The following is a 72,089-nucleotide window of genomic DNA, read 5'->3' as shown; positions in this document are numbered from 1 at the left end:
AAAAGCAGTTTTTGTGTGGTAAGGAAGTACAACAGGGAGAGCAAAGCAATTTCTGAATATCCAAAACACAGCCCTTTGATATTGTTGCAAATCTCCCCATTTCCCCTCCTTCACATGCTTATTTTCTCTAGAACAAAGCAAACGAGATCATTTCTTTACAGTTACAAAACTAATGCACATTCCTTACAAAAATGCAAGCAATTTCAAAATATGAAGGCAGAAAAAGTCTGATTTCCAGTAATCCTATCCCTCAGAGATAACAGTCATTTCAGTTTGAGGATGTTCTTGTGAGCTTTTTGCATGCATCTATAGCACTAAGTTATGCACATATTTACTAAATGGGATCATACCCTACTTAATGTATAAAACCTCATCTTTTAATGATGAGGCTTAGCTCATCCCATATGTGTAAAATAATCCATCTCCTATTGATGGATATTTGGGTGTTTCTGTTTTTCTCACTATTTAAAATAAAGCTTCCATAAATTTTCATAGATGTAATCTTACAAAGTTCTTTTCAGAATTCCCTATCTGAACCTCCTTCTGCTAGCAGGACCCTATGTGAGCTCATTTGTTTTCTCTCTTTACCTTCAAAGTTGTCTTGTGCTTCATTTTTTAAAGTCCTGAACTCTGTCTTATGACTCATAGCCTCAAAGAAAACAATCCCCTGCTGAATGTCACTAAATACTAATGGTCTTAGAATTTTCCCCTCTCAGTTAATTCATTTCCACTGCAGTGATGTCCTTCTAGAAACAATACTTCATCCACAGGCGTCAACTTTTTGAAAGTTAATCAGATGGGCAGGTGAGGTATCTTAGTCCAGATATAGTGGGTCAGGTGCCTAGAAACCAAGCCAGTTTGCAAGTGTTACAAACATGCAACCAGCATATCGGAAGACTGTGCTTTAGCACAGTGGGGAAGGGTGAAGAGTGGAACTCAGCTGCCTGGATTTGAATCCTGGCTCCAGCGCTGGCTGTATGTGACCTTGGGCAACTTTGTTTGCCAAAGTTCTCCATCTCCAAAATAAATAGACGGTTATGAAGACTGAATGCACAAATAACTACAAAGCACTTAGAACAGTGCTGGCACATAGTAAACTATTTAAGTACTTGAAAAATAAATAAAATCTACTTTTAACCTGCTAGACATGGATGCAGACACAAGCCCTTCCTAACTTCATGCCACTATTCAGCTGGGCCAGAATGAGGATTTTCAGCAACAAAGGCCCAATTTTTCAGGGCTATAATCAACTCACACGTTGTTAAATGAGTCTTTGGCCATTTACACACTCGCTACTACAACCAGAGTTTAATTTTGGTCAAACACAGCTTCATAAATGCCAATGAAAGCATTTTTAGGGGCACCTGGGTGGCTCAGCAGTTGAGTTTCTGTCTGCCTTTGGCTCAGGGCATGATCCCGGGGTCCTGGGACTGAGTTCCTCATTAAGCTCCCCACAGGGAGCCTGCTTCTCCCTCTGTCCATGTCTCCCTCTGCCTTTCTCTGTGTGTCTCTCATGAATAAATAAATATTTTTAAAAAGGAAAGCATTTTTATTCAATTTCTATAAAAATTACTCTTTCTTTGGATGAATTCTTAACTATTAGACTTTAGCTTTAGAAATGGTTACTATTCAGTTTGTAATAGATCAAAGACTTTGGGTGCTAGAGAACATGGACATTATTGAAGTATATTTTATTAAATTTAACTATTATACAAAATTTTTAAAATTCTGGACATCATTCCAAAACAGACTTGAAGTAGCTTAACAAATATCATTTAAGGAAAAGAAAACACTCCATCAGTGTGCCTCTAAAAACAGGCCAATTTTTTCAAAGTAGATCCTACCTCTGCAACAGATTTTACTAGGCTTTTTTCCAAATCTACCTACAAAAATCATGCTATTATTTTTTGGTGAAGAAAGACTCACAATAAGCAGCTTTATTCACCTACAGAAGCATATTCTAGAAACATCCTTTTGAGCACTTACAAACAATGACCTGTTTATGCTCTGTGCAGTCTCCCACTGAGGCCCATACCAGGTGCTTTGAGAGGCTAAAAACACCAAAAATCTTCATCAACGTACACATTTAACTCACGAACTTCTTCTGGGAACTTCTGGGCCACAGTATCTCCCTTCTGTCTAAACTGTATGACAAGAAAAGATACTTCCAAATTCTTTTTTCAAAAAATTTCATTTATGGGATGCCTAGGTGGCTCAGCAGTTGAGGGTCTGCTGTTGGCTCAGGGCGTGATCCCGGAGTTCCGGAATCGAGTCCCACATGATGCTCCCTGCATGGAGCCTGCTTCTCTCTCTGCCTGGGTCTCTGCCGCTCTCTCTGTCTCTCATGAATAAATAAATAAAATCTTTAAAATAAAATTTATTTTATTTATTTATTCACACACAGAGAAATCTTCTTTAGGAGAAATCATATTAAAGTTTTTCAAAAAAAAAAAATAAAGTTTTTCATTAGTTAGAAGGTTAAATGCATAACCGAACACACAATGCTTAAATTTGTGGGACTGTCATTTTTTGGTAGCCAAATCAGTTGGGTTAAAAGAAAAATTGAATGAAAGAGTCAAGTTACCATCTCACGCCCAATTTGGAAAATTTTCTGAAAATATTATTTTTAAAGATTCCCTAAAGAAGGTATTTTTTGCTCAGTGGAAGGCAGGAGCCATAGCTGTGTTATTTCTGTGTTCCTTATCACAACAAACATATAGCTGTTTAGTAACTATTGAACTAAAGTGACTGTTAAGAACTGGCAAAAATTTTGTTTTGGATACTGGGCATAAAAGCAAGAACATGGACTTGGGAGACAAGCATGTCTCCGTTGAAAATATGTCTCTCCCACTTACTTGCCATAAAACCAGGCAGCTTAATTATCAGATAAGCTCCAATCTTCTCATCAATAAAAGGAGACAAAGAAGCCCCACGTCTCTGTGCTGCTGCGAAGAACAGATATTGGATGGCAGGTATCCAGTACGGTGAAAAGTTATGTTCTGATTATGAGGATATGAGAATAAGGTCTGGACCATACTGTCAGAAAAGGAGTTTTTCCCTAAGGGTACAGTCAATCAATCCCCCTCTCTCTCTTTGTTCTTCATTCTGTGAGTTGATATTTATGTCCAAAAACTCAGTTTGACCTCCTGCTTCGGAAGAAAATATTGAAACCAGTAGGTCTCTTTCTGATGTTGGGTAGGGGCCCCCAGAGTAGCTGTTCATTCTAAACATCAGGCAATATTATTGAGAACACGTCAATAAGAAATTAACCCAATGCATTCCAGAAGACCTTTGGTTGTTGGTTCATGTTTTACAAAAACCATGATATCAGTTTGTTTCCTGTAGGTCTCCTTGCTTCTTTCCCCCAAAAGTACAGTGCAGCAAACATTTAAATGAGTGATTTGATTGGTTAGTTCCAGTGAGTATTTTAGCAAACAGAACAGACACACTTGTTTGACACACGAACTCAGGGGCGAACTGCTGCTTTAAGAGCAGGAGAGGGAGAGGGTAGTGAAAAACCTTAACCTGCCCAGGTGTCTAAGAGGCAGGATCTCAGATGAGGGTGGGCCATGCAAACAGGTGCTATACACACACATCACAGGATAAAGTCAGGATGTGAAGTGTGAAAAGAACTGCTCACCGCCCACTGGCTTTATCAGTGACAGCCCCTTATACTCACACACAGGGCTCTTTGTGTGCCATCTTTGAATGGGGGCATCTTTGAATGACCAAGGGCACCACACAGGAGAACTGCAAACAGCTTCTGCATCCGTGGAGCTGGGTTTGGAAGATGAGAGGTTCAAAGGCAGGTCAGGGGGTAAGATGTCTAGCTAGAAGAGAAGTTAGGAAAGTTTCATCACTTTACTGCATTGGGAAGCCTTTGTCAAATGCGAATGAGGGATGTTTGCTCGCACAACTGAGTTCCTCATTGCTTGACATAAAGCTGAGCTATACCTGTCACCAGAGAGGTGTAAAAAAAAAAAGCAGGTTTTTACAGGGCTGCTCAGATTGGACACCATTTGGCCTTCGGAGCCCATTTTTCCAATTGAGACATTTGAAATATTTCTTGCATAGTGGAACATTAGCAACGTTATGGAATTAAAGCAAGATATTTCTCCAGCTCAGGACCCAGTACTGGATTTAAGGACGTTCCCTATAATCTTCAATGAGCAGTCATGTTGACCTCTGGGAAATTCCTCCTTGCTTCATTACCTTCTCCTGGAAATGACATTGCCATGGGGGCCTGGTTGTCTTCCAACTGAAAAATGTGGGCCTCAGACCAGCAGCTTCAACACCAAGAAGGTTCTCTCCATGTAATGGAACTAGAGGAGAAAATTCTAAAACCCATGTAGGACATTTCTTGCTCTTCACCCAGACAGGCCATTAAGAAAGGCTGGCTGCCCAGTCACACACTTGCCTGGTTCCTTCCTTTGGACCATACTGTGCCCACACCTATGACCTGATGCTAAAACTGGGGCCACATGTTATCATGTGGGCCATGGAAAATAAGGAGCCACCCAGTTTTTTGGATTGTTTCCCAATGTTCATGATTTCTGGCAACTGAAAACCACTTCCAGGGACAGGACTATGGGGGGCGGAAGAGGGAGGAGAGGGAAGTGGGGCGAATACTGCTGACACAGTGGAAAAGCTGCCAGGGAGGGACCCTGAATCAGTGGGAGTCCACCTTCCTTCCCGTCCTGCTCTCCAGGCTCCAGTACTGGGGTCAGTAGTTCATGCATAAGAAATCAGGATTCTTTGGAGCAATTCATGCTGCCAAATCCACACTGACAGTCCAGGCCAACCCCCAACCCTCTTTGTATTTGAAGGTCAGTTGCTCTGCGTCAAGCACACTTGACAATTGCTCAAAGGGAAACAAGGGAATTGTGTATAAATGAGTCAACTTGCCTTCGATTAGCACAGCTCAAAATGAACCTTTCCGTGATAGTCAGACCAGACTGCATGGCTGTACCTGAATGTTATCAAGTAAAAAACATAATATGTACTTCTCAGTTTCCAGTTCTACATCAGATTTGGGGAAGAAATCAATTTGAACATAACATATAGTCCAGGTGATTTCAGCAAGATGGGAGACAACATGCTAAGAACGTGTGTTCACATTTTAATTATCCACAATGAGGAAGAAGAAATCATGAAACTGGTGCAAGGTAGAAGAAGGTAACCAGCCCTCACCTGCCTTCCCTCCATGTCCTAGCCCTTCATCTCACTCTCTCTCTAGAGGTGGCTGGCCCTTTGGAGAGGTATGTAGATGTCCAACACATGGCGCTGTGAGAACAGGGGAGGCTGAGGGCAGGCTGAAGGCATGGAGAGATGCCTTTTTGAACATGGTTAACCTGCACCATGGATACTGGACAGTTGGCTATACACATACTTGGATAAATATTGGATAATACATTCGGTTGATACAATATTTATAGAGGCAATATGGGCAAAGAGGTGGGTGAAAGAGAAAAAGAAAATTGGGGTTTCCCCATCTTTTCCAGCATCTGCTGTGAGATACAGTGATGTTGGGGAGAAAAGTTCCTGGTGGTATCAGCAGTTCTGGGTGGAGGCATGAGGCAAAGTTAACTTTAGAAGGTCTCCCAACACTGTTGTGATCCATGTTACATAACTCTGTTGCCCAAACTGTTGTTCGTGCAGCAGAATTTGCCCTACTCGTGAGGTTCTCACAAACTTCAGCCATTTAGACATATATTTTCAGTTAAAGCCATATTAGATAGATATAGGTTCTAATGAAGAAAATCTTTACAGCCTATATCCTACTAGTTCCCAACACATGTTTGCTAGCGGTGCCGGAAGAATCTCTACAGAGATGCCCAAAATGCTACTTCGGGTTGGCTACTGCAGTTGCGTGGTGGCCCTTCCTCCTGACTTAGTGGGAAAGCCAAGCACCTAGTCTCAAGGCCTGCAATCTGACCCAGGAAAGAACCACCTACCAGCATCTCCTTGTCCTTCTATGTGGCACGCTCAGGACCTTAGAGGAAAATATTGTATGTTTCTGCCTCACTGAAGTTGAAGATTCATGTTATAGATTACAGCTCACCTAGAAAATCAGGAGGGACAGTCAAAGTGAGCATCCATTTCTCTTGACTTCTAACCCTGTGCTCTGCCACTTAGCTGTCCCTCTCTGTGCTTCCACACTGGAAACTGATTCCCTGGATTCCCTAGATAATACCCCCAAGAGAGTGTGTGTGTGTGTGTGTGTGTGTGTGTGTGCACGTGCGTGTGTGTATTTGTTGGGGGGAAGTGGAATTTGCCTTAGAGATGTGGAGGAAAGAGATTCTAAGTCTTCCTGGTGTCAGAGGGTTGTACAGAACTAGTGAGAGCACTGGAGGCCAATACTAAGTCCCATCAGGCAGCTTACATGAGACTTGGTGGTGCCCACTGGGTTGGAGGAAGAAAGAAGAGTTTCCTGCTAAAAAGTTGAAGTATTCTGGAAGTCACGGGAGAGTACTGACATAGGCCTGACATTCAAAGGGTCCGTAGAGAAACTACCACAAGTCTATTTGGGTTGAGAACAAGGCCCAGGCTCCTGGCTCCTTCCACTAACACCAACCTGAGAGGAAACTGTGGAAATTAGAGATCACCGATCTGAGGAGTTAGTAAACAAATGGAGACAATTCTTGGGTGGACTAAAAGCCAAAAGCAGTCAGGTCCAGGCATGGTGTAAGTGAGAGAAGGGAGTGTGGGTGCCTTCAAGGGCTCAGAGGTACACAGATTCAATGAGGGGAGCATAGTTTGGGGGCAATTTTTTGCATGTTGCTCTTTCTTCTCCTCCTCATTTCCTTGCTAGCATCTCAGAAACCACCCCAAAAGCAAAGCAAACAGAGTGACTATCTAAATATTCCACGATTAAGCTTGAGATAAGTAAAGCTCTAACAGTCTGCGATCTCACTCTCTACCCCACGTCAGCCACCCACTCCCTGGCACATCTTCCACCCTAACATTGCTATCACCTCATCACCTCCACAATCTCAGTTCCAGGCGCCCTGCCGTCTGCCCACCACTTCCTATCCTCACAGCTATTACCACTTAGCCGACAATTCTTTAGCTGTATCAGGATCTACCATCCATTGTCTTTGCCCCCTTTTCTAGGCTACCTCCTAAGTTCTCACTTCCTCGTGTCCCCGACAAAGGTTCCATATCGCCTCATCACAATCAGTCCCTTCTTATACTCCAACACCCTTCACCCTTTCTCTCTACAGCTTCCTCCCCTGGAAATAACCCCAACTTTGATGAATCCCACCCCTACCTTCTCTAGGCTGCACCCAAGTAGATTACTTGACTGGAGAACATTAGTCAACACTGCCTAGCCGTTTGCCATATTTCCTGAGAACATTCAGTCTCTGACTCTCCTAGATAACCATAACTGACCCTTGAACAACATGGGTTTGACCTGGCTGGGTCCTCTTATATGTAGATCTTTTTTTAATAAATAACAGACAGTACTCTAAATATATTTTCTCTTCCTTATGATTTTCTTAATAACATTTTCTTTTCTAGCTTCCTTTATTGTAGGAATGTAGCATATAATGCATATAACCTACAAAATATGTGTTAATCAACTATTTATGCTATCAAGAAGCCTTCTGATCAACAGTAGGCTATTAGTAATTAAGTTCTGGAGGGGAGTCAAAAGTGATACAGGGATGTTCAGCTGCACAGGGAAGGGGTCAGTCAGCACCCCAAACCTCATGCTTTTAAAGGGTCGATCGTATTTCACACCTTCTCCTTGCTCCCTGGCAATCCAGCAGTCCTTCGCCTCCCAGTTGGAGACGATGTTTTTTATTTGAGATAGCACCCTTATCTTCCCACTGCCAATATACCAATCTATCCAGGCCTTCTGCCTTCCTTCGCATTCATGGGACACTACCCTGCTCCCCGCTGAGGCCAGCTTCTTCCTGCTTGGGTTCCTCAGAAGGAGACCCTGAGATGAGGATTTGTGTGAAACAATTTGTTCAAATACTCCCAGGAGACACCAGGTATTAAGGGGTGAAAGCAGACCAGGGAAAACAAAGGTGCAGTTTCAGACAAAATCCCTCAGAGCATGGTTTGACCTGCAGAACTCTGGAGTGTCCACTCACAGCTTAGATTTGTTCTGCCTAAAAGCCCAGGAGCTGGGCTCTCACATCCCTGCATTTATCAGGCACTGGCCAAGAACTGCCCATGGGGTTGCAAGCTCCCAGGTATTTACAGCAGTTGGGACTCCCATAGCCCGAGGGCAGGCTCTGCAGAAGAATGGTAGGTGCAGGCCTTTGGAACAACAGCATGCTGATACAAAGAATAATTTTATTACTGAAGATGCTGGACTATGATCAGATATGGAAAAAAGGGATTGGGGGGTGGGTTTGGGAGACGAGGGCAGGGTTCATCATCAAACCGAGTCAGGACAGAACTCGTTGAGAAGATGGGATTTGAACAGATGGGACTGAAGGAATTAGTGAAGCAGCTATCTGGGGAAGATAGCCCCAAGCTAAGGAATCTGCTGGAGCACAGCCCCCTGAGGCAGCGACCCCCTCATCCTGCAGATTCTAGCAGCAGCATTTCAGCCTGTGTAGCTGGTAAAGTGAGAGAAGGAAAGAGAAGTAGGAATGAGGAATGAGAGGTTGCAGGGACAGTGCCAGGTCAAGTAGGACCTTGGAGGATAAAGCATTTTGCATTGGGGTAAAATGCAGAGCCCTGGGGGGACTTTAAACAGAGGACTGACTAGATCTGATGCATATTGCCTTTCCTTACTCTCCATTTCACTACCTGCCTTATTTATATATTGTGATTGATAGATTTAGCATTAACTACTTTTTTTTTTAAGAGTTTATTTATTCATGAGAGACAGAGAGAGAGAGAGAGAGAGAGAAAGGCAGAGACACAGGCAGAGGGAGAAGCAGGCTCCATGCAGGAGCCTGATGTGGGACTCGATCCCAGGTCTCCAGAATCACACCTTGGCCGAAGGCAGGCACTAAACTGCTGAGCCACCCAGGGATCCCCAGCACTTACCACTTCTTAACAATTTATTTTATATTTGTTGCCTTGCTTATTTATTTTTTGATTCCCTGTGTAGGATCCAGGCTCCCAAGGGCAGGGGCTTTCTAAATGAATAAATGGATGAACCCCTGTTCTGATGTGAATCAGTAACTAGTGGGCTGGAAGTTCTTTTCCCTTTATGATTAGGAAACAATGGAGCCCAAGGACACCCAACACCCTGGTGTGCTCTCCAAAAGTACTTGTCTTGATAGGTAGATTTTTTAATGAGCAGTGTCTTTAAAGGAGAAATTGTCCCTCCTTGGGACAGGGCCCTTGGTAGCTGGATCTGAACCATTTTCTTTCTTTCTTTCTTTTTTTTAAGATTTTATTTATTTATTCATGAAAGACACAGAGGAGAGAGAGGCAGAGACACAGGCAGAGGGAGAAGCAGGCCCCATGCAGGGAGCCTGATGTGGGACTCCATTCCAGGACTCCAGGATCACGCCCTGGGCCAAAGGCAGGGGCTAAACCATTGAGCCACCCAGGGATTCCCTGAACCATTTTCAGTTATGATTGCAACCCCCATTTGTTCTCAAAGAAACACAAAATGGTCAGAAATACTGCATATGAGGGTAACATGTGAAGCTCCTAGTAGAATCACTCTTCCAAAGGCATGTGGGGAAAACTAAAAGAATTGAAAATCAAACAGAAGCTAAATGTTGAGATACATTATGTGAGTTGGTCTAAGACCCTAGAAGAATATTTCTTTTCCTGAAATGAGCAGAAAATACATTTCTAGCTACACTCCTTCAATCCTGAAATAGCCAAAGCACTAAATATTTGTCAAAGGCACTGCATTTAAGCAATAAAAATGGTTGAGAATATCTGCTCCCTCAAGGGTACTTTGAGGACAGTTTATTAACCACACCTCCCTGTGATCCTACAGGAGACACACAGCAAAAAATAAGATGATTATGTCAGTCAATCTTACTCCCAACTGTATCTATTTCTACAGTAAAATTAGCCCACATCCAAATTATTAATTACTTCTGAATATTAATCTAGTCTAATTGCCTGGTTGCACCATTATATTTATAATATTAACTTTTCTGATATAGCAAACATTTTATGTTTGCTTCCTCTAATCCATCGTTCCTTCCCCTGATCACAGCCCCAGGATAGAAGTGTCAAGAAATTATTTCTGAATTCACCCGTACTGACGATACCGTTTGTAGAAATTCCATCTGCTTTTGGCATGTGGCCTTCTGTGGCATTTACTACTCAGGAAATTGGAAAGCTTGTATTGTGTGGGGGATGTGAAGGTGAAACGGTAGTATTTTCATGGAAGTTGGCAAAAGATGGGTCAGGAACATCGGGCCTGACGTCGTATTCATCCAGAATGCTGTGATAAATCCCATGTCATAAACATCAGAGGGGAGTGATAAATTCTAATTTTTTAAAATTAGGTACAAAGTATATATAATAAAAATAGCAAACACACGGTGCTAGGAAATGCCAGGCACTACTCTAAATGCTTTACCTTTACTCACTTTACCCCCCAACAACCCTTGAGGTAGATACTATCATTATCCCCGCTAGACAGATGATAAAACTGAAGCAGAGGGGTTGAGTAACTCACTTTAGGAGAGTTCAGATCAGTTACTTAGATCCCAAGGGGCAACTCTGGGACTCAAACAGGGAGGCCTGGCTGGGGACCCTGTGCTCTCGACAGGACACAGCACAAATCATAGTCTCTGCTCCCTATAAGCCCTGCTTTCAAATATGATACTTTCCATGCTCTGGCCTCGGCTGTGTAGACTTAATCTAGTCTGCTCTGTTGTTGGTTATGCAGCTCACTCTAGGAGTCTGTATACTGTGCTTTTCGAACCTGAAGCAGCAGGGCCGGAGGAGCCAGGCTCCCCACTCATTCAGGAAGCCATAAAAGTGGAGGGAAATGTGCTGTCCCGGTCAAATTTAGGCTCCCTGTAGCATTCTGCTTTTTCATTTTGTTTGTTGCTGAATTTTTCCCCCCTTATCTCTGCTCTTCTGGTTGGTGTAGCCAAGCCCCAGGTTTTCCTCTATTTAAAAAACTCTGGATGTGAAGTTAGTAAACAATTTACGTGAGTGAACATATGCTACGGAAGTGGAAACAGCTGGTGCTGGGGAGGCTGGCTGCCATGAGTTGTTTTTATGTGGGGAGTCATTGGGAAAGCTCCCAAATCGGGCCTGGATTGTCCTTCATGGCCCCTGTGGGCTCTCCTCCTCTGCTCCCCTTCCCTTCCTCCTCCCTTCCCCCCCTTTTATCCCCCTCCCTCCCCTTTCCCTTTCCCCTCCCCTCCTCCCCTCCTCTTCTCTTCCCTCCCCTCCTCCCTCCTCTCCTTCCCCCCTTCTCTTTCTCCCTTCTCTTACTCTCCCCTCCCCTCTTTTCCTCTCTGCTTTCCTTCTCTGCCCTCCTTTCTTTTCTCTCTATTCTATTCCTTCCTCTGCCTGTGCTTGAATGTTGAAAATCACAAAGTCTTTCTTCTAGGACTTCCTACTTTTCTCCCGCCCCACCTTTTCGGAGGCAGCGGCTGTGACCATTATTTTGCCTCCAACCCCACAGGACACACAAACGGTGAGAAGAAATGCAGTGGGCTCTGTGGCCCGGGAGTCTGCGGCCTAGACACAGCTACTTTCCATCTCAATCCAGGACAGACCCTGGTGGAGAGCCAGGTCTGGAGGGTGAGCACCCAGGCAAGGGAAACCCAGAGAGGATGCACATGCGGACAGGGTCAGAGGGCCACGAAGAGCCCCTTGCAGGGCTGTGCACTCAGGGAGTTGACTGGAATTAATGACAGTGTGAAACCAAACTAAATGATTTCTTGTTTCTTAATAATAACAGGGACAATATTAATACACCAATAGTAGCAAACACATACAGCACTTCTTACATTCCAGGTACTACATTAAGGTACCACATAATGTGTTAACTCTTTTTTTCCTCATAACATGTCTGTGAAGTAGGTATTACACATGAGACAGCGAGGTACAGAGAGGTTAAGTAACTTGCCCAAGGCCACACAGCCTATAAGTAACAGAGCTGAGATTAAAGCCCAAGCAGTCGGACTACGGAATTTGAGCTGCAGCGTTGAGATGGCCCATTCTTGTGCCTCACTTAACAATCACAGAAAAGCAAGCAACCTGACAAATTGACACATTTGCTCCACCTGAGGGCTTGTTGTGACACATTCAAGTAGCAGTGCATAACGAATGGAATCTCTAATTCTGGCAGTGTCTCACACAATCATGTGGCTAGATGAAGGACTGCTAGTGGACACATTTTGTCTACATGTGTGTATCCTCTGGTGGTCTGCTAGCCCTAGTTGAGAAAGAATGCTGGAAATGCAAGTTACCTATTCATTTATTCAATCATTTATTGCGTGTCAGAACTGGGCCAGCTTGTAGGGATATAAAGAAAAGACTTGGTCCAGTTGAGAAAACAACCAAGTTAACATTAAGTAGAATAACACAGTGTGATAAGTACTATCAAAAGAGATAAGCGCTGGATAAGAGATGCTAGAAGAACCTCTCCCATCTCTCTGGTGGGCACAGCTGAGGCTGGGGAGGCAAGCCGGCAGAGGGAGCATCTTTCAGGAAGAGACATCTTGGAGGATGAGCAGGTATTGAGTTAGTGAATATAAAGAGCATTTCTTCTCTCATGCCGTAGTCCTCATGGGGACACATTTGATTGATCATGCTACCTGGCTTATCATCTCTACCATGGGTGAATCGATACATTAATTTCTTTTCTGACACAACCCCCATCCCACCCCCAACACACTGCCTGTTGTGGGCTGAATTGTGTCACACACACACATACACACACACACACAATAAAATTCATATATGGAAATCTTAGTCCCAGTAGCTTAGAAAGGGACTAGTTTTGGAGATAGGGGTGTGAGGCTAGTAGTTATGTTAAAATGAGGTCAGTAGGGTGGGCCCTAATCCAATCTGACTGGTGTCCTTGTAAGAACAGAAGATTAGGACACAGACATGGACAGAGGAAAGGCCATGTGAAGACAAAGCGAGTAGATGGCCATCTGCAAGAGAAGGAGAGAGACTAAAGAAGGAAAACACCCTACCAACACCTTGATCTTGTGCTTCTAGGCTCCAAAACGGTGAGGGAGTAAATTTCTGTTGTTGAAGCTACCCACTCTGTCATATTGATTCACTGCCTTCACATAACCTCACTGATCCATGATGAATGAAGGTGTCCCTCATCAGTTCTACGTCAATCGGGAGAAAATCCTGGTCAAAAGCACCATGGTTAGTAAATGGGGGAATCAGAGAAGAGAATGTCACAGTTCCTTGTCTTAAGGAGCTCTTATGCCGAGAACAGACATCTCCTGTAGACTTCACCTCTTGGCATGATGCAGCACCCAGGATGCTGTGAGCCAGGCCTTCCTTTAGTCCAAGCTTTGCCAAAAGCTTTAACAAGAAGAGATTTCACAAATATGTATGGATAGTAGGACTCAAAACCCTTCAATTTGTATATAAGTTAAATTCAATGAGCTTTCATAGCATATGGTATCCAAATATTTTCTCCCAGAGTGGGACAATAATTTGCTTATGGAGAGCCGATGGACACTTGTAATCTTAGAAGCTTTCGAAAGTAGTGCTTCAAGGTAATGCTTGAGCAATTTTTTTTTTAAAGACATTACTCATTTATTCATGAGAGACACACAGAGAGAGGCAGAGGGAGAAGCAGGCTCCCTGTAGGGAGCCCTATGCAGGACTCGATCCCAGGACCCTGGGATTATGACCTGAGCCAAAGGCAGATACTCAACCATTGAGCCACCCAGGTGCCCCTGCTTGAGCAAATTGAGCAACTGATTGAGATTTTTTTTTTCTTCTAAAATAGTCAAAGAGAGAATTGTGCTATTTTTACTAACCTAGCTTGACTTAGAAGTTGATTACAAGCCACTTTCCCCAACCACTTATTTCTAGTAATAAAAAAATTAGCAGATGAGACAGGGCTGCTTATTAGCTAGAAATCCCATGTAATTACAGTGATAATATAATTTATCTTTCAAGTGAGGACATTTTTCAAAGTGAAAGAAGACACTTTTAAAAATTATGCCAGGATAAAGTCAGAACCCAGGGTTGTTCTAAGCAGACATACAGTCATTGTACTAGACAAATATTTTTGCCCTAGTTACAGCTGTCACTGAAGAATCTTCCAGGGCATTAGCTCATTGTTTCTTAAATCTTAAAAATCACAAGCATACTTTTTTTCTTAGGACAAAGCTATTTGGATAAGCTCAGGATATCACGTATTTCTGGTACTTCCCAAAGCTTTGCCATGTGAAGAACTGCAAGTTTGGGCACCCACATCTGAATGCCTCATGTGCCAGGCGATGCTGCTGACTAATGAAGCAGCAAGTAGAGCAGAAATAGCAGTGGTCCAGGGGTCAGCTCTGCCACTACTAGCTGCTAGACAACAGATAGTTTTCTTAGCTATAAAGTGTGAAGATTGGACCATGTAATTTCTACAAACAGGCATGGCTGTGTTATTCCCATAGAGGAGCAGCTTAGGGACAACAGTGGGGTTGGGATGAGGCTGAGGGCCTCTTGTGAAGCTGCATTTACAGCACACTTTTTTTTTTTTTAAGAGAGAAGGAGGGGCAGAGGGAGAGGGAGAGAGAGAATCCTAAGCAGGCTCCATGCCCAGCATGGAGCCCAACGGGGCTCAGTCTCACAACCTTGAGATCATGACCTGAGCCAAAATCAAGAGTTAGATGCTCAACCAACTGAGCCACCCAGGTGCCCCTATAGTAGTATGATTTTTATGAAGTGCTGGAAATAGGCCATCTGGGAGGCTCAGTTAAGTGTCTGCCTTCAGATCAGGTCATGATCCAGGCATTCTGGGATAGAGCCTCACATCAGCCTCCTCCCTGCTTAGCGAGGAGACTGCTTCTCCCTCTCCCTCTGCCTCCTCCCCTCTGCTCATGCTCTGTCTCTCTCTCTCAAATAAAGAAATAAAATCTTTAAAATAAAATAAAATGCTGGCAGAGCCTGGGCGAGATCTGTCTTTGGTTTAGGTCATGATCCTGGGGTCCTGAGATCGAGTACCACATCAGGCTCCTCACAGGGAGCCTCCTTCTCCCTCAGCCTGTGTCTCTCTCTTGCCCTCTCTCTGTGTCTCTCATGAATGAATGAATGAATGAATGAATGAGTGAATCTTTAATAAAATAAAATGCTGGAAACAGCAATCATCCATGTCAAAAAATGGGGAGGAGGGTGCTGATACAGGTGCTTGGTTGGGCTACAGCAACCTTCAGTCCTACATACACAATTCACCCCTAGAGTTCTATCATCCTTCTATGGATCTAGGATTTGGTGAGAATAAGAATAGTGCCAAAAAATAAAAGATGAACATTGACTATAAGACTGGAATGGACCTGAAATGTTGAAATTCTTAGAGAAAGGTAGAATGCATGGATAATTATCTAGAATTGAAAACCCGAAGAGGTCTAAATGGTCACCGTAGTAGCTCTTTCTCAAAAGCTCCATTTGCAGTGACTTTTAGGCTATAACTCTGTAGTGTGGTCTTTGGTCAGAGATTCCTACTGAATAATATACAAAAGTTCATCTCAAAAGTTGGAAATTATGTTTTTACCCACCAGAATAGCAAAAAATTAAAGGTGCAGTGGTAACTGGTGATACAGAGGCTAGCAGGAAACGGACACTTATATGTTGGTAGAAGTAGGAACTGTTTTAATCTTTTTTTTTTTTATACTGTGGTGCCCAGTGTGGGGCCTGAACTCACCACCCTGAGATCAAGGCCTGAGCTGAGAACAAGACTTGGATGTTTAACAGACTGAGCCACCCAGGTGCCTCTCAACCATTTTTAAAATTAATTGATTAATTCATTAATTATTTTCAACCATCTTTTAAAAATAAACTTTTAAACTGAGGTATGGTTTCCTTACAATAAAATATATCCATATTAAATGTACATTTGAATGAGTTTTGAATAATGCACCCATAAGTCACCTCCATAATCACATAGAGCATTTCTATCAGCCCCAAAATACTCTCTTTGTCCCATTCCAGTTCTCTCAGTCCTTACCACCACCCCAGGCAACCATTGATCCATTTTCCATCATCATAGATTACACTTATCCTTCCTAGAAGTTCACATAAGTGCAATCATATGTATGTATTCTTTTGTGCCATGCTTCTCCCACTGAGCATAAGGGTTTTAAGATTCATCTATGTCACTGCATGTATCACCTTATTAATGAGTAATAGTCTATCGCATAGATAAGCCACAATTTGTTTATCCACTCACCTGCTGATAGACATTCGGGTTGTTTATAGCCTTTGCATATTATCAGCAAAGCTGCTATGAACATTTGTGTACAAGTCTTTGTGTGGATGTATGTTTTCCTCATTTCTCTTGGTAAACACCTGTGAAGGTTAATGGCTGTGATTCTTACCTTTATGTATTTTTCATTTTTTAATTGTGTCAACCCAAATGACCACAGAGTGCCCAGATTAAATCTTATATTTGAATTGTCAGTGAGGGTATTTGTGAATGAGATTAACACTAGAATCAGTGAACTCAGTAAAGCAGACTGCCCTCCCCAGTGTGGATGGGCATCATCCAATTTGTTGAGGACCTAAATAGAATAAAAGGTGGAGAAAGGGAGAATCCATCTCTTTCTTCTGCCTCACTGTGTGAATGTGACATCTCATTTCATCTTCTCGGGCCCTCGGACTGCCATCTGCTCCCCTGGTTCTCAGGCCTTTGGGCTCAGACTGAATTATACCACTAGCTATCCTGGGGCTCCAGCTTGTTGATAACAGATTGCAGGACTTCTCAGCCTCCAGACTTACTGTAATCCAACCTGAGTATTCTTTTTACATTCTCACCAGACAATTCTAATGATGTGTAGGAGGATCTCATTGTGCTTTTAATGTGCCTTTCACTGATGACTAATAATGCTGAAGACCTTTTCATATGTTTGTTAGTTTCGGGGAAACATCAGATCAGTGTATTCTTTATATATTTGCATATATTCTAGATAGAAAATATTTTGGATGATATATATATATTTCTCTCTGTATATATATATGTAGTATATATATATAATATATATATATGTTTTCTCTCAGTCTGTGAATTGCATTTTCATTAACAAAGTCTTTTTGAGGAATGAAAATTAAACTTTTGATTAATTTAATTTTGGAGATGAGATTTAATTGAAGATATATATGTATATATACAGTGTGAGCTAGGGGTCACAGTTTCTCCTTTTTTTCCCTTAAGGATGTCTAGCTAACCTAAAACTATTTATCAAAAAGACTATTAACCCCACTGAATTACAGTGTTTGTGTTATTACTGAATTTTAAAAGTTCTTCATATACTCTAGAAGCAAATGCTTTGTTAGTTAAATATATTGAGAGTATTTTCTCCCTGTCACTTACCTTTTCATTTTCTTAACAATATCCTCTGAAAAGCAGAAATTTTTCATTTTGATGAAATCCAATTGTTCATTGTTATTTTTAATATTATCTGTGCTTTTTGTGTCCTGGGAAATCTTTGTCTAACCCCTGGTCACAAAGATTCCCTCCTCTGTTTTTTTTTTTCCCTAGAATTATTGTATTTTTAGGTTTTACATTAGTGCCATTTTGAGTCGATGTTTGCATATGGTGTGATATAAGAATTAAAGTTTAATTTTTGGGTTGTTACATTTTTTTAATTAATAGGATGAATTTTTAGAACAGTTGTAGGTTTATAGAAAAATTGAGCAGATCGTAGAAAATTTCCATATATCCCATAACCAATTTCCCCTATTATTAACATCTTACATTAGTGTATTTGTTAAATTAATGAGTGAATACTGACACATTATTAGTTTATGTAGTATCTTTTTTTCTCTTCCAGCATCCCATCCATCCCATGACATTTAGTTGTTGTGTCTCCTTGGTTTCCTCTGGACTGTGACAGGTTCTCAGACCTTCCTGTTTTTGATGACTTTGGCCTCCAGTTGTTTATAGCCTTTGGCCCTGCTCACTGCTAGTCCTGAATGTCCTACTCCACTTTGTAATGGTTTGCTGCTAGATCCGCCCAACCTTTTGGTTTGTAAGTCTCACAGGACCTTGTTCAGGATAGGCAGCCCTGAACACATGGTCAAAACCTCTGTCAGAGGCAAGTAGCACGCCAAGAGATGGTTTTCCAATGTTGTAGAATCCTGTCCTACAGTAGGTATGCTCTTTCTCCAAATCTCTGGGGTCTCCATTGAGACTCTCTTATTGGGGCTTGCCTTCATTCTACAAAATGACTTTTCCTGCCACAGGTACTTCTGGTACCATGATATCTGCTGGATCAACTGACCTGTGTCAGGGATTCTCATACTTCTGTCTGGACTTACTCAGAACCTTTTCCTGCTCTGGGCCTGATTCATACCTTGTAGTCTTTCGTGGTACTTAGTGAATGGATCAGATAGCATTCTCAAGTGTGAAATACACTGGTTGTGGAGGCAGAAGCGGCCTGCCAAGAATTGTGCTACCTTCTTAGTGTTGATAAGTAACAGATGCAATGATCTGTCCTTTAATTTCATGGGACTTTCTGGCATCCCCATGCCAGACATGACAGACCCCCGAATCTTCATAGAGCCTCCCTCCCACTTTCATGGAGCATACCAAGGCCTCCAATCCGCTAGGCGCTTCTTGCTCATCTGGTTACTATAATGTCATTGGTGTAATAAATAAGGGTGATATTCTCTGGAATGTCCTATGGTTCAGGTCCCCATGGATATATCACGACAGATGGCGGGACAATTAGCATAGCTCTGGAGTGACCCTATAGCCCTATGAATATGAGCTGTTTTCTGATCCTGGAAAAGATAGGAAGAGAAACCATTCACCAAAGCCATGGCTGCCTTCCATGAACTGGAGGCTGTGTTGATCTGCTCTAGCAAAGACTTCACTTCTGGCCCTGCAGCTGCATTTGGGGCAGGAAGAGAGGGATAGTGGCAGAAGATGGGACTGATTTGCAGGAGTCTGAAGGGCAAACGGCCAGGTAAGACCTCAGCCTGAACACCAAGAGGAGCCCTTACGGGTTTGTAGGCCACGTAGTCTATGCCCTCACTAGTTTCCAACAGAAAAATGTTTCTAACATGGAATAGCTTCTAAATGTTCTGTCTCAAGGTGGTATGGGTGCTGTGTGCTGAGATGACTGCCCAGCTGCCACCTTCAGGCCTGAGATACACACTGGCCAGCCGCAGTGCTGGCCAAGGCCTCCCAGACCCGCTCAGCAGCCATCATCCCAGGGTCCATGCGCACTTGCAATCTCCCATTGCCTTCCTGCTCGCTCTTCTTTCTTGGGAACATTTCCTCCACTTCCTACACCTTCAGACATTCTCTTCACTCTACAAGACTTTCTCAGGTGTCTCCTCTCACCCCAGATAGGATTAACTGCTTCCATTTCCAGAGCATTTTGTTCATACTGTAAGTTTGGGAGTACTTAGACCCTGGTACCACACTATGGCTCTTCACTTCCTCAGCCCCTCTGCGGGCACCCTGGACACAGTCTAGGCCATGACTCTTTCGTCTTCATGTCACCAGAGGTTTGCTTGCAGCCTGACACACATAGGCATTCCAGGAATGGTTATTGAATTAAATTTGTTATTTAACTGAATCTAATTCTGATGTTAAGAAAGGTAAAAAAAAAAAAAAAAAAAAAAAAAATCCAGGCTGAGATGCACACATTTATCCTTTCATAAAATGTGTATTTGTTGTCACATAGCAAAAAGAAGGGCTCAAAGAATGCTTCTTGTGCAGATACCACTTTGCATTCTGATTTTGCAAAGTAATACATACTGTCATAAACCAACTCTTTCTTTTCTCTCCATCTAAATTGGAACTGTTTAACTGTTTAATGCACATGACTCTAATACCTTCAAAAACAATTTAATTTCGTGTGTGCCTGTGTAGATGTGAGCTCATGCTATATTTGGAAACTCCCATTCTTTGATTCATTGATCTTTTATCTTCAAGCATTAACTTCATAATAATTAAGGAAACAGGATAGTGCTGAAAGCAAAGATACTTTTGTGTATAGCTTACAGATTAGAACCTGGTTTTTAGTTTAACACAAACCCTAATTCTTTTTAAATTTTGACTGGGGCATAAACTATTTACTACCATGAAGACTGAGTTTGACACATGTTTACACTTTTCAGGTGCAAATATTCAGTGGCAGGATTTCCAGACTACAGCTTCTAGCACTTGACAATTTGTTTTAAATGTAAACTACAGGTTGACATACATACATAATTTGCCTGTTTCTGCATTATGGACCAAGTATGTGCATTTTAGACAACAAACAAAACATTTAAGCAAGCCAGAAAATTGCTCATGATATTGGTTAGACTCAACTCGCCACTAATTTTGAGGTCTTAAATCTCAGTGGCTTAAACATGATAAAAGGATATAGAATGCATATTTCTCTCATGAAAAATCTGAGTGTAGGCAGTTCACACAGCTTTTGTGATGGCTCTAGGATCATCTGGGCCATGGGTGCCTCCAATTTTCTGTTCCACCAACTTGAAGATCTGGTCCTCATTCTTACAGTCAAGATGGAGCATGGGACATCATACCTATATCACAATGGTGAATGGGTAACAGTAACAAGAAGTGGCCCCTGTCTCCTAGAACTTGTGGATGTCACTTTCTCTCATAACCCATTGGCCAGCACTTAGTTCTGTGGCTACAAACAGCTGGCAAATGAGACTGGGAAGTGTGGTCTATATTTAGCATGGCCATGTGCCCAGCTAAGTATTGATCTTATTACTGAAGAAAAACAGGGAAGATATAAATTGGGGCCCACTGATATCTTTGCCACATGCACACATACCAAAGGGAAAACACAATGCCAGAAAAGATTTTGCAAAGTAGTTCGTTGGAGGATTCCAGCTTTTGGGAAGCCGTTTTGTTTGTCTTCGTTTCTTCCACTTGCCCAAACATAAGTCTCCCACTTCCATTTCCTGTTTTCGTGTGTGAGGCCATGTGTTCATCAGAGGCTCTATGGCCTGGCAGGCTCACTCCACAGAGGGCCTTGGAGATGACTTTGGTTATTCCGGAATGCATCTAATTTGTCCTACATGAGCTCAACTCTGAGCATCTGATTCATTTGGCAACAATAATTTATTTATAAATAATCATGAACCTTTTCATAAGTGTCTTGTTTTGCATTTGGTCGGCTAAAACTAAAACACTGGTTTTCCAAGAGTTTAGAAAAATGACACTAGCAATTTGAGAAGCAGAACTAGGGACATAGGTGGGAGTAGGAAATTGAAGTTAAAAACTACTCAAGTAGTTCTCTTGGAGCTGCTTCAACCCCCAGGGGAGTGGGTTTTCCATCTCTTTCTCTGGGATTTTCATCACTTTCATAAACTACATCAAGGCCACAAGTTTTGGGGGTTTTGCTTTTTTGTTTTTTTTTTTTTTTAAGATTTTACTTATTTGTTCATGAGATATACAGAGAGAGAGGCAGAGACATAGGCACAGGGAGAAGCAGGCTCCATGCAGGAAGCCCAATATTGTATGCCATCCCAGGACTCCGGGATCACGCACTGAGCCAAAGGCAGACGCTCAACCACTGAGCCACCCAGGCATCCCATGTTTTTTGGTTTTTGTTTTTTAAGGGCAAGAGACAAACTTCTATAAGCTTAACATTATACTTGGTGCTATGGGAAATACAAGAGATAATTTATTTTCTAGACTTTAGGAAGTGACCTACAACCATGAGAAGGAAAAGAGTATGAATTTAGTTGGGATAAAATAAGCTTAGTTGCTGTAACAAAGTGTGAAATCTCATGGGCTTAACATAATAAACATTTATTTCTTACTCACCTTTCAGTCTGGGGCAGGTCTGCCACTCTCCATGTCACAGGACTACCATCTGGAGCTCACATTCTTTACACTTGACATAGAAGGAGAAGTTAGAAATGGAGGACCACATAGGATGTTTTTAAGGGCCAGGTCTAGAAGCTTCTTTTGCACAGGCCAGAGTTCAGTCATGTGGCTGGAACCACGGTGCAAGTTCAACTGAGTCTGGAAGCCTACTGTCCCTGTGTGCCCGAGGACAGGCCATATCTGTGTGGTCATGTCTCTGCCACACCTGGGGTTAACTTCCAGCTCTTGTGCTTTTTATCTTCATGATCATGGGCAGTTTATGCAGCTTTTCATCCTCAGTTGTCTCACAAAGAAAATATACACGATATCAACTGTCTGGGTGAAATTAACTGCTTGACATCTAGGTCTTCATGAAATCCTGATTTTCTTCTTTTTCTTTTGAGGTATCTGCAGTCTTGGAACAGTATTTAACACATGTTTCCAGAGCCAGCAGCATCTCCGACCTCATCCTGAAGACTACCTGCTTCCAAGCACCTGAGAGAGATGATTAAAATGAAGATTTCTCCCCCTCACACCTAGACAACAACATCAAAAATAGGAACCTCGGGGGTAGGTATGATAACCTTCATCTTTATATTCTCTTCCCAGATTATTATTTTAGTTAAAAAATTCTGATAAAATATACACAGCATAAAATTTACTGTCTTAGCCATTTTTAAGTAAACAATTCAGTAGTATGTTCATCCATGTTATGGTACAACCAATCTCCAGAATGCTTTTTGCTTACAAATCTAAAATACCATATCTGTTAAACCCCCCTTCTTCCTCCCCTGGTCCCTGGCAACCACACTTCTATTACCTGTCTATGAATCTGACTACTCTAGACACCTCATCTAAGTGAAATCAATATAGTATTTGTCTTTTTTGTGACTAACTTATGTCACTTAGCAGAATGCCCTAATTTTCATCCTTGCTGTAGCATGTGTAGGAATTCCCTTCTTTTTTAAAGGCTGAATGATATTACAGTGTGCGGATGCGTGTGTGTGTGTGTGTGTGTGTGTGTGTGTGTGTGTGTATACACAGCACATTTGCTTAGCCATTCATTCATCTCTGTATACTTGGATAGTTTTCACCTTTGGCTATTGTGAATGGTGCTGCTACAAACTGAGATATACAGACATCTCTTCAAGATTCTGCTTTCAAATTTTTTGGATAAATACCCAGAATTGGAATTGCTGGATCATGTGGTAATTTTATTTTTAACTTTATTTATTTATTTTTTTAGAAAGACAGTGTGTGTGTCAGTAGGAAGGGAGGGGCAGAGGGAGAGGGAGAGGGATAGAGAAAATCTCAAGCAAACTCCACACCTGATGTGGACCCAGTGTTGGGCTCCATCTTATGACCCTGAGATCATGACCTGAGCCAAAATCAAGAGACAGAGGTTTAACTGATCAGCCATCCAGGCTCCCTTCTTTTTAATTTTTTAAGAAACCAGATGATTCTTCTGCCCATCAACGTTGGAAAAGCACAGGACTAGAAGACAAGAAAATACATAATCAAGTGCCAGACTTGTACAATACAGCAATAAATCCTATAGAATTTAGAAATGAAGAGGAGACAATGGAAAGAATCAGCATGGGAGGGAAATGCTGCAGAGAAAAGGTGCAGATTGAGAGCAGCCTCAACACTTAGGGTTGAATAAAATGAAGTGCAAGGAGAAGGAAGCCTAGGTGGGATACCACAGAAGGAAGTCAAGGAGGATGCTAAGAGGGAGCAAATAGCAGGAGAGAAAAATCATGCTGGAGGATCATGGGAGATGAGGCTGACAGGAGAGGTGAGTTAGAGGTTAGTTAGATGATTACGAGCCTTGAAATTCATGCCGATGGGTTCAGATTTAATGCCCAGACTAGGCAACTCCCGATGGCTTTTTAAGAGATATTTTATTTATTGATTCATGAGAGACAGAGAGAAGGAGGCAGAGACACAGGCAGAAGGAGAAGCAGGCTCCTCACAGGGAGCTGGATGTGGGACTCGATCCCAGCACCAGGATCATGCCTTGAGGCGAAGGCAGATGCTCAACCACTGAGCCACCCAGGTGCCCCACCTGATGGCTCTTGAAAAGAAGTGGCATATGATAATTGTCAGGTCATCATCCAGGAAAATTAAAGTCATCAATAAAATAGCATTAAAGCGCATGTTTCTATAAATCCCAGTACAGTGGAATCAAATTATGTAAATCATTACTGTAATATTATAAATAAATTGAAGTATATAATTATATGGTCCCCCTCTGCCCACCAGTAACTTCTAACAGAAAACAGGTATAAAGATAACTAAAGATATAATGGACATCTTCCACTATACCTGGCAAAATGCAGGGGAAAAAATCTTTCTGTCTGAATGGGACAAATAATATGAAAATCTGGGCAAGGAAAGTGATGTGTCTTTGGGGTTTTATGCAAAAGCTAGCCAGAATTGTGACATTTGAAAGGTTTGTGTATTATAGGTCTACCACCTACTGGTAGAGTGACAGTGAATAATCAAACCACTTTATGTGGCAGTTTCCTCATCTATGAAGTGGTGACAAGCGTAGAATCTGACTCAGAGTTTTGGGGATGATTTAATGAGTTAATGTATGTAAAACCCTTAGTATAGAGTCTGGTGCTGAAAAACAAAAAGTGCTATATTAACATTATTATCTGTATTCTCTGAAGAAATAAATGAAAACTAATAAAATAATTTCCTGTTCTAACAAGAAATCATCAAGCATCAGAAATTTTAAAACTCATACTTTCCCTCACCTGATTTAGGACTTGAAGATATTCTCTGCATGAGTTTTCTTATTTAGAGTAAAGCAAATTTAAGGCATTGTTTACAAAATACCTAAACTTTAATAGTGCTTAATAGGAATTCAAAGGCTTATTTTTTTTCCTGATCAGTCCAATTTTCCATTATTTTATCCTGTTTTTTTTCTGCAGTCTCTATACCATCCTTCTTAAAACGTAAGATTCTACACAAAAGGACCTGACCAGGAGTGGGAATAAAAGGGTTGGTTGGGCTAAATAAGTCTTGGGGGGCAGAAACCAACTCTGTTATGTTGGGAGCTGAATCTGTGCCTGGCTTGCACCTGCCCTGTGGGAGGAGACCAATCAAAGCAACAATGGCTTGTGGTCTCCCAGGCCATCCTTCATCACAACCCATCAGTTGTTGCTATTACTAATTCAAAGGAGCAGATAATGATTCGATGAAAGACAGCAGATCATTGCATATGGCAGCTTTGACAGTGATGACCTCAGAAAAGTTTTTACTTCTGAAAGGTCTGAATTGGAAGAGTGGTATTGTACCACTAGTAACTACACGGTTTAATAATTTATGAGCCAAAGAAGCCCTGGAAAAACAATGTGGTGACAAAAAGAAAGGGAGCAAGGTGGGAAAGAAAAAAGAAAACAAAAACACAACAGGAAAACAATAAACTAGGTTTTGCCTCTTGAATACACTTCCAGGCACATGCACATTTTAGAATAGCACCGATTTCATCAGGAAGAAAGATTTGCTGACTGAGTACTGGTCAGAGATGTTTCTCAGAAATAATCATTATTAGGAAATATTTTGAGAGTTTATAATCAGAGACTGGAAGAGGTAGTCTGTTGACGTGACCAGGATTCTCAGAACCATACACTCAGTGTATTAAGTCACTGACCCATTTTCACCCCCCGCTGAGCTCCTGAGGGTCACTGGGGCATGAGACCACAGCAGATCAGGACTCTCTGAATTGGGTTCATTTGTGAGTGTTTATGAAAGAGAGCCCTGGAGGGCCACCCAATGGTCTGCAGGGCCAATTACTCCATCCAGGCTGTGACTGTTGAGGCTCTCATTTGGGTCAATGATAGAAAACCCTAAGAGCTCTAGATTCCTTTATGAACCAAATCAAACCTCTGAAGAGGGAGTGAGAATAACTACCAGCAAACCTGTGAACTCTCTCTCTAAAGATCCCAGATAAGGAGCCGAGGACTTGACTGGGCCACCAGTCACCCAGGCACATGTAAGCCACATATTGGGACTATTCCTCACGTGGAGTTGCAAGAAACCAAACATCTTTTCTGCCCCTGAAGAGAACCCTGGGCATCATAAAAGAGCAATTTTATTTTATTTTTTCTTTGCACTCCCAGTCAGGACTATCTTTGTATTACAAAACAGAATTATGTGAATTTGGGAGGAATGATGATCAGTTTTATGTGTCAGCTTGGGTAGGCTGTAGTATGTAAGTATTCAACCAATTACTAAGCTAGGTGGTTTTGTGAAAATACAGTTGAACAGTGCAAGGGTTAGGGGCACTGACCCCCATATGGTGGAAAATCCAGTTATGATTTTGACTCCCCCAAAACTTAACTATTAATAGCCTATTTTTGATCAGAAACCTCACTGATAAAGTGGATCAGCACATATTTTGTTTGTTATATGTATTATTCATGTATTCATACAATAAAGTAAGCTAGAGAAAAAATGTTATTGAGAAAATACATTTACAACACTGCACTGTATTTATCAACACAGTAGTTAAGTTTATATCATCTGTTTGCATGATGAATTGTCAGTACCTATACCAATATTGTCTTATGTGACACAAATCACTCCAGACATTATATGTTATTAACACTACACATTCAAAATAAAAAGATTACATGAAAGAAGAAATACATACTTACTGACACTTGTAATGATTCATGCCTTGATAATGAAGAAGGAGCAATATGATTGTTTTATGGTAGCCTAGTGTAATCAATACAATTGCTTCAAGGTAGCCCAGCCTATACACTAATAAATGAATCATTATAAAATTTTGATGGCAAACAGTATTATACTCAGAGTCATAATACAGTATTAGAAACATAATTCTTTTTTAAACAACCACTTACTTGTGATGATAAGCTGATGTGCAATTTCTCCAATTACAAAAGAGAAGCATACTGTACTATAATGTAATTCTTTGAAAGCAAAATTATAAAACAGTAAAAAAAGAATACATTGTTAATTTTATATTAAATATCATTCACTTTATGCCTATGTAAGGATAGGCTCTCCACTTCTATATAAGCCAAGCACACCATATCCTGCAAGATGAATATTTAGGGAATGATGATATGACCCCAAACATCTCATATGTTTTTATGGCTGAGTAATATGTCATTGTGTGTGCATACCACATTTGCTTTATCCATTCACTTAGTGATGGACATGGGTTACTTCCATATCTTGGCTATTGTAAATATGGCTGCAATAGACATTCAGGGGTGCATATATCTTTTTGAATGAGACCTTGCCATTTGCCACAACATGGATAGACCTAGAGGGTATTATGCTCAGTGAAATAAATCACACCAAAACATAAAAATACTGTATGATTTCACTTACATGTAGAATCTAAAAACAAAAACAAAAAACAAAACCAAATGAATGAACAAACAAAAAGCAGAAACAGATCTATAAATACAGAGAACAAAGCTGATGATTGCCAGAGGAGAGGGGGCCTGGGGGGTGGACAAAAGGGGTGAAGGGGCATGGGAGATACAGGTTTCCAGTTATGGAATGAATAAGCCACAGTGATGAAAAGTACAGCATAGGGAATATAGTCAATGGAATTATAATAGCATTGTATGGTGACAGGTAGTAGCTATACTTCTGGTGACTGTAGCGTAACCTGTAGAGTTGTCAAAAATCTACATTGTACTCTTGAAACTAGTGTAACATAGCCTGTCAACTATACTTCAATTAAAAAGAATTTTTTAAGCCTTATGAAATTCTTGCTATAGTTACTAGATTTTCACATGAAGACATAGGTATACAACAGATAAGTTTACTGACTGCACGGCATAATGATTATTTACTATTCATTCAGTGGAAGTGGATCATCATAAAGACATCCTTGTCTTCGTCACAGTGAGTAGGCTGAGGAGGAGGAAGAGGAATTAAATTTGCTGTCCTGCGGGTGGCAGAGGCAGAAGAGGTGAAGGAGGTAACAGGGAAAGAGAGCAGGCAAGGCAGGCACCGTGAGTGCAACTTTATGGAAATATATCATAATTTCTGCTTGATTTTTTTTCTTTTTTTGTTTCTCTAAAAATGTTTCTGTGCAGTGCCAATGCTTCATTTACCACTTGCTTTAGTTTCAGGGCCCATATCATAGAAAGATCCATGTTGTAAAAGAAGTCAAAGCAATCTTGAATAATTGGAACCCGTCTGCCAGGATGTCTAATGTCAATTTGTTTTCTGGCACCGCTTTTTCCATGTCTTCTACCTCATGGTCTGGCACTGGTTTGGAAGCACTCGTACCCATCAAGTCATCTTCTGTTAATTCCTCTGGTGTTGTGTCTATTAGCTCTTAAATTTCTCTAAGATCTTTATCTTAAAACCCTTTATTCCCCTCCACCATCTTCTCGCCATATCCACAATCTCTTTCATGATTTCCTTAATTGGCTCTTTCATAAATCCTGTGAAGTCATACACAACATCTGGACACGGTTTTCTCTAGCAGGAATTTATTGTTTTGAGTTTGGTGGTTTTCATGATTTTTTCTGTAACAGTGATGGCATCTTCATTGGTGTAATCCTTCCAGATTTTCTTAATGTTCTCTCTCTGTCATGGGTTTTCTTCCACAGTGTTGACAATCCTTTCCAGAGAATATCGTGTATAATAAGCTTTAAAGATCCTTATGAGCCCCTGATCCAGAGGCTGAATTAGAGACATTGTGCTGGCAAGCAAGTAGACCACTTTGACATTTTAGTGTCGAACTCATGGGATTCTGCGTGGCCAGGGATACTGTTCAATACCAAAAGAACTTTAAAAGTCAGTCTTTTACTGGCAAGGTACTTCCTGACTTCAGGGACAAAGCGTTGATGGAATCGATCCAGAAAAAAAAATGTTTTCATTGTCCAGGCCTTCTTGTCACACAACCAAAGATTGGCAGCTGGTGTTTATCTTTTCCCTTCAAGGCGCAGGGGTTAGCTCAAGAGATAAAGGCAGTCCTGATCTTAAACCCAACTGCATTTACACAAAACAATAGTTAGCCTAGCCCCTCCTATCTCAAATTCTAGTGATTGCTTCTCTTCCTTACTTATAAATGTTTTTTGTATCACTCCCCACCCCCCACCCCCAAAATAGGGCACTTTCATCTGCATTAAAAACCTGCTCAGGCAGATATTCTTTCTCCTCCACGATTTTCTTAATGGCATCTGGAAACTCCTCTGCTGCCTCTTGGCTGCTTCTCCTGTTATCTTGACATTTTTAAAGCCAAACCTCTTTCTAAAATTATCAAACCATCCTGGCATTTAACTCTCCAATATTCATTCTTTCACCTTCCTTTTGCTTTAAGTTGTCATATACTATAATGACTTTGCTTTTTCTCAAATCATATTAGAGTCTATTATATAGCAATCCTTCACCTACATAAAAGCTGCATTTTCAATATGAGATAAAAAGGTATTTCACAAAAAATACAAGGTTTTCCTGTCTGCTGGTGGGCTTATGAATTCCCTTTTCTTTTCTTTGCAGTGCTCCTTATGCTGGATTTACTTATCTTGAAATGGTGAGCAACCAAATCTGCAGCCATGATCTACGGCACATCGCAAGCAATTCAACTTTTTCTTGTAATGTCATGACTTTTCTTTGCTTCTTGGGAGCACTCCCAGCATCATAAGTGGCATTTGGTACAGATCCCATGGTGTCAATCAAAGTTTGCCATATTGTACTAAACACGATGGAAAAATACACGAGAACTGTGATGGAACACTATTTACTAGGATAGACATTTTACTGGAGAGACGAATTGCTCATATGGAGATGATTCATGTCACAATGCGTTTTAAGTGGATACTTGGAACACGCGAGCTCCCTGCAACAGCAACAGGAGGTGGCTATGAAGTTATTACAGGAGTACCACATGTACAATAGGTGATTTTATGCAGCCATGTTTTAATTCTGAATCTTTATGTTTGTTCACATTTCTCTTAACAGGAAATGGCACCATGTACTGTCTGTAAGTGTGTGCATAAGTTTTTATGGAAATTTCAACTTTTTAGAATAGATTTGTGTATATTTTATGGTAATAAGTGATAAAATAGACTAGTATCTACATTTATTTTATATGTTTCTGACATATCTAACTTTTCCTTAAGATTTTTGGTATTTTTAACTGATGCAGTTCGTCTCTGAGCTTTAAAATTGTTGTAAATCTCCAAAAAAAAAAAAAATTCCTAAAACATTTATCGAAAAAAATCCACATATAAGTGGACTTCTGCAGTTCAAACCCATGCTGTTCAAGGGTTAACTGTATTTTGTAGATGTATTTAACACCTGCAATCTGTTGATTTTAAGGTAGAGGAGGTTATCCTTTGTAGTATTGTGGGCCTTATCCAATCGGTTGAAGGCCTTCAGAGCTAAACTGAGATTTCCCTGAGGAAAAAGAAATTCCATTTGTGGTCTACATTATCAGTTTCTGCCTTGGTAAACCAAATCCTTGCAGTCTATATCCATTCATCCATCCATCCACCCACCAATCCATCTATCCATCCCCTACTGGTTCTGTTTCTCTGGTAGAACTCTGGCTCATACAAAAGAGAATCATTAAGAAATTTAAAACTCCAAAAGGAAAAATTATTTTGAATAACAAAAACAGCAAAAGCCAATGGCCTCATTGCTTTTAACTGTTGAGTCCAAGACCAAGACCAAAAAACTCCAAAAGCAAAACCATGTGCTCCTTACATGGTTCACAGTGAGTTCCACTCTGGCCATCCCGATTATACACCTGCTATGCCACAGATTGTGTAACCCTGAGCAAATTTCTAAAACACATGAAGACTTAATTCCCTTAGGTACAGATTTTTTAAAAATTACAATGCCTATAAGATGAAATGATCTATTTAAAAGATGTAGTAAAGAGAGTAATACTTCATGGGTATGATAAATGTAAGTTCCTTTTTCTTCCCTCCTTTGAATTATTTCTCCCAAAGAAAGAGTTTCAACTGTTTTACTCCTTTCAAATGACCTTATATAAAAATGGGGCCACTAGGGGCCCCTGGGTGGCTCAGTGGTTAAGCATCTGCCTTTGGTTCAGGTTGTGATTCTGGGATCCTGGGATCAAGTCCCACTCCTGCTTCTCCCTCTGCCTATGTCTCTGCCTCTCTCTCTCTCTCTCTCTCTTTGTGTCTCTCATGAATAAATGAAAAAATCTTTTTTAAAAAATATGGAGACATTAAAATAGGCACTTTGGATGTCCTTGATACTTTTTTGGTTCACTTTATTTTTTTGTTTTGAAGTCTTCCTTTGGTATACAACATTTGAGATTAATAGGTCAGGGAAATTCAAAGATGGACCCACACTTATGCATTTCTTTCATTGTTAATACTAAAATCATGCCCTCAGCTGCCCAAAGATATACATATGGAGCACCAAAGTCCCACTAAAGTACACAAATGTTTGTTCACTTATCCCACCATGCTGCCCTGAACACATTTCCATTAGAAAACATCATTCTTTTTAAATATATAGTTTCAACATAACAACACAAAGGAAGCAGAAATATTTTTAACCATCAGGTTTGCCAATCTCTCCCTAATCCCACCATGTCCTGCTATAAGATCCAGACATGCTTTCAATCCCATCCCACAAATTCAATATGGTTTACCCATACACACTTTCTGCTCCAGTTGGTCCCAACCCCTACTTCAGGAACCAAACTTGGTCCTACCTCCCTCTACATCTCAGGTAGAGAGCCAGTGGCATGAGGTCCATATATGGCCCCGAGAGCTGTTTCATGTGGCCTTTGCATCAAGCTCAGACAGGAACTGAAGGTAGCAAGCTTGGACATAATGGCAGCAGCCTGGCCTGCCTCTTACCTGACCCATCACTGCATATCCCATAGGCTCTTAAGTTTGCCTTCTTCACTTTCTACCTGTTTTCAGAATGTTCCATTTGCTTGGTCTGCTCTCCTTCCTCCTATGCTAAGTGTCCTTCAAAATCCTGTTGTGCTGCCCTGCTTTCCCTGGCTGATCCTCTGTGTCTTAGGTGCCATTCCAGCCTGTCTTTGATGGGAATGATCTTTATGGCTTGGTCCTAGATTTGCTTCCCACTTATTCTTGCCTCAGATCATCCTTGGCTTTTAGCAATTCTGGTTTCCTCTCAGGGACAACCCATCCTTACAAATTTTGACATAAATAGCCATGCAAATGTAAAAAAGGTTCTTAAATTCTTTGAACTCACAAGAGGAGTACAAATAGATATGACTACAAACATAAGATCACTATTTTTTTTTTTTTTAACAGCGACCATGGGTTGTACGGGGCCATTTACTCATCTAGCCAGGCTCCTGGGTGAGCCACTCTGTGAACCTGAGCTCGTAGCTGAAGAATTGAAATTCAAATCAGGTTGTGAAACTAGAAACCATCAAACCAGAAGAGCTCTTTCTGTCTATCCAGTGACTCAACCCAAATCAAAAGACACGTTCGGATGCCCCTGCTCAGCTCAGTCATAGCCTCAAATGACACTTTCTTTTGTTCGATGTCAGGAATGTGCTCCAGTTCCACAACAGTTGCTCACCTCGCTGACAGAATGCAGAATGATTTCTGTTTCCCTGTTGTTTCCCGATGTATGATCGCTGACTTAAAATCCCTTTTGTCAACAAGTCTGGAAGGAACCCGACTTCACGTGAGCGCTTTTTCCGGTCCTGTTGGGGTTGTTTGTCACCTCAAAGGCCACAGCAGGATGTTTCTCTCCTCAGTTCCTCAGGGCTTCTCATCCCTCAGCTGTCCTTGAAGAACCAAACAGGAATGAGGTAATGCTCTAGAGGTCTCCTAATCTACATTCAAGGAGAATGAAATGCCTCCCCGTGCCTGACCACGACGCCTTGTCTTAGTAAATGGAGAACTGTGTATATGTGTGTAGAGATGCGTGTATATTTATATGTTTGTAATCATATGTATGTATCATATATACATATGTATTCACATGTGTGCGTATATACACATAAATAAATATATAAATTGTGTCTGTGTATGTGTGTGTTTGTGTGTGTACTTAGAGCTTTATCCACACCAGCTGTATAGCCCTACACCAACACTTCCACAAAACTATTCAGCTCACTGCTGAGGGATGACTTAACATTTCTGAGTGTCTGTCATATAAGTAACATGCTGGTGTCATACAAACCCGTGTAATGGTACTATTTTGCAGATGAGTAAGCTGAGGTCCAGCTCACATAGCAAGTGAATGTCTGGGCTGAGACATGACCTCAGATCCATCTGGCTCAGGGCCTTTCTCTCCATTTCCTCTCCTGCTCCTTCCTCCAGCTAACTTCTTGTAGAAAGCTCTGCCCCTTCCTCCTGAACCTTCCTGTCCTTAAGATCCTGCTGAGCTTCTGTTTCTTCCTGAAATCCTTTCAGAGTTCTCAACTTGGTGGAGTGCTAAAGCTAGCTCAGATTGGCTCATACTCACTCCAAGGGTCAGTTTAGTTAGCATCTCTTTCTGCTCCGTGTTTGGTGGCATCACCGTGGAAGCTTGAAATTGACCAGGGTGGGAATATTTACACCACAGAAATAATTACACCACAGCTTCCCCCCATCAGTTGTCTATCACTTGGACAGCCTTCTTGGCCATATGACTACTTTCTAGATGGGTTTGTGATTTCACTCCATACTTCTCCATGCATCCACTGATGGTATTAGGGTCCTCCAGTCAGTTCTACTGGTCTCTCCCAGGGGCCTTTCCTGGAACATGATGTGCCATAAAATATTTACTAATTCGGTTGAACCGAATAAAGCCAAATGCTAATAAAATGATGTAAGAGAATGTTTGTTTAGAGCATCTTTCTCACTATGTGTTCCTTGGTTCATCTGCCCATACATCTCTATAAAAATATGGAATTCTGCATCTGACTCTAGAATCAGTAAATTAGAATGAGGAGGGGGTAGATTTGAAAATCCACATAGTTCTAAACTGCTTTGCTAAATAGCAAATAGCAAATAGTTTGTGTATAGAAGCATATATATATATATATATATATATATATATATATATATATATCAAAGCATTTAGACTACTCCCCTAAGTGCCTCTCCCCAGTCACCCTTTTACCTCTTGTCCCCTATATCATCCTTTTTCTAATGTAAGTATGCACATATATACATATATATATATATATATATATATATATATATATATGCAACCTGTCATTTACTTTTTTCATATTACACTAGATCTTAAAGATCTCTTCATGCTAGGAGTATTTATACAGATATTCCCATTATTGTTTTATACTACATAATATTACATTATGTGGACCTTCTTACTTTGTACTTGGGTTATTTCCAATCTTTTGCTATTACAAAAGATGTCACAATAAATGACTGTCTGCATATGTTACTTATTATGTGTATAGGTGTCTCTGTGGGACAGATGATCAGAAGCGGGGTTTCTGTGACCCCTTCTGGGTCAAAGGTAAATACACCTGTAATTCTGTTAGATATTGTCAGAAACGTCTTCACAGGGACTAGGCCAACAGCATATGAGAATCTCAATTCATACCAAAAGAAGTGTCATATATTTGCCAATTTGATAGGTTAGAATGGTATTTTGTGAATTTTGATTTGTACTTCTCTTCCTGTAAATGAAGTTAAGCATCTTTTCATGTTTATGGTCAGATAATCTACACTTTTAACAGAATCCTTGAATGATCCTTATGCACCTAGCTCTTAAGGTTTCTGGGCCAAAGCCATAGAACCTAAGGGAAGAAATGAAGAAATGAAATTCTAATGCTGGGAAGTGGATTCTCATCCAGCCAACCTCCTAAAGACTATCAGCAGTCTCTGGAAGGAATGGTCTCTCACTGGCACATGCTCCCTCCAGTGACTTGAACCCAAAAAATTTACCTTACTCTATCCCAAGCAGATAAGCTAGCAGATTTTGTAAGCTATAGCCTATGAATCACTTGTAGGCTAGATAATGGAAATGCTGGTTGAAGACAGATTTTCTTTGGAGCATTAGCTGTTGCATTCTGTTCTCCCACTTCAAGGGAGATGGGAGTATATACACTTCCCTTATGACTCACACCTAGCATAAGGGCTTCACAGGGCCCACTTGGAAGGTTTTGTATGAGTCCCCAGAGTTTGATGGGCATGAGAAAGGATATTTGATTCACAATGGAAGAGCCTAAATGTTGTGATGCTGTGGCTGCTTTGGTTCCATACATTCTAGGGTGACCAGCCATCCCAATTCACCCAGCACTGAAAGATCTCCTGAGACATGAGACTTCAATGCTAAAAACAGGACAAAACCAGAATGGTTGGTCACCAAGAGTAAGGAAAATATATTTTTCCAAGAAACAGGATGTGGATTCTGAAGATATTACCTAGCCATGAGTCATCCTGAAAAGAGTCCCATTGCAAAGGAGCACCTGGGACAGCAAGGGATCCCAACAGAAGGATCAACAACCCAATGCTAGGCCTGTGTGGGAACCACAAGCAGCTAAACTGAGAAGCTGTGTCAGTGCAAAGAACCGCAAGGAAAGGAAACCAAAAGCACCCCATCAAGGATAAGCTTGCACTTGCATGTCTGGCAGAAGGCACGAATGGCAGGTCACACCTTTCCTAACTAAAGATCGTGCTCTTTTTCTCCAGCTCTGTATGGTGGACACTGGGGTGCCCTGACAGGATGAAGGACTGAGTCCCAGCTGCTGGAGTGCTGTTGACAGATGCTGTCAGCTACCCACTACCTGGAGGGCTTATCTCTGCAGAGAGCCAACTGCTTGAGGCCACACTCCCTTCCTGGGAGGCCAGCATGCAATGTCTGGTGGACGAAGAAAAATAAAGGCCTGGTCCCCTGGCCACAACTGGGATGACTCTGAAGGGCTGTCCCAGCTTCAAAACTGTCTGTGGTCAGGGAAGGTCCTATAGAGACACATCTCCACAGCTCAGCTTTACCTTCTGGCCTCCTCCCTCTCTTCCTCCTCCCCATTCCCCTTGTTCCCCTCTCATTTCCCTCCCCCTTTCATCCTCCTCCCAGGGGATGGTGACAAGTTTTCACCCAGAGGCAGATAAAACAACTGGTGTGGAGTGAGTTGACTAGGGCCAAGAGGGTTTTTGTCGCATCCACTGAATTCAGTTCATTTCATACACCACTTCCAGAAACTTCTAGTGACTTTCACTGTCCACAGAATGAGAGACAGTGCTAAATCTACTCCTTATTTCACAAAGACCTCAAAAAGAAACAAAAGGTGATTCAAACTCTGAGATAAAGGGAGCCAAAGATCTCAAGACACTATTTTAAGACCAAACACAGCCCTCAGAACAGCACCACTCAGATGACCACAAGTAGGATGTGGGGATTTTCTGAGTCACTTAACCCAGTTAGTTATTAACTTAGTTTGCCAAGTGAGCTTAAAGGATCTCCTTAATACAAATGATATGGGCCATGTGTTGGTCCCAAGATGTGAAAGTTTGAACTCTCACCTGAACTTTTTCTGAGCTTTTGAAGACCCCCTTATCACATCTGGTCAGAGGTATATGTTATTTTTTAAAAAGTGTTTTACATGTTTATCCGAGATCATGTCACCAATGTCTCAAGAACAGAAACCTTGGCTGATGTTTTCACGGGTGTGAAAATCGTGCAACAGAGGTTACAGCCTCCCACCTCAATCTCACTATGTGTTCTGGGCCCTGGAGTACTTGAGAGGTTTACAGAACCTAAGAAATGAGTGTGCATCCAGTGATGTTTTCATATTAAGGGTCAAACAAAAAAAAAAAAAAAAAGAAAAGAAAAGAAAAGAAAGCCACAGGTCAAAAGGAACCAGGAAAAGGGAAATAAATACACTTTATCCACAAAATGTATTTTTAAACATCTGTTTTTCCTGTGCAGCTGTCTGGACTGATTCCTCCATTGAAGAGCAAAGAGTTTAAAAATAATAATAACAATTAAAAATATTTTTTTCAACTTACCTAGGATTAGAATATGTTAGGAATGGAAAGGATCATACAATTCATTTAGTCAAATCCTTATGTAGATGAAGAAATGGCACCAGAAAGGTGACTTTTTGGTTAGTGATGGGACCCAATTCTGCTGACACAGGGCAGCCCACTTATGTGTGTATTTACTGTATTCCACGGCTTATTTTTACATTTATTGTATTCCAGGCTAATAATCTCACTTGAGAATTTCCAGGTTCTCCAGTGGGTGAGAAAGGCATTGTCTCTTCTAGATAAGAGAGTTTTAGAAACATTAGGTGATTTGTTCCAAATCTCACAGCTAATAACTTGTCACACTCTTGTTTAAAAGTATTCAATGGTTCTCTTACCTTTGGAGACAAAGTGCTTCCTGTTCCCACCCTCTCCCTGACCCCGCCTTCTCTCTGGTCCATCATATCCTCAGCCTAGTGGAGTTTCCCACCTTCTGTACCTGCTGTGCTTCCCTGCCACGCAGAGGTTCCGGGGGCAAATAGCAGAGTCCTGCAGAGCAGGGCTGGGGGCTCAGCTCCAACACTAGCAGTGCTGGGTGAGCCTTGTGATCCCCTGGGATCCAGCTTTCTCACCTGTGGAGGGGAAGCAGGGACTAGCCCACCTCTAGAGCTGGCTCCTACAAGTCCAGCCTCTAGCTCCGACACCAGATCCACAACGTGGCTCAGCCATGCAGCACCCAAGGCCCCAAACCCTTCTTAGCTCACTTCCCTAACTTCCTTTTATTCCTTTTTCCTAATAACATGTCAGCCGAAACTAAAACCAGGTTCCTGGGGATAGACATTCCCACGATCAATCCTTTCAAAGCAGACACATATTAAAGCATCTCAAGTGATTGGTATGCACTGTTTAAAACTTAAGGGTATTTCCCAAAAGTTATTTTCAATGCAGAAATTTTATTTTCTTGAATGAGGATTGTGAATGAATGAATGAAACAATAATATAAATGTGTCCTTTGACACTTAGCTGATTTTATGTATATTTTTTATTGGAGTTTGATTTGCCAACATATAACACCCAGTGCTCATCCCGCATCAAGTGCCCACCTCAGTGCCTGTCACCCAGTCACCTCCACCCCCCGCCCACCTCCCTTTCCACCACCCCTTGTTCATTTCCCAGAGTTAGGTGTCTCTCATGTTTTGTCACCCTCCCTGTTATTTCCCACTCATCTTCTCTCTTTTCCCCTTTAATCCCTTTCACTATTTTTTATATTCCCCGAATGAGTGAAACCATATAATGTTTGTCCTTCTGCGACTGACTTACTTCACTCAGCATAATACCCTCCAGTTCCATCGAAGCAAATGGTGGGTATTCATTGTTTCTAATGGCTGAGTAATATTCCATGTATATATAGACCACATCTTCTTTATCCATCATCTGTCGATGGACACCGAGACTCCTTCCACAGTTTGGCTATTGTGGACATTGCTGCTAGAAACATCGGGGTGCAGGTGTCCCGGCGTTTCATTGCATCTGTATCTTTGGGGTAAATCCCCAGCAGTGCAATTGTTGGGTTGTAGGGCAGGTCTATTTTTAACTCTTTGAGGAACCTCCACACAGTTTTCCAGAGTGGCTGCACCAGTTCACATTCCCACCAACAGTGCAGGAGGGTTCCCCTTTCTCCACATCCTCTCCAACATTTGTTGTTTCCTGTCTTGTTAATTTTCCCCATTCTCACTGGTGTGAGGTGGTATCTCATTGTGGTTTTGATTTGTATTTCCCTGATGGCCAGTGATGCGGAGCATTTTCTCATATCCTTAAGTCCCTTGTCATTTGTTGACTCAGTATCTAGTAATTTTCCTCATCACAACTGTAACTAAATAATGATGTATGCAACTATTTAACATCTGTTTATCCAGCTAGACTATCAACTCCATTTCTTTTTGGATTGTTTTACCCTGAACACCTGGTACAGTCTGTAACAGAGTAAAATCTCAGTAAATACTTGCTGAATGAATGAATAGCCAATCTGATTGTGGGCTTTCAAAGTGTGCTTGGTCTGCAGATCAGCAGCAGAGGCCTTACCCAGGAACATGTAGAAATAAAAATTCTAGGGCCTCACCGGAGCCCCACTGAATCAGGATGGTGTGTGTGTGTAGGGGGGGTGAGGCAGCCCAGCACTCTTTTGAGAGCCCTCCAGGGAACTCTAATGAATCCTCAAGGGTTCTGGTGAAATAGGTTGAGGCTTAGCACAAAACCCTCTCCCATAAGCAATCTGACAATAGGCAGGGAAAGACACAAAGAAACTTAAACCTTTGGCTTTGGCAAACACAGAAGGATGAGGGGAGGGTTAAGTGCCCTGTGGGCTCTGGGGTGTGCTCAAGGGCACTCAGATGGGACACAGGCTGGGGCTGCAGCTGTCTGAGCACAAAGACATACCGTGGCATACGCAATGCACATTTGAGGATGAATTCCTGGTGTTGAGACACGAGACTGTCCCTATGCATGTGAAGTGTACATCCTCTGTAACAGGTTCCCTGAGCTCTTAAGGTCTGTTTTGTTGGAGTAACAAAGTGTGATGGGGTCCAGATTTGTGAGCCTTTGGTGGGAAGGATTGCTGGCCCTGAAAATACATTCTGGAAAGCGTTCCCTTCAGTCTGAGAAATAAGTCACCACTTTTGAGTATGCATTAGCTCTAAGGATGACTATTAGTCATTTAAAAGTATTTCCTTCCTCAACAGCTATTAGGTGGCTCCCTTCAGATCCTTCCTAGTGGTCTCAGGACATCTGGGGCAAGATCGTCGGACTTTGCTCCATTGTCTCATTTTCCAGAATTAGTTATCTTTAAACATTATTTAGAAATTTTGACTTAGAAATTACACATTTCATGGTGGTTAGAATTATTTTTGTACTCATCTGAGGACGAAAGAGTGAATAAAGGAGGAGGACACCTGGATACAACTGCTTGGATGATTGTCCCCAAAAGGACCAGATGCAAGTCACCCTCTTCCCCTGGACTCAAGGATTTGGACTGTTAACCCTTTCGTAGGGCATCTGACATTCTGTTCCAGATAATGTTCTTCCATCCCCAATGGATCCCCCAGTCTACTCCATCCCCCAACTCCATTCTCAGGGGTTTTCCCATTAAGCATGGTCTCCTTCCCCGCCTGGACTCCCAGCATGCCCAGAGGTTGGAGCTCTGCCCATTAGAACTCTGTTGATGACTAGCTCATAGTTCAACAAACTATTTTTGTGGCCTCCCACTTCATAAGAACATTTGGCTTACTTTGTATAGCCATATTTGTATAATTTTTTTTTAAATTGCTCTTTTCATTAAAAAAGGCCAATGGCTATATTTGTTTAGAAAGTAGTTACAGAGATGGGAAAACAGAAGAGTCCTAGCAGAGAAGGGTGCTTGACCATGAGGTGGGCATTGGTGGGTCCACCATATTTTAAGTCTAAAGGATGCAGCAGAGATATATGTCATACTGTGGAAATAGTACATTGAGATAGGAGAATGGGGTTTCTCAAGTAAGTGACATAAGTAGGTGGTCAAGACTCTCACATCACCAGGCACTGAAGCACTGTAAACTCTATCTTTGCTCATGATTATGATCTTGTGAGTCTTCCCTGTAGCCCACTAGGTGAGAGAGAAAGAAGGATTTAAAATGGAGTAGAAAAGGGGCTCCTGGATGGCCCAGTGGTTAAGCATCTGCCTTCAGCTTAAATCATGATCCCAGGGTCCTGGGATCGAGCCCCACATCAGGGTTCCTGCTCAGCACGGAGTCTCCTTCTCCGTCTCCTTCTCCCATTGCCCCTCCCCCTCGGCTTGTGTTTTCTCTTTCTCAAATAAATAAAATCTTTAAAACAAATGAAAATAAAATGGAAGAGAGAAACAAAATGCCAAATATCAATTTTTATTTCTAAGAAAATTACCAGTTGATTAAAATACACATAAAGTATCCACAATGCTTTTGGAATACAAGTCAAACTTCATGGTGTTGTCTTTCTAGTCTCTTTCATTATCTGAACTACTCTGTTTAATCTTCCAGATGATTTCTGTTTGCAAAAATGTTCTTCCTGAAATACTCTTTAAGTCTATTTCCAGTGAATAAAAAAAAAATGAGCAAAAGAGCAGTCAGGGCTTAAGCCAGCCTGAGAACTTTTGGGGCCCACTATTATATTAATAATCATTTTTTTATTAGTGTGTACTTATTCCCTAAGTACCAGGGTGTGTCCTGGATTCCACTGCAAACATCTTGATGACCATAGCAGTGTTTTCAGATGAAGACCCAATGCTTCATCCTAAGCACCTCTGCAGACTGAGCTCAGCCAGCAGGCTGGATCATGCCTGTAACAGATGTTCTGGCTTCCCCTGGCCGAGGAGCTCAGTCCCCTCCCAGTACATGAGATACTTCATCCCTTGGACACCAGAGGCACCTTCCTGATTTCATCAGGCAAGATGAGATATTTGTTTGGGAGATGACCCCAATGTCATGGCTTAAGCAAACAAATCCAATCCTCTATGAATTTAGAGCAGGAACTGTCTATGCATGATTAAGAAAATTATAATAGATTAAAAATAGCACATTGTTCTCTTGATGAGCCAGCAATATCCCAAAAATTATTTTGTAAAGAGAAAGACAAAGTAATCTCTGTAAGAAATCTTTGTGTTCTGGAGAACATAACCAAATTGGAGAATTGGAGAACAGTGTATGCGATTTCTCAAAAAAATAAAAATAAAAAAAAACAACAACTTTAAAATGTGTTTAAAGTCTCAAAGCACAATAAAGCCCTTACTAAAATATATGGTCAACATGTTTCTTTTGTGTAATACAATAAGGGCTCCTCAAAATTTAATGTGAACATGAAGCACCTGGGGAATCTTTTTACAAGGCAGATTTTGATTCAGAAGGGTCTCAGGTGGAGCCCCAGATTCTGCATTTCTAACCAGCTCCAAACACTACAGAATGCTGCTGGTCTGTGGCCCACACTTTGAGTAGCAAGGATGTACACTATTCTTACAGCAGTGTTTCTTCAAAATGGTCAGTGGGGATGTCTGGGTGGCTCAGCATTGAGCATCTGCCTTTGGCTCAGGTCATGATCCCAGGGTCCTAGGATGGAGTCCCGCAACAGGCTCCCTGCAGGGAGCCTGCTTCTCTCTCTGCCTATGTCTCTGCCTCTCTCTCTGTGTCTCTCATGAATAAATAAATAAAACCTAGAAAAAAAAAAACAAAGATGGTCAGTGGATTACACATATGAGAATGTCCTGGATAATCAGTTAAAAAACAAAGTCCTATGCTCCATCTGTTTACTGAATCTGGAGTCCGGGGCTGAAGCCCAGGGGTCTGCACGTAACAGACTGCTTACATGAATCTTAATGCTCAAGCTTGAGAATGGGCACTGTTTAATGGATTAATGGTGAATTGGGGATAACTAAGAAACTTGTGTGGGAAGGACTTTAGCTGTGGTCAAGAGGCTCTTGTGTAGGTACCAGGAAGGGAAGGTGCCAGGCAGTTCAGCAAATGGAGGCATTCATAGACTGGCAGGTGCAAGGCACTCAGGAGCTCAGATGATAGGGAAGGAGTTCTATAAGCATCCATAGTCATATGATGCTGTTCTAATTTCCATTGCTAAAATAAACTTCAATTCTCAGTATTAAACACAATGCCCCTCTTTTTTAAAAAATAATTACAATTTGGAAAAAGTTGCAGAAAATTAAGTTTTTTATTTTCTTATCTTCTCACTGACTTACACGATAACTTTAGAGGGGTTTGGCATCATGTATGTGGATTCTTGGTGGTGTGTTCTAGCCTTTAAGTTTTTATATATTTCCACTTCTCAGCCCCCATCTCCTCACTGGAGGAGAAAACAATTTGTAAACAAATGTTAACTTTTACCAATTCCGTTGCTTCTCAAAAAAGGTTTGTTAGAGATGGTACTTGTTGTGGGGGATGAGGGAGGCACCTGGGTGATGCAGTCGGCTAAGTGTTCAACTTTGGTTTCAGCTTAGGTCATGATCTCCGGGTGATGAGATCAAGACCCACACCAGGCTCTGCACTGAGCATGGAGTCTGCTTGGTACTCTCTCCTTCTCCCTCTGCCTCCACCCCAAATAAATACATACATAAATACATAAATACATAAATAAATAAATCTGTAAAAAACAGCTAGTATTTGCAATGCACTTATGCTCCTGGAACTGTGACAAGTAATTTAAATTTAAAATCAGTTAATCCTAAGTACAACATATGTTGAAAAATCACCTACTGATTTTTCCTCCATCATAAATGTTAATTGATTTGTAAAGGATAGGGTTGTTCATTTCTTTCTTTTTATAAAAATATTTTATGTATTTATTCATGAGAGACACAGAGAGAAAGGCAGAGACATAGGCAGAAGGAGAAGCAGACTCCTTGAGGCGAGCCTGATGGGGGACTCAATCGCAGGACGCTGGGATCACACCTTGAGCCGAAGGAAGATGCTCAACTACTGAGCCACCCAGGTGCCCCTAGGACTGTTCATTTCTAAGGTGACACCAAGTAAAGTCATTTGCTGTCTCCACTAGTTTAATCTCTTCCAAGGAGATATGACGATTTTCTGTGAGAGAAGCTTAAAAACCAAGGGATCATGTTTGGCTTTTCTTATGTAACACGCACTTTTTTCCGTGCCAAACACATGCACTCGCTTTGGGTCAGGTATCTGGGTTGGTCAAAGCCGTAGGGAATGGGCAACCTGACTCTGGTAACCCGGGAGGCTTCTATGAATGGAGGGAAGATAGAGCATTGTGGAGTGATGCGCTGGCCAAGGACCAGCCTGGAACTCTGGCTCCTGTAGCTCACTTGGGGATAATATGCGTATATATCTCAGACTTAGTATTAATTGCAATTTTAAATTTAATTTACTTATCATAGCTCCAAGTGCAAAATAAACACCATCCTGACTCATCTCTTTCACAGCACACATGTAATCTGCCAGCAAATCCTGTGGACTTCTTTGCCATCTTCCCAGATTCCCCAGCCCTTCCCACCACCTCACCTGTCTGAACTGTGCTCTCTCACCTATATTATGCAGGAGCCACCCAACTAGTGTCTGCTTTTTCTTCCTATGGTCTGTTCACGTTGCGGCTTCTAGAGTGACCCTTTTCACTTAGAGTAAAGATCCTATATGATGTGGTCCTGTTTCATCTCTGACCTCACCTCCTTCTACCCTTCCCTCTGCTCTGTACAGCCTTCTCAAGCACATGCTAGCCCCAGGATGTTTGCACTACCTTTGTCCAAAATGCCCTTCCCCTCACATCTGCGTGGTTCAATTCCTTACCTCCTTCATATATTTTTTTTTCTCAGTGAGGCCATTTTTGACAAATTTTTCCCATCCTTAATGTATCAATTGCATTTATTTGTCTTGCTCTTATCATCATAAAACATGCCACATGATTTATTCATTCATCTCCTTTATGTTTCCAGCCACTAGGACAGAAGCTTCATGAAAGCAGATATTTTCTGTTTTGTTTACTGCTGAATCCCTGGTTCCCAAAATAGTACGTGGCTTTTAGTAGGCACTTCATAGTATAATTGTTGAATGAATGAGTTTGGGTTTTCTCTACCATTTTAAACTTTGTTCAACCATTTTTTCCCCCTTTCTTGCCTTTTTTTTTAAAATTGAGCTTTTGTTTTAGTTTTTTTTTTTTATTTGTTCCCTTCCACTTGTTTGGAAGATATAGTACTCTATTTCTGTTCCTAGAGTTGCTAGCCTCTCAATTTTGATTTTTTTAAAGATTTTATTTATTCATTTGAGAGAGAGCATGTGTGTGCACCCATGTACATGTCAGCAAGCTGGTGCAGGGGCAAGAGGGAGAGGGAGAGAATCTCAAGCAGACTTATTTTGGGCTCACAGGGCACTCGATCTCACAACCCTGAGATCATGACCTGAGCCAAAAACCAAGAGTTGGGCACTCAACCAACTGAGACACCCAGGCGCCCCTCAATATTAATTTTTATTTTACTATGCATAAATTTAACTGGATCTAATCAGAATCTAATTAAGAATCTAACCGGAATCTTAACCCTGGCAAATAATACTGTTTTATCTTTAAGCAACTCATTTCAAGCTGGCTTCCTGGATCATCTCAGTATTTAATTATTTTTATGAGATGTAAATGTTCAACAATAAAACTGGCTGTTGTTACTAAAAAAAAAAAAAATCAAAAGAAAGGAGAAAAAGGAGAAGAAATAAAGACAAAAGCACCCATCTCTCCAGTTGCTCACCACCATAGGTTGCAGCTCACTACGCTAACGTTTCTGTTTGACCTGTGAGTTCTTTCACCATGAATTTCACCTTGTCAGGTGCGAGTAAGAAGGAAGTAGCGGTGTCAGTCATATATTTGCCACATTTATGTATTTGTTCCTTTACTTTCTCTTTTTCCTTTAACTTTATTGTAGTTTTTAAACACACACACACACACACACACACACACACACACACACACACACAAAATGCCTGTCTTCGTCTTTCACTAGAATTCAGCCCTTTCATATCTACTGGACCTACTAGGAAACTCAGTGTCATCCTTTCCATGGTGATGATTTTTATTTATTTCACCTTTTCTTTTTGTTCATTCTTCTTCCTTCTTTTTTTCTTCATGGTTTAGTCATTATTATTTTTGCCTTTCCCTCCTCTTTTCAGAAGTCCTATCCTGTTTTACTATTGGGCTGTAGTAAAAGGTTGTCACCTCTGTCCCAATATTCATAAACCAACCCTTACTTATTTTTAACCATTAAAATATAGCAAGTATAGACAGATAGTGCCCACACTCATCACTTGTTCACATTCAGGCAACAGGTGGTCTGAGAAGCAGAAATAGGAATCAGGGTCAAATTGAATTTTTTCTGTACCTTCTAAACTTCTTTGTCAGCTATTGTGTGTGTATGTGTGTGTGTGTGTGTGTGTGTGTTGTTTTGTTTTGTTTTTGTAAAAAATTCTTTCACTAATCTGGTTCTACTCTTTATAAAGGTAAGGACCAGAATGTTATCCAAGGGTCCCAGGCAGGCGTGCAATGTTCTGATGATGAGTGCAGGGGAGAGATGGGCATGGGGCAGGAAGGGTAATGATTCAGCGGATGGACTGCCGGGCACATCTTGCCCTCCCCTTCTCACTTGGTAACTGGTCCAGCCAGGCTGTGTGAGAGAGAAAACTCTCTACTGTGTCACTGCAAAATTTATAGGACATTCCAGTAGCTACAACGTGTCATCTTTTGGGGGTTATTTGTAAACTATTATTATTATTATTATGTTTCTATTTTACATTTACTAAAATAATGTGTACTCCTTGCAGGAAAGTTGGTCAACAGAAAAAGTGATAAGAAAATAGAAATTGTCATGATCCAGCAGCCAGAGAAGACGCTATTTTCTTTTGTGTTTTTTTCCTCCTTGTATTCACATTCATTTTGAATTTTGACTCATAAGCTGTGTGGCTTTGAACTAGTTACTTAACTTCTCTGAATCTCACCTTCTCTTCTGAAAACTGGATACATAAATAGTACTAACCTCACAAACTTGTTGTGAGTGGGAAATAAGGCATGTACAGCGTTCAGTATAGACACTAACACAGAGTAAACACTTGGCAGATGTTAGCTTTTTCCTCCTTCCCTGCTTCTTCTCTTCCTTCTCCTCTTTTTTCTCCCTCCACCATCATGATGATATAACCTTTCTCATATTGCTAACCTTATGTCTTAGAGAGTTGTGAAGATAAAAAGGGATTACAACCATAAATATCAGCTTTGTAAACCACAGTCTCCCCAATTTATTTCTATATATTAAAGGCCACAGATTTACAGTATAGAAGGCCAAATGTTTCCTCTTTCAAAAAATATTTTGCAATCACCACAGGAGCTAGGTGGATTCTAAGGGGAATACAAAAGTATTTAGGACAATAATCTCTCCCTTAATTTCTCATAACTGGGTTCCTACATTATTTTATAGGGAGATTCCAGATATCAAGTCATAGTCTAAAATTAAGAAATTAAACATTGTGCTATTAGCACAGATAGAAGAAAATAAATAATCAGAACATATTAAGAGTCCAGAAGCAAGCCCTTGTGCATATGGGGACTTAGTTAATCAAAACCATGGCATTTCAAATCAGTGATGAAAGAAACTTCAACAAATAGTGTTGAGAAAATCAGCCATACCTTTAGTAAAATAAATAAAAACCCCTTAACTACCTCACGCTATGCACAAAAATTAACTTTATATGGATTAAAGAGTTAAGGACAAGCAATGTTCAAAGAAGATATAAGTGTATAAGTGAATCAGGTATTTACTGCCTTATAGCAAATTGTCCCAAAGCTGAGTGCTTGAAAGCTGCAATCATTTACTATTGCTCACACATCTGCAGGTCATCTGGGCCATTCTGCTGATCTGGGACAAGAGTGGCTGATGTCAACTGGGCTGTTCCGGAGGCTGTGGTCATCTGGCAGGTGGGCTGAGGGGGAGTGGCTGGTGTGGCCTTACCCACATGTCTGTTAGTTGGCAGGATATTGGCATGGGTTGAGGGCAAGTAGGACACATGTCTCTCATCTTCCAGGAAGCTGGCTTGGATTTTTTACATGGCAGAGGTAAGGTTTTAGGAAAGAGAACAAATGGTGGACCTTTTTACTGCTGCTATATTCCATTGGCCAATGGAATGAGTCATGGTCATGAGTCGGGAAATAGGTCAACGACTTGATGGGACATACAGCAAAGTTGTATTGCAAAGGGCACAAATATGGGGCATGAAAACTTGTGGCCATTTTTGCAATCTTCCACGACATAAACTTATTTTTTTTATTTTTATGCTGTCAGCATCAATTTCACAAAAATGGCCCAGTAAAAAACTCTATAAAGTTAAAAGAGAAATGTTCAATTGACAAAAACATGAGATAGGAACAGTGTATATAGCAAAAAATAACTATATTAAACTCTCTCTATCACACACACACACACACACACACCAATAGTTGGCTTAAAGAAAGGAGAAGACAAATAAATAGTAAGCAATGTTGTTAATAGAGGAAACTGGGATTGATAATGTTTGAAGTTTTTGATCAATGTTAAAAGAGACTAGCATGGATAGGAAATGCCTTCACTTATTGTTTGGATTTTTTTAAAATCTGGTTAGTTGTTTTGTTTTGTTTCCTGAGGGACCAATACCCTAGGCCCAGACTGTGTGGAATGTACCTCCCAGCAGAGCACTGGGGACTCTGAGCTGAGAGCCTGCAAGAGACAGGCCTGCCAGATGCTGGAGTGTGGCTTTGAGGCTACCTACCCGCTGTGTAAGGCTGAGCCCCTCCAGAACACAAATGGATTTATCTGGCATATGAATTTTATTACTTTTATTTATATGAGCTAATTTAATAAACCTTTAAAGTCCCTATAATTCATAAAAATTAGAAGGCACTTAGAGTTTGAATGGGGAAGATGTCTGTTTGCTTGAACTATGCCCAGGAAGATGGAGTGGGAACAGAGTTACAATTCCCTGGGGATAGAGGAAAAAAAAGCAAGGTAACCCCCACCCCCCCACCCCCCCCACACACTTACATCCCAAAGAAAACCTGGTATGAAAAGAAGAGATCATTTTTGTGAAATGAGGTCATTTTGTATGACAAAAAGAAAGGCAGAGAGAAACAGAGAAAGAATGAAAGAATGAGAGGAAGGAAGGGAGGAAGGAAGGAAGGAAGGAAGGAAGGAAGGAAGGAAGGAAGGAAGGAAGGAAATGGAACCACTTCAGGAAAAAGAAATACATATCACTCATTATATGTAGTACATAACAAAAATTTAACCAAATACATTTGAAGATCCAAGTGGCTTTTTACCAAGTGATTCATGAATCAAGCAGCCACCCCACCTAGCAAGTAGAGGGGAGCTCTGAGAAGTATAAAATGGAAGGTTTTTATAGACAGAGCGTGGGGGCAAGAAAGTAATTAACAGAAGAAAAGGATTGTTCCAGACCATGATGTTTGCTAAAGGGAAAAGCAAGGTGTCTTATTACACAGATGACCTTGTCTTTCATCGGGGGATGGAGAGGACCCAGGTGGCAGACCTGTGGGCACTGATGGAAAGAAAAAATTTCCAAACTGACCAGTTAAGGTCATGTTTCTCGGGAGGGTAGAAACTGCAATCAGTTGGGTTTTAAGCCCCAGTTTGGAAACTCAGTCTAAGTGACACCATTTTAGGCCTGGGGTTTTTTTTTTTTTTTTTTTAACATATGTGAAAGCACAGAGTTCCTGGTACATTACAATGTACGTGCTTGTCTGGCTTCCGAGGCTTAAAGCATGTATATTCACACTTTGTTAAAGCATTTCCATTCCCTCCTATCCTGAAGTACATTGTATGTAATTACTACATTTTAATTCATGTTTTCTCTTTTCCACCGCTAGTGAAAACCCAAGAAAATAGTTAAATGATTTTTAAAACTATGGTCATGCAGAGACTTGTATCAGTTTCCAGACATGACACAATATTTTAAAATAACTTCAGGCATAATACCTATCAAATATGGCACTGGTTTGGCTTTCATTTAGAATAATAACAATACATGTGAAGTCTACAGTCTTTACTTGGTGTAAAAACTACAGAAGATTAACTAAAATATGCCAGCATTCTTTGAATTTTCTGAGAGCACAGATTTCATCTTGACACAAGAATGAACTTCTCCCCAAATGAAAGCACTCGTGATTTTCCCAAATCACACATATCAACTTAAGCTTCCCGGATTACTTACAGAACAGGTACTTTTTACTGTTAAATGCTGTGGATTAGCTGTTGGTTTACTGCTTTTAATGACTCCCAAAGGGAGGAATCAGGCTCTATTTTCTATGATAAAGCCATATTTTCTGAATATTCCTTCTGAGTGTTTTTTTGGGACTGAACTCTGGAAAGGACAGAAACTGGAGGTTTGGAAAAGAATAAAACAATCATTGGGGCTATTACCTCTTGTTGATTCATGATTTTTTTTTTAAAGATGTGTTCCTTATTCTTCAGGAGTTGAGAAATATCATCAAACATCAGAACAGGGGTCACACACCCATCCGGTTCCACAAAGATCTTGCACCATCCTGCCTGTGTCTTCCTAGAGAATATTTTCTTCAGCCTCAGCCAGTGCGGTGAACTCAGCTGCTTGACAAGTTTTGAAAGACAGAGAGGGAGTCCTTTCAGAGGTTCTCAAAGATGGTGCCTTCAAAAGCCACCCCCACCCCACCAGCCATGGACTTCCCACCAGAGGTCTGATAGGTTTCGTAGAAGAGCACACCACCATTGGGCAGGTTTTCTCTCTTTGTCGTGTTGAAATTATTCACATCTTGCATGTACAGAGATAACATGCTGTACCTTCTATGACATTTGTGTCCAATGTTTGTCCCTTGCCAGACCTGGCACATTTTGAAAGAGCCACCACAATACCCACAGCCCCGAGAACCCCTCCAGCTGAGGAAGCCAAGAAATGAGAGGGTGCAAATGGTTTCTCCTATTTGCAGCCAAACTTTGACAACTGACAAAGCCAAAAAAGTCAATATCACGCCCTTTGTTTAGGGAATACTTACTAAATGAGTTGATTCCAGTAGAAACTTTAGCATAGAGAACTCTTGGATTCTTCTGTAGTGTGTCTCCTGGCAAAAGTCTCCCTCTTCCCAGAGCTCCTTTGGAGAGAGGACTCATCAGCTCGTCAGGCAGGCTGAAGACAGATTTTCTCAAGGATGGTGGCACTATCTGGAGTTTGCAGGATTACAGCCAGTGAGTGCTTACGTCGATTCCCAAACTATGTCTTTGTGGTTCTGAACCAAGGGCATCACCTGGGCTCCAGAGTCAGCCAGCGTCATGATGCTGCAGGTGGGAGAAGGGTTTCCCAGCCGCCTTCAGTACCGACCCTGGGCTCAAGGGCAGGTTAGCTTTACACGCAGAGAGCTGGGAGTAGCTGGGATAAGCCTGAAGCTTTGTTGTTAAATGTAAGCTCAGGACTTTCTGGGGAGGTACTAAAGAAAGAAAAAGCCACACCCATCAAAGAGTCAATAAATAACTTTTAAAATTAACTTTGTGGGCTGTCTTCCAGCTTCCACTGCTTTTATGGCCTCTCTCCTTTCAACTATTAAGTACAATTATTAAATAAAGACAAATATCTTTCTCCTTGAGATCCTTTTCTGGGATTGTAACAGTTCCTGATCCTTTAGAAGTTTAGAGTAAAGATAAATCAGAGGCAGAGTTACCCTTCTATTAGCTAAAAGCAACCACTGGCTCTCTTTGAAGTGGTGTGACCTTCAAAGGAGGGAGGTAAGTGTCTTCTGAGGGGTATTGCCATGAGAGGAATACAGCACAAAATTTCTTTTCCTGTCAATGCCAGAAGCTGTTGATTATAAACTTTTGAAAATGCTCCAATGTTATTGATACCTATATATCTCGATGGCATGACCTCCACATGTATTGAGTTAAAAAGCTAGGCACAGAGTGCTATGTTAGTGTGCTACCTTTTATCTAAGAAAGGGAGCAAATATAAATGGGTATAAGTATTAGCTTATATATATTTTTAAGTAATGGTAAATAAAACAAAAACTAATGAAAATGTAAAATATTTCAATAATGTCTTATATTGATTACATGTTGAAATACTAACATTCCAGTACTGAGTTAAGTAAAAGATTATTTGGGGTACCTGGGTGGCTCAGGGCATGATCCCAGGATAGGATCCTGGGATTGAGTCCCACATTCGGATCCCCACAGGGAGCCTGCTTCTCCCTCTGCCTATGTCTCTGCCTCTCTCTCTGTGTCTCTCATGAATAGATAAAATCTTTATAAATAAAAGATTATTAATTCCATTCATTTTTAACGTGGCTACTAGAAAGCTTAATTACAATTTCATATTCATAAGAATATTAATAAGTTATCTCATGCTCCTAGATCTACTTAGCTCCCAGACCAAGTTCCCAGAGTCCTACACTTTTAAAATAGGAATCAGGAAATCAGGAAACAGAAAAATACAAACAGTTGATGAAAGAGCTGCTTTTTCTTCAGAACTTAGAATTTATATTAATGGTGTTAGCCTTGACAATGTAGCTTTCAACCCGAAGAACAATTTGTATCTATGAGAAATGAGAAACTCCTGCCAATTCCTCACAAGGTCCACAGGCATGCTTTGCCTATTGGTGCAAACCTGTGGTACCTACATTGTTTACAGACACTGAATGTCATCTGTGGAAGGACACAGTCTCCATTTTTAATGTTGGCATCCTGGAAAATGTAGCAAGGGATCAGTCGCTGCTCACGCTGGAGATTAGGGAAGTTCATCTGGACACTGGGATTTTCCCTAAGAAGTGATCATTCTCATATGTATTTAAAGATTTATGAAGCTTTTGTTGTTGTTGTTAGTTTTATTTCTCTTTTGAATGTAGCTTTTGTTTTAATATAAAAATAAGGTTGCCCCAAATTTTTATAAAATACTCAAAGCTATATTTTAAAAAATCTTCTGAAAGGACACTGGTCAGAGGTAGTCTCTGTTAACATTTAGGAATATCTCTTTTTTTCTGGTAATTTTTCTCTGCATATTGTAATAATTAGGTATACAATCTTATTTTTTTAATAAAAATGGTATCATATGACACATCTGTTTTTAAATCTTGTCCTGATGCTCAAGAATATATTGTGGAGGGGATCCCTGGGTGGCTCAGCGGTTTAGTGCCTGCCTTCAGCCTGGGGCATGATCCAGGAGTCCCGGGATTGAGACCCACATGGGGCTCCCTGCATGGAGCCTGCTTCTCTCTCTGTCTGTGTCTCTGTCTCTCTCTCTGTGTGTGTCTCTCATGAGTAAATAAGTAAAATATTAAAAACAAAAAAAGAACATATTGTAGAGATTGTTTCACGACATTACATTTTCATTTTACTCATCACTTTAATAGTTGTGTACTATTTCATGAAACAGATGACATTTATTCAAAGTCTCTTGTAAATGAACATTTGGACTAATTCCTTTTTTTCTCTGTTATAAATACTTCTGGAATGAATTCTTTTACATTGGTGTTTTCATTGGTATTTATTCTCTTGAGTAAAATAATTGTGTGAAATTTTATTGTTTTAAGACTTAGGACACAATTGCTTTCCAGAAAGTTTTCCACCACTTGTACTCACACCAGTAGTAAATGTTTATGTTTCTTTTCTAATGTTTTTATCAAAAGTAGATATCTTATTATTTCTTTTTTTTTAAATTTTTAGTAGGCTCCACCCCCAGTGGGGGGCTCAAACTCACAACCCTGAGATCAAGAATCACAGGCTCTACCAACTGAGCCAACAAGGCATCCCAGCTACCTTATACTTTTGATAGAGATGCCTATCAACTCTGCTATAATATAATAAGCAAATTATACAGATTTGCTGCTACTCAACATTTGTTATCTATAAATGATCAAACCTAATAGCAATTTCTAGAAACACATTTTATTATCTTACTCTTACATATTGAATTTTGCTAACATAAATTAACTCAGTCACAAAGCCTTACAGATTACCCTTCTTAGTAGACACCAACTCAATTCTCTCCTCTCAACTGTAAAATTTTGACCCCACATTGTTGTTAGGATGATATTCTTATAAATAAATAAAGCTAGCCACGCCACTGTCTGATAAAAACCCTTCACTGTCTCCTTGGGCTATAGTGGTGCCATCTGCTGAAATCAGAAACAATAAGGAGGATCATGGTTCTGGAGGTGAGACAATAAAATTAGAAGTTCCATCTGGGGCAGCCCCGGTGGCACAGCGGTTTAGGGCTGCCTGCAGCCCAGGGCTTGATCTTGGAGACCCTGGATCAAGTCCCACGTCGGGCTTTCTGCATGGAGCCTGCTTCTCCCTCTGCCTGTGTCTCTGCCTCTCTCTCTCTCTCTCTCTGTGTCTCTATGAATAAATAAATAAAATCTTAAAAAAAAAAAAAAGTTCCATCTGGGCACCTTCACTCTAAGACAGGGTGAAATATCCCAGTGGAGATGCCAAATGGCCAGGTAGACATAGGATTCCAGAATTCAGAGCAGAAGCCTTAGCTGAATATGAAGATCTGGGTAACATTAGCCTAAGGATGGCATTTACACCTGTAAATATGCATGTTCCTCTCTCTTCCACTCACTCTGTGTGAGCTGGCTCAGTGACATTATTATCCTCAGGGAACCTGTGCAGGACGATGAAAGGCTTTCTTCCAGACTGTCAACAAGTCTGATTTATTAAGGAACATTTATGTGCACAGAGGAAAGGGAACATACATTTTCCCACCTGAAGGAGACATAGTAATTGTAAATATTAGTCAAGTAGTTGGCCAAATCTGCAAGAAAAGTCCTTTAAGGAATGTCCCTCTTGTTCAGCCTTTGTCACTAATCTTTACAGCTGGAGGGCCACAATTGTTTAAGTTGGTCTGGAAATGACTGCATTCTAGTTTATAAGATGTGAAGCAATGCCGTGTGTCAGGGAGTGGAATGATTTCTGGTCAGAGAGACAAAATGAATTCTCCATCCCCTTTCCTAGCTCTGTGGTTTTGGACATTCTTAACTGCTCTGCACCTCCTCACTTGTAAATTCAAAACAATAATGCCTACTCTCCTCGGTGGGTAGAGGCTTGGTGTACCCACTGCTATTTGGGAGCAGGGGTTGCAAGTGATCCTGTGTGAGGGTGGAGGTGAACTTTACTCCCTCCCTTAGTTATGAGGGTGTTAGGCAAGAGTCTGCTCTGTCCTTGGAAAAGATCTGAACCAGGGAACTCATCTAAATGCAGGTATTTTAGACAGTGAGTGCTGACATGTGGGCAGAGCGAGAGATCTGCAGAGATTAGGGAAATGTTGGGTATCCCATCCCCTCTGGGCAGAGACTCAAATAGGACAGGGATAAAGAACTTCATTGGAGAGAACTTTTTAGAGAAATACGCCAGTAGGAGACTCCTGAGGGGAGGCATGACTCATGGATTTTGGTGCAGATACCTGATTTTTTAAAAATCTTTTTTTAAAGGTTATTTATTTTACTTTATTTTATTTGTACATTTTTTATTGGAGTTCAATTTGCCAACATTCGCATAACACCCAGTGCTCATCCCGTCAAATGCCCCCCTCAGTGCCCGTCACCCAGTCACCCCATCCCCCTTCCTACCTCCTTTTCCACTACCCCTTGTTCATTTCCCAGAGTTAGAAGTCTCTCATGATTTGTCACCCTCTCTGATTTTTCCCACTCATTTTCTCTCCTTTCCCCTTTATTCCCTTCCGCTATTTTTTATATTCCCCAAATGAATGAGACCATATAATGTTTGTGCTTCTCCGATTGACTTATTTCACTCAGCATAATACCCTCCAGTTCCATCCACGTCAAAGCAAATGGTGGGTATTTGTCATTTCTAATGGCTGAGGAACATTCCATTGTATATATAGACCACATCTTCTTTATCCATTCATCTTTCGATGGACACTGAGGCTCGTTCCACAGTTTGGCTATTGTGGACATTGCTGCTAGAAACATTGGGGTGCAGGTCTCCTGCTGTTTCACTGCAACTGTATCTTTGGGGTAAATCCCCAGCAGTGCAATTGCTGGGTCGTAGGGCAGGTCTATTTTTAACTCTTTGAGGAACCTCCACACGGTTTTCCAGAGTGGCTGCACCAGTTCACATTCCCACCAACAGTGCAAGAGGGCTCCCCTTTCTCCACATCCTCTCCAACATTTGTTGTTTCCTGTCTTGTTAATTTTCCCCATTCTCACTGGTGTGAGGTGGTATCTCATTGTGGTTTTGATTTGTATTTTCTTGATGGCAAGTGATGCGGAGCATTTTCTCATGTGCTTGTTGGCCATGTGTATGTCTTCTTTGGTGAAATTTCCTTTCATGTCTTTTGCCCATTTCATGATTGGATTGTTTGTTTCTGCTGTTGAGTTCAAGAAGTTCTTTATAGATCTTGGAAACTAGCCCTTTATCTGATAGGTCATTTGCAAATATCTTCTCCCATTCTGTAGGTTGTCTTTCAGTTTTGTTGACTGTTCTTTTTCTTTGCAGAAGCTTTTTATCTTGATTAAGTCCCAAAAATTCATTTTTGCTTTTGTCTGCCTTGCCTTCATAGATGTATCTTGTGAGAAGTTACTGCGGCCAAGTTCAAAAAGGCTGTTCCCTGTGTTCTCCTCTAGGATTTGGATGGAATCTTGTCTCACATTTAGATCTTTCATTCATTTTGAGTTTATCTTTGTGTATGGTGTAAGAGAATGGTCTAGTTTCATTCTTCTGCATGTGGATGTCCAATTTTCCCAGCACCATTTATTGAAGAGACTGTCCTTTTTCCAGTGGATAGTCTTTCCTGCTTTGTCAAATATTAGTTGACCATAGAGGTGAGGGCCCATTTCTGGATTCTCTATTCTGTTCCATTGATCTATGTGTCTGTTGTGTGCCAGTACCACACTGTCTTGATGATCACAGCTTTGTAGTACAACTCGAAATCTGGCATTGTGATGCCGCCAGCTCTGGTTTTCTTTTTCAATATTTCCCTGGCTATTCGGGGTCTTTTCTGATTCCACACAATTCTTAAGATGATTTGTTCCAACTCTCTGAAGAAAGTCCGTGGTATTTTGACAGGGATTGCATTAAATGTGTAAATTGTCCTGGGTAGCATTGACATTTTCACAATATTAATTCTTCCAATCCATGAGCATGGAATATTTTTCCATCTCTTTGTGTCCTCCTCAATTTCTTTCAGAAGTGTTCTATAGTTTTTAGGGTATAAATCCTTTACCTCTTTGGTTAGGTTTATTCTCAGGTATCTTATGCTTTTGGGTGCAGTTGTAAATGGGATTAATTCCCTAATTTCTCTTTCTTTAGTCTCATTGTTAGTGTATAGAAATGCCACTGATTTCTGGGCATAGATTTTGTATCCTGCCACACTGCTGAATTGCTGTATGAGTTCTAGTAATTTTGGGGTGGAGGCTTTTGGGTTATCTATGTACAATATCATGTCATCTGCAAAGAGGGAGAGTTTGACTTCTTCTTTGCCAATTTGAATGCCTTTTATTTCTTTTATTGCCTGATTGCTGAGGCTAGGACTTCTAGTACTATGTTGAATAGTGGTGGTGAGAGTGGACATCCCTGTCATGTTCCTGATCTTAGGGGAAAGGCTCTCAGTGTTTCCCCCATTGAGAATGATATTTGCTGTGGGCTTTTCGTAGACGGCTTTTAAGATGCTAAAGAATGTTCCCTCTATCCCTACACTCTGAAGAGTTTTGATCAGGAATGGATGCTGTATTTTGTCAAATGCTTTCTCTGCATCTATTGAGAGGATCATATGGTTCTTGTTTTTTCTCTTGCTGATATGATCTATCACGTTGATTGCTTTACGAGTGTTGAACCAGCCTTGCATCCCAGGGATAAATCCCACTTGGTCATAGTGTATAATCTTCTTAATGTACTGTTGGATCCTATTGGCTAGTATCTTGTTGAGAATTTTTGCATCTGTGTTCATCAGGGATATTGGTCTATAATTCTCCTTTTTGGTAGGGTCTTTGTCTGGTTTTGGAATTAAGGTGATGCTGGCCTCATAGCACGAGTTTGGAAGTATTCCATCCCTTTCTATCTTTTGGAACAGCTTTAGTAGAATAGGTATTGTTTCTTCTTTAAACGTTTGATAGAATTCCCCTGGGAAGCCATCTGGCCCTGGACTTTTGTGTCTTGGGAGGTTTTTGATGACTACTTCAATTTCCTCCCTGGTTATCGGCCTGTTCAGGTTTTCTATTTCTTCCTGTTCCAGTTTTGGTAGTTTGTGGTTTTCCATAAATGCATCCATTTCTTCTAGATTGCCTAATTTATTGGCCTATAGCTGCTCATAATATGTTTTTAAAATCGTTTGTACTTCCTTGGTATTGCTTGTGATCTCTCCTTTTTCATTCGTGATTTTATTAATTAGTCTTTTCTCTTTTGTTTTTAATAATGCTGGCTAATGGTTTATCTATCTTATTAATACTTTCAAAGAACCAACTCCTGGTTTTGTTCATCTGTTCTACAGTTCTGGTCTCTATTTCATGGAATTCTGCTCGAATCTTTATTAACTTTTTTCTGCTGGGTGTAGATTTTATTTGCTATTCTTTCTCCAGTTCCTTTAGATGTAAGGTTAGCTTGTGTATTTGAGTTTTTTCCAATTTTTTGAGGGATGCTTGTATTGCGATGTATTTCCCTCTCAGGACTGCTTTTTCTGTATCCCAAAGATTTTGAACGGTTGTATCTTCATTCTCATTAGTTTCCATGAATCTTTTTAATTCTTCTCTAATTTCCTGGTTGACCCTTTCATCTTTTAGCAGGATGCTCTTTAACCTCTACATGTTTGAATTTCTTCCAAATTTCTTCTTGTGATTAAGTTCAAGTTTCAAAGCATTATGGTCTGAAAATATGCAGGGGACGATCCCAATCTTTTGGTATCAGTTGAAACCTGATTTGTGACCCAGTATGTGGTCTATTCTGAAGAAAGTTCCATGTGCACTTGAGAAGAATGTGTATTCAGTTGCGTTTGGATGTAAAGTTCTGTAGATATCTGTGAAACCCATCTGGTCCAGTGTATCATTTAAAGCTCTTGTTTCTTTGGAGATGTTTTACTTAGAATATTTGTCATTTGCAGAAAACACCGTGTTGAAGTCTCCCAGTATAAGTGTATTATTATCTAAGTATGTCTACTTTGGTTATTAATTGATTGAGATACTTGGCAGGTCCCACATTAGAGGCATAAATATTCATGATTATTAGGTCCTCTTGTTGGATAGATCCTTTAAGAATGATATAGTGTCCCTCTTCATCTCTTACTACAGTCTTTGGGATAAACTTTAATTAATCTGATATGAGGATCACTACCCCTGCTTTCTTTTGAGGACCATTTGAATGGTAAATGGTTCTCCAACCTTTCATTTTCAGGCTGTAGGTGTCCTTAGGCCTAAAATGAGTCTCTTAAAAAAATAAAATAATAAAATAAAATAAAATAAAATAAAATAATAAAATAAAATAAAATGAGTCTCTTGTAGACTGCAAATAGATGGGTCTTGCTTTTTTATCCAGTCTGAAACCCTACGTCTTTTGATGGGATCATTAATCCCATTCACATTCAGAGTTATTATTGAAAGATATGAGTTGAGTGTCATTATAATATTTATTCAGTCCCTGTTTTATGGCTTATTTCCTTGGGCTTCCTCTTTCTTTTACAGAGTCCCCCTTAATATTTTTTGCAGAGCTGGTTTGGTGGTCACATATTCTTTCAGTTTCTGCCTATCTTGGAAGTTCTTTATCTCTCCTTCTATTCTGAATGAGAACCTTGCTGGATAGAGTATTCTTGGCTGCATGTTCTTCTCATTTAGGACCCTGAATATACCCTACCAGCCCTTTCTGGCCTGCCAGGTCTCTGTGGAGAGGTCTGCTGTTAATCTAATATTTCTCCCCATATAAGTTAGGGATCTCTTATCTCTTGCTGCTTTAAGTATTTTCTCTTTATCTTTGGAATTTGTAAGTTTCACTATTAAATGTCAAGGCGTTGAATGGTTTTTATTGATTTTAGGGGGGGACCTCTCTATCTTCTAGATCTGAATGCCTGTTTCTCTCCCCCAATTAGGGAAGTTCTCAGCTATGATTTGTTCAAATATGCTTTCTGGTCCTCTGTCCCTCTCAGTGCCCTCTGGAACCTCAATTAAACATAGATTTTTCCTTCTGAGTCTGTCATTTATTTCCCTTAACCTTTCCTCATGGTCTTTTAATTGTTTTTTCTCTTTTTTCCTCAGCTTCCTTCCTTGCCATCAACTTGTCTTCTATGTCACTCTTTCTTCTACCTCATTAACACTCATCATTAGGACCTCCAGTTTGGATTGCATCTCATTTAATTTATTTTTAATTTTGGCCTGATTAGACCTAAATTCTGCAGTTATGAAGTCTCTTGATTCCTTTATGCTTTTTTCCAGAGCCACCAGTAGCTTTATAATTGCGCTTCTGAATTGGCTTTCTGACATCGAATTATAATCCAAATTCTGTAACTCTGTGGGAGAGAGTACTGTTTCTGATTCTTTCTTTTGTGGTGAGTTCTTCTTTCTAGTCATTTTGATAAGTGCAGAGTGGCTAAAAATGAGTTGTACTTGTTAGAAGTGCAAACTCTTCTCTCTATAGCAAACCAGCTGTTCACTCTTTAAATCTCCAGTCGAATTCATAGGTTTTCAGGATGATTTGAAAGTTATCTAGGTAAGTTGGTGGGGACAGGTGAGTTGGGGACCCTACTCCTCCGCCATCTTCAACCCTCACAAATCTAAGGGGGAAAGTACTCTTATCATGCCTGTTTTTCAGATGAGAATACCAAGGCATAGAGAGATTAAGTAACTTGTTCGAGATAACTCAGATATAGTATGTCTTTCCTGCATTATAATCCTCATATATGTTAGAGCCAAGCCTTTGTTAAACTTTTATTGAACAGTTGGATCTATTGTTAGCTGAGTTTTAGGGAATTGAGATAGGAGCTAGTCTATGCTTTGTATAAATCAGTAAAGAGCAAAGATCGGGGGTAAGAATAAGTAGAGACAGAATAATAAGTACAGAATATAGAATATTCTTTCAAAAAACTTGGCTGTAAGAAGAAATAGGAAAAATGGGGCTATGGCTAGAAAGGGACAAAAAGATCAACTGATATATCTTTGGAATAGGAGATACTTGTGCATATTTAGAAGCTGAAAAGAAAGAGATAGCAAAAAGGGGGAAGGGTTGAAGATGTAAGAGAGAAATGGGACCATTATAGGATCTTCCATTGGAGGTGGGAAAGAATGGAGTAGAGTATAGGTGATGTAGGATTTGGACAGGAAGTAGCATGGCTCACCCAGAGGGCCTGCAGAGAGGGACCAAAGGAGGGTGCAGGGCATTAGTTAGCTGACATGACTTTCAGAAATTTGATCTAATTCACACCTGATGACTTTAGTTCTCTTGATTGAACATATCTCTGGCCAAGGGTAAAGACTAGAGTTTGGATAGGGAATTAGAGGACACAACTAAAGATTTGAAAAGTGACTGAGTGGTAAGGCATTAGAGGCCAACATAGATCAAGAAAAAAGACGTTTGAAAGATGTTTGAGGTTCAACTGAGAGAGGAGACCAGGAGTTTGTAATGGATCCAGCAAATTCTGTTGTGGTTTGCCCCAGTGACACTGAGTAGCTTTAGTGACAGATTGTCAGACTGATCCAGTGGTTTGTTGGGCTGGACAAGGGCAGAGGAGGACAGGGGTTTAAAGATCTGAGAAAGAATGTGATTTAGTGATCCATCCTGCAGCTCAGTGTGAATCAAAGAGTCAGATGTGGAAAGGGCTGCTAGGTTGAGAGAAGTGAAGGGATAAATGGCAGGTACAGTCAAGGGCAGGTGTAGGAGGACAAGGCTGAGAGAATGTGAGATTGTGGCCAGAGATAGGGGTACCAGAGCTCAGGATTTCAGAGGTAAAACCATTCTGGGTGGTGACAAAGTCTGGGGTATAGAGATAGACTGGGAGCAGAAACAGAAAGGAGAAAAAGCCACTGGAGAGAAGGACATTAAGACCTCGAGGATGTAGCTCTGTGTGTGTTGTTCACAAGGGCACTACAATAACCCAAGAACTGGTGGTAAGGAGGAAGTCTGAGATAGAGAGGAAGCCTGTGGTCTTTGCCTCTGGGAAGTTGGGGAGTGTCCAGAATGTCAACAATGGCAATGATGAGCCAGGTGGCAGGAGCCACCAAGGAGGCAGCCTTAGCTATGGAAAAATGGAGAGAGTCCAGCAGAAGGACCTGGTGATACAGGCATGAGTTTTGGAGCAAAGCAAACATGGGTTCAAATCCCAGCTCTGCCACTTAGAAGTTGTGGGACTTGCAGTCCTTTGTTTCCTCATCCCATAAGTAGGGATAATAAATAATACATAGTCTGAGAGTCCTTGTGAGAACCTAGACCACATGTGCCACGTTGGGAGCACAGTCCTGACCCACAATAAGCACCTGGTAGAAGGCAGCTTCCCTCTGCCTGGAAGGCCCTTATTTTCCTCATTTATTGAAAGTCCTATTTTTCTATTAGGTTCCAGTTCTAATGTCAACTCCTCTCTGTGAAATCTTCTGTATTGCAGGAGTTCAAACTGCTCCTACTCCTTGCTGAATTCCTCTAGGGGACTCTGATTGTCCCCCACAACAATAGTTCTCATAGCTCTCCCTGTGATAACTCTTTCTGGATGTTTTTTTGTTTTGTTTTGTTTTGTTTTTTGTTTTTGTTTTTTTCTTTTTGCCGCTACTAGATTACAAACTTAGGGAGAGAGGGAGTAATAGCTTACTTATCTATATTTCGACTAAATGATGAATAAATACTTGTTGGATTTTTCCTATTACCCTGTCAACATTAATCTAATCATTAAGATTACATTCTAAAGCCTTATAATTGATGAGAAAAAAAACCCCAAACTTCCAAATTTGCTGACAAAAGTCTTGGTGCCAGATCCTCTAAACATAAAGCCTAAAGACATGAAGAAAAAGATTGTGAGATCACGCCCACCAATTGTAGCTTTGGGTAGTTCTGGGATCAAAGATTTCTTGTGACAGTCAAGTCATTGGTAGCCTTCAACAGACAATAAAAGTATGTTTTAAAATCAGTGTGTCACAACTCAACACGTGTTTTATTTTAAGCCGGTTGTTTAATTGGTTTTTCAGTGTACCCTAAACTGTGTAGAAATCTCCATTTATTTCAGGAAAAGGAGACACTGTGGAATTTTACTCTGTTTTACTAGAATATTTATAAATGCCCTGAAAGACAAAAATCAGATCTTCATTAAAACCTTCTTAACAGTATGTGGTTGCACAAGGAAGCCTCTTTCCCTCTGTATACATATAAAAAGCCACAAAAAGGAAGGAATTGCTGATAGAACATGGATGAATCTCAAAACCAGCATGTTGAACAAAGAGGGAGCCAGACACAAGAGTAAACACTGCATGATTGCATTTATATGAAGTTCTAGAAAGGGCAAAACTAATCTGCAGTGACAGCACTGGCTGTCTGGGGGATGGGGAATGATTACAAAGGGGCAAAGGGAACATTTGGGGATGACGGAAGTGATCCATGTTTCTATAGGAGTGTAGGTGACCTGGGTACAACATTTGTCAAAATTCACAGAAAATGTACAGCTTCAATGAGTGCATTTTATTTCAAGTGAGTTATACCTCAATGAGGGTGATTTTAAAATAAAATTCTCAAAGATTTGAATAGGAACCATATTCATCTGACCAATTCTCTAGGTACCAGGACCCTCGGAAAGCTGGTGTTACCAGCAGTGTTTGTAGATAGTGAAGGAAGCTTACAGTGAATTAATTAAAGGGTTCTAAAATGTGTGTTTTTGTTTGTTTTGTATTTATGAGAGAGAGAGAGAGAGAGAGAGAGAGAGGCAAAGACACAGGCAGAGGGAGAAGCAGGCTCCATGCAGGGAGCCCGACGTGGGACTCTATCCCGGGTCTCCAGGATCCGGCCCTGGGCTGAAGGCGGCGCTAAACTGCTGAGCCACCAGGGCTGCCCTAAAATGTGTGTTTTAAGTGACAGTCACAACATCAAAATAGAAAGGTTTTTTTCTGAAATTGAAATTCTCCTTTCTCCTCTAATTAGACCAAAAGATATGGAGGAAGCAAACTATCAAAGGTGGATGAGGGCTTTCTCCTAACAAGGTCACATGTATGGGTCCTTCCTCATCCACAGCATTCACAGGCTGGATGGAAGGCTTGTGCAGGCACTTTGGGAGCAAAATTTCATTGGAGGAACCACAAGCTCAAGAGCTAGAAACAAATTTCCAGACATTCTGTAACACATTAAACACAGAGTGGTTGAACTGAGCAGTAATTGATAACAGCTGAAAATTAGAATGCTGGCTCCTAACATCTTCGATGGGTGTCTCTTAAGATTTTTCTATACATGGATCATCTGGCTAAATATAATAATGAGAAATCTTATCAAATTTTGACCTTAGTTGGTTGGCTTTTTTTAAAAAAAGATTTTATTTATTTATTTCAGAGAGAGAGAGAGAGAAAGAACAGAGGGAAAGGGAGAGACAGACTCCCTGCTGAGTGGAAAGCCCAGTGTGGGGCTTGACCCCAGGACCCTGAGATTATGACCTGAGCCGAAGACAGATGCTTAACCATCTGAGCACCCCCAGGCACCCGTGACCTTAGTTGGTTTAACAAAGACTTTTTTCTGTTGTTGTTGTTGTTTTTCATTTTTAAAAAATCCTATCTCATTGCTGGAAAAATTCTCTAGTTCTGTGTCTGGAAGGAATCCATCTACTTGGATTTAGTCCAGATACCACCAAGAGTTGCTACCCAGTTGGTGGAGATCAGGGTAGATAGGCTTTGGAAGGATAACCTGGCAAGTCTTAATAAAGGAAATAGAATCAACAGACACATAAATTAGCATTTTATACAATGTTGTTTTCTATGCTCCCCAATGGGTTTCATTTGTGTTTTATTAGCTTTGTTTCCTAAACTAGAGGGCGAGTATCCTACCTTGTGTCTCCCAGAATATTTGCCACCCTCAAATTTGGCTCTTGGCCCCATAGTGCTCTCTTTCTAACGAGTATTCTGTTCATGGTGTCGCCTCAAGTCCTCTATCTGAAGATTGACACTTGTCCCCACATACCTCGCTCCAACCTTTGCTATGTTGGTTTCTAACATCCTGAGAACACACTTCTCCTTGACTAACTCAACCCTAAGACCCCACATTTCTAAACCATCCCCCAGGGGCACTTCCCCTCACCAGATTGCCCCAGTTAGATGGCATGAGGCCCATGTCTTTTCCTTGAGGCTGCTAATATTCCATTTATGCACTTTTATTCTCCAAAGACTTTGCTTTGGTAGACAGCATAAGCAGGGTTTGGCTACATGTGGCCCAGTGTAAATACATGTAGCTGCGAACACGAGAGGGGGCCCCAGAAAACAAAATACAGATTTAATTTCTAAAAAATTATATTACCTGAGTGTGACCAGTGCCTGTGAGTCTCCTAATAGCTGGCATCCATATCCCAGTGAGTTTGCTAATTCTTTACACCCCAGCGGACAGTCCACATGGTGAACTGAAATATACCCAGTTGGTTATATTCCTGCTTTCCAGAGGTCATGAAAAATGTGGGTTTGGAACAGCTCTCAAGTCCCCACACAATGCCGAGATGCTGTACCTGGATGTTTTTCTTTTTCTAAAAAGGAATCTTCTCTCTCCTAATGGAATGTATTCAAAAACTGATTCTGATTCTCAGTTGTCTACTGGCAATCTCATCTACAAAGCAGATATAATCATTTTCTCTCCTTAAAAGCCTCATTTCCTCCAATTTTAAGGATTTGGGGAATTGCTATCCATCCTGAAAGAAGTCATCTTCCCTCTTGAAAAACAATATATTTCTTTCTATAAAAATTAGAGATCATTAAATATTCTTTCTACTCTATTAAGAACTACATATATAATATACATTATAAAAATGTAATATATAGTATATGTATGTATATTGTCCTTTCTCCAGAATAGAAGAGACAAGTTAGGGTTTGCTGACTACCAAATACAGTAAGGAGGCAGGAACAAAATAAGAAAAATCTCAAAGAGAGCAAAACTGCTTCCTTACAGTGTTTGACAATGGGCAAGTGCTTACAAAGAGAGATGTGTGGAAGAAATTAATCATGAGGGGAGATTATAATTGAAAACCATGACATTTGGTAGTTATTTTATAGGATGGAAGGCTTTAACAGAGATGTCACATCCTTTTATGATTATCTTGATTAGTAAACATAAACCCAGAAAGAAGAGTCCTAACAGCAATTGTAACCTAGCGGTTGCTCAAAGCTAAAAACTCCAATGAATGCTTTGTGGGATTTTTAGATGACAGTTTGGCCACTTTCATCAGTTCACTTTACATGTAATTCACCACCAACCAGACAGTGGGGAAAGCCTCACAACTGTTTAGTAGAACAGAAAAGGGAAAATATTTTTCTCTTCACGTTAGGTGGCAAGAGCATGTAATCATTCTGAAAGAAAAAGGATTTTCAGTTGTTTCTCTTTTCTCACCTGTGAGGGAAGCATGAGTCTGGGGAATCCAAATAAATGCAGAGCCAGATAATTTACAACTCTTTCAAAGATGTTTTCTATCTATATTCAAATAAAGGTGTGTCTTAGGTTCTAGGAATTCTCATTTCTGCTTACCATAATAATTTCCATATAGGCAGGGAGCCTTGTTTCATCCAGTCCGGGCTTGGTGTCTGACAAGGGCTACAGGTTATACCTTGTAGGAAGATGTGGTTATCATCTCTCAAATGTTAGGATTATAAACTGAAAGTACCCATATTACTTAATAATCTAATATGGCCCTGAAATTCTCCATATACCCTTCCTCTCAGCTACCACCTCTGTATGGTAAGAAGAACCAAAACTTATAACCTTAGTCTTGAACTATCCTCTTTGATCCAAATGGTTCCAAGATCTTCTCACCCTCCAGTCCTGACTGTGCTTTCTCATTGTTTCCATTCTGGTTTTATCTTTCTAATTTGACCCTCTGTACAGTTTTCCTACCCCATGTTTTTTCTCCTTCCAACAGAGATTCTGGTTCTCCATCTTGGCTGCCTTCCGTCAAGAAATAGCCCTTCCAAAGTGTCTTGGCTTAAACCTTCCTGTTCCAGGTTTCTCATTGTCCTTTCTGCATAAATAAGTCAAAATAAGTTGTAAAAATATATTTATATGCTCATTCTGATCTTTTCTGGAGGTAACGAGTACAAGTTATTTATTGTGGCATTTCAAGTGTGTAGAAAACTGTGTAGACTAGAACAACCATATTTTTCCAACTTTCTTTCCAGTAATGTTTACTATTTGGCTTTTTTTTTTCTTCTTTTAGTTCCAGAAGACAAGGCAGGGTCATTTCTCTGTATGAATTAACTTGCACATACCCCCCATGCAAACTTGACCCTACTCTTCTGGCCACTCTGTGAATCTCTAGTGATTTTTTGGTTTATTAACCTCAGATCAACAGTTGACTGTATAAACATGATTAGTGCCATCTGTACACTTTGAAAATGTATTGTGCATCTTCTCTTTTCTTTCTAATAAGCATGTGAAAAATTCTAAGTTTCCATTCCAATATCATTTAGCCTGTTTTTGGGAAAGGTTCCAGTCCTTTGGTCAAACAGTCAATCAACTAGAGTTTATTGAGAATAAGCATTAATATGCCAGGGATTGGGGAGATCAGGAGAATATATATGTCTGACCAACTTGTTGAGACTAGAAGTTTGAGTCATAGCTATTGGCTCACAGGGTGCCCTTCAGTGCCTGCCTAGGGATATAAATAACACTGATGGTTCAGAAGTTCTCTATGAAGCAGAGTGTTCCTATAAAATTAAAGTTGCATAATTTGGTCAATAAGTCAACAACTCCAGTCTACCCCTTTCTAATGGTTTAACTTCACCTCTTTTGTTAATAGGTCTACTATATCCTGTTTATCTACTTACCCATTTCAAAAGACAATTTGGGAATTAGATTCTCCCTCTAGCTTTTTCTCTAAGGATAGTTCTAGAGAAGAGCACATTCCTCCTTGCCAAAAAAAAAAAAAAAAGTCAGAAAATGAGTAATTAGCAACATCAAGTGCCAGCACTGAGTAGCTTCTATTCTTTGAACAGCCTCTTGGTATTATATTTGGATCCCCCTTAAAGCGTTTTGTCCTTTGCGAGGGAAGCCAGCCTGATTTCTGGTTGTTCCTGACCTGGAACATATTCAGAAGTTCTTTCTTGGGCCAACAAAGCATGGTCTCCAGCCTCCCTGGAGCCCCCAAGAGCGTCAGGAAAGCTCTCTGCATTTTCTCAGAAGGTATTGTCACTTGTCTTTCACAAAAGCATTTCCAGTTGAATCCCCTCTTTTACAGAGTGTGAAGACAAACTGCAGAGTGAAGTCATGGTTAAGACTGTGGGCTCCACAACCAGGCTACCTGGTGCAAATCTGGGTTCCGTGTGACCTTGGGCAAACTAATTAACCTATTTCTATGTTTCCCTTTCCTCTGCTTTAATGGGGATATAATAATAGAACAGCCCCTCACACGGCTGTTCAGAGTTCAAAATGAGTTCATATAGATGAAATGCTTGGAATATGGTAGTACATAACAAGTATTAATTTTTAGTATTAACAGTATTGAAGAAAACAGAGCAAATCAACTGGAAAACCACTCAACTCCTGACACTAAACCTGCAAACTAACTTGCATGTACTTATATCCTTTTACCCCCCCCTTTTCTCCATTCTTTTCAGAGGTTCTTTTAGGTTGCCTGAGGTTAATTCTTCCCCTGTGCTTCAGATACATCTCATGACTGCTTGCTTTCTCAGGGACCTAATCCATTACACCTATCACCCCTTTTCTTACTTCACAATGTGAAGGCCTGGAGAATCTGGGGAGGGTTGTGGGATAGTCTTTTCTTAGGTGATGTTTCATGAAAGTGCTGTCTTGCATGGGCAGACAAGTCATGTTAGAGACTTTGAGAGGGACTTTTGAATAGATTTTAGAATTTCAACTTTCTGAACTTTCAGGCTTCCAAGACTGTGGATTATAGCCTCTATTTAATAAAGGAAATTTATTTAATTAAAAAAATTAGAGGGATTTTTTAGATTGGGATTGCATTTATTGTCTTCATTGTCTTTATAGTATTAACAATCCATGAACATAATATATCCCCCCATTTATTTATGTTTTAAAATTTTTATCTTAATAATGCTTCTTTATTTACAAAGAAATCTTTGCACATCTTTGTTGGATTTATTCCTAAGCATTTTGTATTTTTGACACAATTTAAATAGTCTTTTAAATTATGTTTTCTATCTGTTCCTTGCTGGCATAGAGAGATTATATTGATTTTCGTAGTTTGTCAGAAGATCCAGCTCAGTGTCAGGTCTATTTATTCTAGTTATATATTTGTTGAATTTTTTTTTTGGATTTCTACATAAATCTACATATAATCACATCATCAGTTTTATTTCTCCTTCTTCAGAACGTATACATTTTGTTTCCTTTTCTTCCCTCAATAAACTGACTTGACTCTCCAATGTAATGTTGAATAGAAACGATGACATGGGTATATTTGTCCCTTTCCCTAATATTATTTTTCTAATATAATTTTCTCTAATATTTTTTCCATGGTTAATTCCAAAGAGTAATAGTAGACTTATAGATTAATAGAGCTGGAAGAAACTTTGAAGATCCTCAGTTGAGATAGCAAGAGGTGAATTAAATTCCTTGATTGTTCAGTGAGAGAGAACAGGGATCAGAACCCAGATATTCTCACTTCCAGTATTCTTTTCCCTATAGCGAAAAGCCCCTCAAGAAAAGAAATACAATTAAGACAATTTCTTTTTATATCCTGAAGTTAAGGAGTGCCTGAAGTTAAAGTTTCTAGAGTTGAATAACATGTAGGCTATGCCATTAACAAAGCTGCCACAACCAGGCCAGAAACAGAGATACCTCATTGGCAAGTCCAGCTCATCCCACTAAAAGCTGCAGATTTATTTCATCTCCAGAGAGCTTCCAAAATGAGCAATGGTCTTATTTTTTAAATTTTTATTTAAATTTAGTTAATTAACATATAATGTATTATAGGTTCCAGAGGTAGAGTTCAGTGATTCATCATTATATAATACCAGTACTCATTATGTCACATGCCCTCCTTGATGTTCATCACCCGGTTACCCCATTCCTCTATTCCCCTCCCCTCCAGTGACCCTCAGTTTTTTTCCTATGATTGAGTCTCTTATGGTTTGTTTCCTCTCTAATTTTGTCTTATTTTATTTTTTCCTCTATTCCCTCCATGATCCTGTTTTGCTTCTTAAATTCCACATATGAGTGAGATGATATATAATTGTCTTTCTCTGTTGACTTATTTCATGTAGCATAATATCCTCTAGTTCCATCCATGTCATTGCAAATGGCAAGTTTTCTTTCTTTTTTTTTTTTTTTTGATGGCTGAGTAGTAGTCCACTGTATACATATGCCACATCTTCTTTATCCATTTATCTTTCAATGGACATCTGGGCTCTTTGCATAGTTTGGCTATTGTGGACATTGCTGCTATAAACATTGGGGTGCAGGTGTCCCTTCAGATCATTACATTTGTATCTTTGGGGTAAATACCTAGTAGTGCAGTTTTGGAGTTAATACCTAGTAGTGCAGTTTTGGAGTTAAATTACTGGCAGAGCATGACCAGTGAAACTTTCACCTGTCCCCTGTTCTCTTGCTATTGTCAGCACCTTCAATTCCATGATTTCACTATACTTCATAACTAGCTCAACGATACCTGCTGAGACCTAGTATGTCCATAATGTAATCAACGATTAGTGTAACTAATTGATTTCAAGATGCCACCACAAAAAGCAGCATGGATACCATACATAGTGCTAGCCTTTGAGAGTTTATAATCTAGTTGCAGAGACAAAATTAACACATATGAATTAAAGGGTAATAAATGATAATGTACATATAATCTCTATTAGTAAATAAATATACAAATACATACAACATACAAATAAATAATCCTAATCACTAAACAAATTCAGGAGTATTAAAGCCTGTGCCCACAGTCTTGACTTCTATATTGCAACTGCTCCTACATTCCCACATGTTGTCACCCCTCTGTCATCTCAGCTCCACTTACTGGTTCTTTCTTTCCCCTTCCCCCACCCAAGTCATTGAGGGAAATGTTTGCTGTGGTTATTCTTGTTGGAACTTGGAATGCATTTAACTCCAAGAAACAGTGGTTAGGAATGATGTAAATACTTCAGCCACATTACAGGTTAAGTGGGCCTTTGTGAATGGACTGTAACTATTTCTTGGGAAAAGCTGTTCTAAATACAAAATGATTTACAGATTCTTATTTTAAATGAAGTTTAAAAACACATACTTTTCTTTAAATTCCAAATACTCAAACTTAAGCCCTCAGGAAAGGTATCCTGCCAATCCCATGATGCTCTACTTCATCAGCAATGTTGACTATCTTCTTATTATATACATGCAAAAGGATAAATGTGGCTATAATGAGCAATACATGTTCTTTGACTTCATGAAGACTAGCACTCTTCAGCTCCTCCTGTACAAAAGTAAGAGAATTAACAGCATTTCTGGAGAACCAAGAATGGATTACAGATGCTTTGTTTAAAATCATAGCTCTCAAGTCTGTAAAATAAACATATTATCTTTGTTTCCACCATTGGCCTAACCTGAGGAAAACAGCTTTTAGAATAGATATTGTTCACAATCTTGAGGCTGTTAAATAATACAAGTCAAAACCGAGAAGGACAAGTTCCTAGTGTGGCATTTGACAGTACTACTCAAAATGTGCTCCGTGGATCAATAGGATCCACTTCATTTGGGAGGTTGCTGGAAACACAGATTCTTGGCCCCATCCAGAATCAGAATCTCTGAGGTGAGTCCCAAATATCTGGGCTCTAACAAGTTCCCCAAGTGATTTTGTGCGTACCAAAGAGAACTGGTGCTAAGTTTGTCTTCCCTCCACTCTGTGGAACCAGCATTGGTGGTAGCTGCTGGCACTTGCAAAAAGTCCCATAGCCCTCAGAGGGGCCCTATCTGGCTGTGATGGGTGCGTGGATCAGAGAGCATTGGCACCAACGGGCGCTCATTACCCATGAAATTAATAAATATAGTACAGTCCTCATGGACATTCTCCTTCTCCTTACCCTCTATATATTTCTTGCTATCAGTTTTATCTTCCAATTCATATGCTGAAATGCTGACCCCTGGTATCTCAGAAAGTAACCATATTTGGAGGTAAAGTCTTTAAGGAGGTAATTAAGTTAAAATGCAGTCATTAAGGTGGATCCTAATCCAATAGACTGTGTCCTTATAAGAAAAGGATGTTAGAACAGACACACACAGAGGAATGATCATGAAAAGACACAGGGAGAAGACTGCCAAGGAGAGAGGCTTCAGAAGAAACTCCCCCTGCTGACACCTTGATCTTGAACTTCTAGCCTTCAGAACTATGAAAAAATGTACTTCTGTTATTTGGGCCCTCCAGTCTGTGGTAATTTGTTACAGTAGCCCTAGCAAACTAATACACTACATACCTCTGCCCTCACACACCGGGAAAAGTTTACACAGAGCTCTACCCAAAGTAATCGCTAATTCCTATAGCAACACATCACTGGCTTTTAGAGTGAGGATGGTGCATGAGATTTTCTGTGATGGGCCATTTGCTCAGAGCACCTGTGCCTGGTCCTGACTCAGGTGAGAGTGTGCT

General features: G+C 40.5%; 1 long non-coding RNA gene across 3 annotated transcripts; it reads right to left on the bottom strand.

Annotated features, from left to right (window-relative positions):
• Nucleotides 1–31,157: 31,157 nt before the first annotated feature.
• LOC140600074 (uncharacterized) lies at nucleotides 31,158–50,807 on the bottom strand. 3 transcript variants are annotated; one of them, XR_011994072.1, is made up of 3 exons: nucleotides 50,398–50,807; nucleotides 49,790–49,972; nucleotides 31,158–32,682 (listed from the first exon to the last, which is right to left on the bottom strand). It is a non-coding gene; the product is annotated as an uncharacterized lncRNA (long non-coding RNA). The 3 variants fall into 3 exon arrangements; XR_012003273.1 differs by having other exon boundaries at nucleotides 31,158–32,687; nucleotides 50,398–50,801; XR_012003272.1 differs by lacking the exon at nucleotides 31,158–32,682 and adding an exon at nucleotides 40,719–42,040 and having other exon boundaries at nucleotides 50,398–50,805.
• Between the last annotated feature and the right edge of the window lie 21,282 nt (nucleotides 50,808–72,089).

This window comes from Vulpes vulpes, chromosome 1, assembly GCF_048418805.1.
Source record: "Vulpes vulpes isolate BD-2025 chromosome 1, VulVul3, whole genome shotgun sequence".
In the NCBI taxonomy this organism is placed as follows: domain Eukaryota; kingdom Metazoa; phylum Chordata; class Mammalia; order Carnivora; family Canidae; genus Vulpes; species Vulpes vulpes.
Note: the sequence above shows the minus strand (reverse complement) of the source record. Positions and strands in the feature narration are given on the sequence as shown.